Source organism: Pleurodeles waltl, chromosome 4_2 (genome assembly GCF_031143425.1).
Source record: "Pleurodeles waltl isolate 20211129_DDA chromosome 4_2, aPleWal1.hap1.20221129, whole genome shotgun sequence".
Classification (NCBI taxonomy): Eukaryota; Metazoa; Chordata; class Amphibia; order Caudata; family Salamandridae; genus Pleurodeles; species Pleurodeles waltl.
The window spans coordinates 858,955,718-859,027,806 of NC_090443.1; positions in this window are offsets into that span (position 1 = coordinate 858,955,718).

The window sequence follows — 72,089 nt, forward strand, 5'->3', positions numbered from 1 at the left end:
TCAACATTTTTCTGCATTGATACATGCCAGCCCAACAGGGCAATAGAATGTGAACGTCACTCAGTTTGGCATGTTGCAGACATGATCATCCGGCTCAATTAAGTGAATCTTTTCTTTAGGCTCTTCCTAAACAAGGGCTATCATCAACACTAACTGGAAGAATAATGTTGCTACATTACAACCTTCACCACACACCTAGGACTCTTCCTTTCCCGGAGATTAAAATTCGGCATCTCTTCAGCTGCTGAAATCCTACACGAGGTCATTCATTAGGTCATTCAACCGGTACCCCACATGTTCAACTACAGTGACAAAATCTTAATCTTTAGTCTTACACACAAAGTACATGATGTAGCACTGAACAAGAATAGGCACCTTCTGTGTGAGGCTGGGCTTACTCTCAATGCTGGTAAATGTGATTTCCATAAAACCAGACTGAAATTCTTTGGGCAATTGTGTTCTAAAGAAGGGATGATGCCCATCTCCATCACTGAGAAAGCATATTTTCAACCTAAGAAAGAGAGTCTTGCAGTGGTGTGGGCCTGCAGACATTTTCACATCTTCCTTTATGGCAAATGATTCACCACCATAACTGCTGTGGCTGCACTAGCACATCCAAGAGGTCGATTACAGTAAGATGCTGTTGCTTGCAACATTCAGACTTATTTGGGTATATGCATTACATCCTTGATATCAAGTTTGCAATAACCAATGCTTTTTAAGTGTCTCATTTATTATAATCAGTGCTTGTTGATTCTGCATATTGTATTCCGCCTGCTCCAACTTTAACTGCCAAAACATGTGCTCTTCACAATGTGATCTGCATTGAACATGTGCCACAATCCGGAGGATGATTGTTCATTTCCTTAACAAGCAACCAACTGCCCTTCCACCTGCTCCAACTGTAACTGCTAAAACATGTGCCCTTTACAATGTGATTTGTATTGAACATGTGCCACAATAGGGAGGATAATTGCTAATTTCCTTAACAAGCAATCAACTGCCAAAAGGCACATGTGCACATTCCAGTCAAGTTGAGTTCCCTGTCCTCCAGCCTATCTCCAGTCGAGTTCAATTGCAAGTCAAGTTCCTTGTTCTCCAGCCTGCCTCCAGTCGAGTTCCAGTGTTCCTCGTTCTCTGACCAGCTTCCCGTCAAGTTCCAGCATTTCTCATCCTACGGACAGCCTCCAGTCGAGTTCCGGCAATCCTCATCCTCCAGTTGGCTTCCTTCGGAGTCCCTGCTCTCTTCTGTCTTCTGCTGATGATCCCATATTTCCTGTGAAAGAGAGAAAATAAGAAAGGTGAAAAAGCCCAGTTTGGGTTCTTCTGAAATTTTCAAGCAAGTAACTTCATTTCAAAGTAAAGAAAGAATAATTGCTTAAATGAAACAAAAGAGAGCTCTGTCTTTTAAATATTTTATGACAGTAAGAAGTAGCTTGATTTATTGTTTGGGTGGGATTCCAAAATACCGCTAAACTGACATTAAGAAAAGAAGTATTTCCTATACCAAGATCTCCCCTGAGAATTAGGAGACTGGAAATAGAGCAAGTTTATCAGAACTATTACTGGCAAGAGATTATGTCAGAACACAAATAAGCCCTTTAGTCAAGTTGATTGTTTTTGAGTTTGGACATTGCTTCAGAGACTCTCAAAGTATTGTAAAAAGAGGAATAGACTTGTTCAGCCTTATCAAAATGTTTGCACAATGTGTCAACAATAACTGACATTATGTAATATACAATAATTTATGCAAGATCAATGTAATAATGAAGTACTTATTTTGCAGCCCAGAATCCTAAAAAAACAAGAAACCAGTATTTTGAGAAATCCGAAGTCCTGACCCCCAACACGACACACAGTCCAGGGTTCAACAGTTTGATTCTGTAGTCCACGAAGCAGAAACTGGTATTTTCTCTTTTTCTCTTCCCAAAACCCTCTTCCCCTTGAGAGCTTGTAATAGGGCAATGTACTTTTCATTGTGGTCACGTTAGCCCTCACAGGGAGTTCCCTTGGGACAAAGTCATCATAGATCACAAGTCTGTAACTGATTCAGATCATTTAACCCCTAATGAGCAGTTGGCAGTTCTAGTAAAAAATGTACAGGAACAAGTCCTGAAATTACGAACCGAGAATCAAGAGCTCAGGGATACCCTAATGCATTCCACCTCTTTCACACAATGGAGAGATCCCTCAGGTCCAAGGCCCCTAATTAATCCCCCAAATTTGGTACTCAACCCTTCACTTCTACTCCTGCTAATCTCTCTGACCAGAATCTACATGTAACAGTGACCACTTCGACATTTGTGCCATTGGCCAACCCTGAAAAATTCACTGGTGATAGTTTTCGCTTTGTTGCTTTCATGAGGCAAAGCCAATCGCATTTTTGTGTAAACCTCAAATATTTACAACTGATGCTGCTAAGGTAGCTTTTGTAGTTTCCCATCTTGGTGGTGCTGCCGCCAATTGGTCTATTCCACTAATTGAAAACAATGATCCCATCCTATATCATTTTGCAACCTTTAAGGCAGCCCTAACGCACTTGTTTGCAAAACATGTTTTTATCCAGTCTCGTGATAACAAATTATTAAATTTAAAACAAGGGTCCAAGGACGTCCTCGCTTACATTACTACTTTCAACCAGTTAATTAGTGAGACTAGATGGCCTGAAGCAGAGGCATGATTTAAAAGATAGTTTATCCCATATTGTTGAATTACCAGAAGGTTGAGCTGAATTTATTAATTTAGTAGTAAGACTAAATCATCGGTTAGAAGAAAGGAAATTTGAACGTCCTTGGAGTGAACCCAGGGTAGTTGTTTTAAAAACAGATAGAAAAGAAATTGAAGAAAAAGCACAGGAACCAGAACCCATGGAAATTGGGGGAGTTAGAGGTCCTTTATCTATTGAAGAGAAGGAATGGCACCGTAAGGCCAATTTGTGCCTATATCATGGTAAATCTGGTCACTTTGCACAAGACTGCACAGTTAAACCTAAAAAGAAAAAGCTGTTGCTAAGTTGAGGGTTCCCGAACTGCGCAGGAAAAATAATGCTCTCGAAGAGAACTGAGATTACGTCTCCGAGAGGGTCCCTTTATCTGATCTCCTTGACCTACTTGACTATTATTTCAATATGTTTAGCAGGCCATTTTCAGTCTTCCTGAAAAGTTGTGGAGTCACTCTACATTAGTGCAAGAAAGGCTGGTAGAACCATTTATTTGTCTAATCTTAAGGCCTCACCCTTACCACTAATGTCAAGAATAAAAAAAGGTTTGCCTGTACCAAATGCAACTCACAATTGGTCACAGTTTAGGCTTTTTCAATGTGTAAAGCCAACATAAAGACATTGGGGGACATTACGAGTTTTGTGGACTCAGGACTGGCATGTTGGCAGTGGCGGTTATGCTGCCAACATGCTAGCGGAGAAGACCACCAAATTATGACCATGGGGGTATTCCCAAGAGAATATAGCCAACCCACCTCTGTCCCTGCAGTGCGGTCAGGCCGCCACGGTCGACAGTAGCCACCTGCAGACCTGCAGAAACCATGTTCCAGTCGAACCCAATACTAGGCTACACACTGCCAAGGTTTCTGCCGCGGTCGCACTACCAAGGAAACCTTGGTGGAAACCAACAGTATAAAAGGAGACACACCTTCAGGAAGCCATACCCGTCCGGAGCCACCATAGAACCATAACTACACATCTTTCCAGTGCTCGCCCAAAGACGTTGGAACCAATGACGATGATGACAGCAACTGTGAGTATACACTTACCTGTCACTGTTGTAAAATGTCAAAGTACCTACACACATACAACATACCAATCGGGAACAGGTGGCAAGGGCGACACGGACGTAACCTCACACCAACACACACACTCATACATAGCCACATGCACAGATGCACATAGGCAGTACCCAGACTACAGCCAACACACACACACAGCTGAAACACACACCAACCCCCAGATACACAGCACCTGCACAGTCAGTCAGCAGTCAAATAGCTTTATTCGGCTATTGCCATAAAAGTGCAAACCAAGACACATTTACCGATCTATAAATAATATAAAATAAAAACTTAAAACCATTACTAAAAACACCACATGAGCATCCAATCTGAAACCCCTTGACATACACAGATAAATATACTAGACATGATTAAAAATCACAAAATCAGAAAAGTACAAATATTAGCTTAAAAATGATATACTATACGTACATACATTTTTTTAAAAAGGAGTAGGCCTTTTCCTAATACTTAAAGAAGCTGTAACAAAGTCTAATACATGGTGACAAATTTGGATATCTGGCAATCTCTGAAGATATAGTAGGGCTTCCTTATAATGAATGGGTCTAAGAAGACGTAACGTAGGTAAAATAAAAGCCCCTCTAGGAGCAGCATATAAAGGGCAAAAAAGAAAAAAGTGCAAAGTGCTCTGAGTTGATTTGGAGTCACAGGGACAAAGTGGTAAGTCCTTTTTCCAAAAACATGGTTCGGGGAAAGCTACCTTAAAATGAATTAGATTAAGTCTAAAAAGTGTTAAAAAAGAAATTATTCTAAAACTTGAAAACCAAGTCAAATAGGGTTCAAGGCATGGAACAGTCACAATCCGAGAGTAGGAATCAAAAGATTTCAATTTCAGGGAACTATAAAATCTCAGCTCTGATATATGCTTAGAGTAAGTAGACTTCAAGACAGACCTAGAGTTTGTAGTTAACAAATGGGGATCATCAAACATGTATCTAAGCCCTAGGTTATCAAAAGAGTTTTGCAAAAACATAAGCCAGGGAATCCTATTTGAATTTTCCAATTGTAGACAATCAGAGATACAGTCTTGGACCAAACTTTCCATAGGGTTTGACCAACATCTAATCCAGAGCAGTAGGGGAGCCATAAAGACCCTATCCTCCAAAAAGCACTGACCAAGTTCTTCATGGCAGATTATGTTTGCAGTGCATTTTGGGACCAACAATAATCTGCGCAGGAATTTGTTTTCAACACTCTGGAGAGACGGTATTTTATTATAGCCCCAGACGCCTGCCCCATAAAGGACTGATGCAGTGCATTTGGAATTGTAAAGAGTTTTCATCTGTGCAGGGGGTCTGTGACCTAGTTTATTTGAAAAGCGAAAGATTGCTTCCTTATTCCTTATCAACTGTTGGAGCTTAAAATTAATGTGTGTCTTCCAGGACAAAGAAGAACTCATGTACATGCCTAGATAACAAAATTCTTTGACCTTATTAAGAGTGTGCCCTCCCATAGTAAATTGTTTAGACTTTGTGTTACGTGGGCCACAAGTCATAATGAAAGTCTTACTTTCAGATCAAGGTTCAACATAAAATTATAAAAATCATCCAGTAGTCCCTGCAAACCGTTTGCAGTACGAGCGATTAAAACTGCATCGTCTCTGGCCCATCTTCGGTATGTCATTTGCATGTTTTACCAGTGAATCATAGAGCCCATTAATGTATATCAGAAACAGAAAAGGGGCTAAGATACATCCCTGCCTTACACCCCTAGTTGACGGGATGGGGGAGGTTCTCTGCCCATGTGAGCCGGCCTGAACAGAAATCGTTAGATCTGTGTGTAGGCGTTTAATAAGCTCCAATAGAGCCGGATCGCAGCCTAAGACTTCCAAAATTTGCCATAACTTTGACCTATTGACCATATCAAAGGCACTGGTTAGATCAATGAAAGCCATATGAATAGACTCTTTTTTGACTATCACATATTTGCTGAGTATCAGCTGCAAGTTTAAGACTTGCTCAACTGTGCCTACACCGGGTCTAAAACTAAATTGAATAGGAGATAAAATCTGGGCCTCAGACACCCAGGGCCTCATTATGACCCTGGCGGGCGGCGGAGGCCGCCCGCCAGGATCCCGCCCTCCAAATTACCGCGCCGCGGTCAAAAGACCGCGGCGGGTATTACGAGTTTTCCCCTGGGCTGGCGGGCGGTTCCAGTTAAACCGCCCGCCAGCCCAGGGGAAAACGACCTTCCCACGAGGATGCCGGCTCGTAATCGAGCCGGCGGAGTGGGAAGGTGCGACGGGTGCTACTGCACCCGTCGCGTATTTCACTGTCTGCAAGGCAGACAGTGAAATACATTTTAGGGCCCTCTTACGGGGGCCCCTGCCGTGCCCATGCCATTGGCATGGGCACGGCAGGGGCCCCCAGGGGCCCCGCGACCCCCCCTACCGCCATCCTGTTCATGGCGGCTTTCCCGCCATGAACTGGATGGCGGTAGGGGGGGTCAGAATCCTCATGGCTGCGGAGCGCGCTCCGCAGCCATGGAGGATTCCAATGAGCAGCGGAAAGTCAGCGGGAGACCGCTGACTTTCCGCTTCTGACCGCGGCTGAACCGCCGCGGTCAGAATGCTCATTGGAGCACCGCCAGCCTGTCGGCGGTGCTCCCGTGGTCGGTGGCCCTGGCGGCCACCGGCCGCCAGGGTCAGAATGACCCTCCCAATCTTCTAAACGGGACAAGATCACGCTACCTAAAATCTTTGCAGTCGAATCGATAAGAGAAATTGGTCTGTAACAAGAAGGATCTTGTCTGTTTCCTTTTTTGAAGATGGGGACAATAATAGCCGATTTCCTTGAGAGGGGCACGTTACTATTTACCACACTATTCAACACATTTGTAACTAACGGACCCCAAAGATCAATTTCTGATTTAAAAAGATCAACGGGAACCCCATCGGGGCCAGGAGCCTTTCCCTGCCTTGACCTATCAATAGCATATTTGACCTCGTGGAGATCAAAAATAATATTTGGAGCCTTAGTTTTGGAATCTAAAATAAAAAGTGCAGAAGGATTTGCATGCAAATTCTCATAGGTTCCTGAACAGAAGACTTTCCTAAAATGAGTTAACCAGACGTCCTCAGCAATAAGACAGTCATTGGCCAAAGAGTTGTTGCCAGAAAAGTAAGAGTGATTTATCACTTTCCAGAATTTAGAAGTATCCTTCTGCTCAGATGCAGCCAAAAGTTCGCCCCAGGCCCTAGACCTAATTTCTGATTTCCGTTTGTCAAGGGCAGCCTTATAATCGGCTCTAGCTATTTTAACTAATTGATGGAAGAGAGGAACTGCTTTAAGTGCGTCTTTGAGTTTTTTATGGGCGGATGAGCACGCAGAATCGAACCATCTGTGGGCCACCGGCCCCTTCGCGGGCCTGTCCACCGCCAGGGCGCGTGAAATGTCAGTGCTTAAAGATTCAAATTCACGCACTATGCGGTCAGGATCTAACTGCTGGGACAAACACATATGGATCGAGTCAGACCTACTTCTTACAATTTCCTGGTTAAAAACTTTTGGATCTATTTTGTCCCATTTTAAACGTATGCCACAATTTGGATTATAAACAGTAGCAGCGCTCAAGCTTTTATTCTTGGATGCCTGGATAATTTTTAGGTCCAATATAATGCTAAGGGGGTTATGATCGCTCGCACAGTGAGGCATAATCTTAAATTCTTGAATTACATAAAAATCAGAGGAGCCGATAAGTATGAAGTCGATAATACTCCCCCTCAAATTCCCTGTAAAGGTTGGTGTATTACAGGCGTCGGGGGCCAATTTCTCGGTGACACGAACCAGATCAAATTTACAAGTAAAAAGGTTTAAGGCATCTCCTTCAGAAGTATGGTTAAAATGAATTACTGACTCTCTGCCCTCAGCAGGAAAGGCACACAAATCCATGTGTTCTTTGCTACACAGAGGAGTATTGAAATCGCCCACCCATAGAATAATTAGATCACTATTCTGCAAAACATGTGAAGAATCTATGAAGTCCGTTACCTCTTCCAAATGACCCATAAGGAGGCCCCGAGGAATGTTATTGTAAAAATTTAAAATTAGGATATCCTTTTGGCCACTAATAGAGACCAAGACAACCATAAAATAAAGGGAAGACCAGATTAAGGACACATTTAAAAGCGGAAGATGTACGGAAACAAGAACTAAAAGGCCGCCGCTTGCTCTCCCCATTTGGGAGGTTAATGCCAGCTGACACAGAGAGGTGAAACCGTTCAGAAGGAACGTATCTTTGGACCAGGTCTCCTGTAGACAAATTATATCGTAAGAGGAAATAAAGCTCTTCCAGTCCGAATTGTCAATTTTGGATCGCAGCCCTGCTATGTTCCAGCTAAGCAGGGTTAATGGTCTAGACACAGGACATGACATTAGAACTTTGGTATTTATAGGAACTTTCAGATCCATTACAGGCTTTCCTGTGTCCCAGGTACATTCAACGTGGACGTTCCCAGCCTTCGGTCTCTCCATGTTAGAAGAACAGGGGTAGATCACCGATAGTCAATCGTTCTCGTCAAGGTGACTAAGAGTCGAGAACCGGTTGCTAGAGGGTACATTAACCTGTAAATGAAGCATTTCTGGGTCTGGTCTGTGAATACTTGAATTAGTGACAATGCGATTTGGTAGGAGCACAGGGTCGTAAAAATGACACAGGGGATGTATTTGAATCCTGTTAGTTGACATATTACAGTGGTCCAAATTTGTCAAAAAATGATCTACTGAACGAGGATTAGCAAAATTTAAAACGACGTAGTCTCCCTCCTCCAATACCTTTGAATATCCTACCCTCCTCACTCTTCGGGCCATGAGAATCTTATCATTATGAAAAAAATTAGGTTTGAAATTGGAGTTCAACCAGTGACCAGCTTTCCTAATTAGGGAGTGGGTATCTTCTTGTTTGGAGCACTCCAGAGGAGGAACGTTTGAAAGAACCAGAACGTACGGATTGCAGGCAGGTGGTAAATGTTAAAAGTCTGCATGGTTAGTAAGTTTATTTGGACCTTTATCATGCAACCTAGAGGAATAAACTTCCCTTGTCGGCCCTAATGCAGGGTTGTCAACGAGAGGTCCTTGACCGGAGACGGCTTGTGGATCAAGCGAAGAGTTACTTACTCCTTGGGATACCAAAGTAGAGGGAGGAGTGGATTGATAGGCTGGTTCAGGGCTATGATGTATTCCCGTACTTAATGGACCTGGTTTTAAAAAACTAGATAAAAACCTGGTCACGTCATTACAAAAGCAATCAAGCTTCCTAGCGATCAAAGTGGTAATTTTTGCCTCTAGAGTTGCGCAAAAGGATTTGAGTGTCAAGTCAATAATACTAGAACGGTCTTCAGGAGCATCCTTACTCAGAGGACATTCGGGGAAGGAGACCAGGGAGATTGGGGGTTGGTCACTTTGGGCCGGGAAGGTAGGTAGTTTCTTTTTGGAGCCCAGGGCCTTTTTTGTATTTTTGGGCTTTTTCCCGGCTCTCCTCTTCTTCAAAGGAGGAGAATCGGCCTGAGAACAAGAGCTTTCAAGAGGAGGAATAGCTAATGGGGGAGAAGAATTGATTTGGTCGGTAGTGGGAAGTATATCGTCGCCCAACTAACTGGTATTCAGAGGCAAGATCAGTGATGAAAGACCAGTTCTTGGAAAGGTGGAAATGTGGACGATAGGTTCCAAGGTGGGGTGTTGTACAGTACTTTGGACAGCCCCAATCCTTTCTTCTACATGTTCAAGTTCAGATTCGATGGCCCCCATCACAGAAGATAAATAACTAGTAATGGAGGACTGAAGGGAGCTGGACCCGCCTTCCCCCTTTTGAACATTAGTCTTTCTTTTCCCCATATTTAATAATAGACTCACACAGTATCTGGCACAGCACCCAGATGGAGTTACCACTGGCGGAAGGAGTAAACGTTAGGGGGGGGGCCCAGCCCGGCCTCTTCCGGTTGATGACGGGCGAAGGACGGGCCCGCCCTTCGCGACGGTGGGAGCGCGAAGCAAAATTAAAGGGCTCCTGCCCCTCCTCCGGCCTTACAGCGCTTCCCGCGACGGCAGGAGCACGAAGCAAAATTAAAGGGCTCCTGCCCCTCCTCCGGCCTCACAGCGCTTCACCTGCACAGTCACACACAACACACAACCTCACCAAAAGACACAACTACACCCCAACCGCACCACCACCAAAGCATCTTCAAGCTCCCACAATACACACCACCACTTGACAAATCATACATAAAACACTAACTAACAACACCAGAGAACACACAAACACTCATCCAAACAACGAGGCATACGTCATACCTCATAAACACACATCACAATGGATCTGACATACCAATCTCCACACACATAGTAAAACTACACAAAGGCACACAACACTGCAAATAACACATGTCAACACAAACACCACATAATACCAACACAGCATGTCTCCAACATACAAATGCCCATCACACAATGCACACCCATCACTGCTGTGCACACAATGCTATGCACACAACCACACATGCTGCCCAGACAGAACTGGTAGCACAAATATATATATTAGCATAGACAAAGATGAAGGCCATAGGCCAGTCCAAACAGATCAGTGCAACATGCACATATGACACTTGTATGTGCCCCTAACTTGACTTCAGACTGCCACGTAAACTCCACAGGTAGGGGCATCAAGGGGGCAGCAGGCACCTCAGGGATTTGGGGGCGCCATAGGGGAAGTTTGGGCTTAGGGTTGGGAGGGGGATCTTTGGGCTTTGGGTTTGGGGGGCTTAGGTCGAGACTTAGGGGAGAGTTGGGAACTCTTGGGAGGGGCAGACTTCTTGGCAGGAGAGGTGCATTGGTACTTGCAGGGGGCAGGGGATGTGGTAGAGATGGAAGGGCTGTACTTCAGGAGGGACACAGAGCATTTTGGGGTCAAATGGGGTGGGAGAAGAGTAGGGAAAAGATTCAACTCCGAGAGGAAAGCTTTCTTTGACACACAGAGACGGTCATGGCAAAAGGGTTTGGATGTGGAGGGAGAGGGAGTGGTTGTCTGAGGTGTTTTGGTGGATGCCTTGGTGTCAACATCAGGGTAGTGCGCGCTCTACAGGCGACTAGAATGCAAAAACCTAACAATTTCAAGCTAACATAATTTATACATTGTGCTGATATGATGTTGTTTAACCTTTTGCATTGCAGAGTTTAATCTTGAAGACTTATGTTCAGCATGCATATAAATACTGTTCACATGTAATGTACTACTGCAGGCTTTCAGATTGTGTCTGGGTGTGGTCCCTTTCCAGGGCCTTCTACAAGCTTTCCCTGCAGCATGCCTGGGTGTGGTTGGTGGGCTGGGCTAAGACTCAATAAAAGAGAGCCAGCCCAGCTCCACGTGCTCACTATTCAGAGGTCCTGGTGCAGAGCAGCAGCAACTTCCTGAGATCCTGTTCCGGTGGCCTACTTTGATCTTCCAGACCTCTGCCCTTCATTTACATTGGTGATCCTTGATTAGGGCAGTAAGATGGAGGTCGGGCTGGGCCCCCGATCCCGTTTTCGAAGACATCCGAGTTCTTGGGCCTAATTTTCATATTGAGAGATTTTACTGTGTGTGTGAATGTGCTCTGAGTTTTTCTGGCATTTACTCGACGCGCGATTTGTTTTCTCGTGATTTAACCCTTGATATTCATTTTGCGCTACCATTTCTTGGCAGTTTTATGGTGGCATTCGAATCGGCAAGATGTGCGATTCGTTTCTCGTGATATAACCCTTGATATTCATTGTGTACTACCATTTCTTGGCAGTTTCATGGTGGCATTCGAATCGGCAAGGCGATTCATTTCTCGTGATTTAACCCTTGATATTCATTGTGCGCTACCATTTCTTTGCAGTTTCATGGTGACATTCGAATCGGCAAGACGCGTGATCCGTTTCTCGTGATTTAACCCTTGATATTCATTGTGTGCTACCATTTCTTGGCAGTTTCATGGTGGCATTTGAATCGGCAAGACGCGCAATTCGTTTCTCGTGATTTAACCCTTGATATTCATTGTGCGCGACCATTTCTTGGCAGTTTCATGGTGGCATTCGAATCGGCAAGACGCGCAATTCGTTTCTCGTGCTTTAACCCTTGATATTCATTGTGCGCTACCATTTCTTGGCAGTTACATGGTGGCATTCGAATCGGCAAGACGCGCGATTAATTTCTCATGTGTAATTCATGTTATTCATTGTACGTTATCATTTTCTGACATTCATATGGTGACATTCGAATCAGCAAGTCGCACGATTCCTTTTCTTGTGTCTAATTCATGATATTTGTTAGACCTGACAGCCTTAGGGTAGTCACCCCTAACTTTTTGCCTGCCTCCCTCCATTTTTTTGGACACTGTTTTTGCTGGTTTATAGACTCTGCGCACTTTACCACAGCTAACCAGTGCTAAAGTGCATATGCTCTCTCCCTTAAAACATGGTGACATGGAATCATACCTGATTGGACTATTAATTTACTTATAAGTCCCTAGTAAGGTGCACTTTATGTGCATAGGGCTGGTAAATTAAATGCTACTAGTGGGCCTGCAGCACTGGTTGTGCCACCCACTTAAGTAGCCCCTTTTTCCTTGTCTCAGGCCTGCCATTGCAAGGCCTGTGTGTGCAGTTTCACTGCCACCTCGACTTGGCATTTAAAAGTACTTGCCAAGCCTAGAACTCCCCTTTCTCTACATATAAGTCACCCTTAAGGTGTGCCCTAGGTAACCCCTAGGGCAGGGTGCTGTGTAGGTAAAAGGCAGGACATGTACCTGTGTAGTTATATGTCCTGGTAGTGTAAAACTCCTAAATTCGTTTTCACACTACTGAGAGGCCTGCTCCCTTCATAGGCTAACATTAGGGCTGCCCTCATACACTGTTGAAGTGGCAGCTGCTGATCTGAAAGGAGCAGGGAGGTCATATTTAGTATGGCCAGAATGGTAATACAAAGTCCTACTGACTGGTGAAGTCGGATTTAATATTACTATTCTAGAAATGCCACTTTTAGAAAGTGAGCATTTCTTTGCACTTAAATCCTTCTGTGCCTTACAATCCACGTCTGGCTGGGCTTGGTTGACAGCTCCTTGTGCATTCACTCAGACACACCCCAAACACAGGGTACTCAGCCTCACTTGCATACATCTGCATTTTGAATGGGTCTTCCTGGGCTGGGAGGGTGGAGGACCTGCTCTCACACAAAGGACTGCCACACCCCCTACGGGGACCCTGGCAGACAGGAGTAAACTGAAAGGGGACCTGGTGCACTTCTTAGCCACTCTTTGAAGTCTCCCCCACTTCAAAGGCACATTTGGGTATAAAACAGGGCCTCTGCCCTACCTCATCAGACACTTGCTGGAGAAGAACCCTGAACCAGAAACTACATCCTGCCAAGAAGAACTGCCTGGCTGCTCAAAGGACTCACCTGTCTGCTTTCTACAAAGGACTGCTGCCTTGCTATTGCCCTGCTGCCTTGCTGAACTCTTGTCTGGCTGTGAAAGTGCTCTCCAAGAGCTTGGATAGAGCTTGCCTCCTGTTCCCTGAAGTCTCAGGACCAAAAAGACTTCTCTCTTTTACTTGGACGCTCCGTGCGCCGAAAATTTCGACGCACAGCTTGTTTCGTGGCGAGAAAAACGCCGCACACCGACGCTGATCGACGCGATGCTCTTGGGACGATCGAAGATCCGACGCACGGCCTCGCAAGGACAACGCCGCCCGACCTCTAGAGGAGAAATCGACGCGACGCCTGCCGTGAGATCGTAATTTCAACGCACAGCCCCGCAGATCGAAGTCTAGAGGAGAAATCGACGCGACGCCTGCCGTGAGTTCGTAAATTCGACGCGCAGCCCAGCAGATCGACGCACAGCCGGAGAACAAGCAGGAGAATCCACGCACAGACCCGGGACATCTGGTAATCCCCGCGATCCACAGAAAGAGACTGTCCACGCGCCGGAAAACGACGCCCGACTTCCCCGCGTGGAAAATAACGACGCGAGTCCGTGTGTGCTGGGGAGAAATCGACGCACACACCCTTTTTCCACGCACCTCTTCTCTTGTGGCCCTCTGAGGAGATTTTTCCACTCCTAACCAGGTACTTGTGCTTGAAAGAGACTTTTCTTACATTCTAAAGACTTAAGACACTTTATATCACTTCCCTGTGATATTTCTACAATTTTCCATTGCAACTTTATTCTTTTTGACCTACAATTATCCTGATAAATATTATATATTTTTCTAAACACTGTGTGGTGTATTTTTGTGGTGCTATATGGTGGTATTGTATGATTTATTGCACAAATACTTTACACATTGCCTTCTAAGTTAAGCCTGACTGCTCGTGCCAAGCTACCAGAGGGTGGGCACAGGATAATCTTGGATAGTGTGTGACTTACCCTGACTAGAGTGAGGGCTTTTGCTTGGACAGAGGGTAACCTGACTGCCAACCAAAAACCCCATTTCTAACATTGGTGATCAGCGGTGAGGATAGGACTTGTATTTGTGCAGTGACATACAGTAGCTAAGTATTTCACTACCTACCCACAGTTGAAGGTCAACTTGTTTTTTATCTCTTTTTGAAAATCCGTTTTTCCTGACAATTTTCAAAAACTAAATCCTCACTCAACATGTCTCTGACTGGGTCTCAGACAGGGGACTTTGACCTAGTCCAGTTGGATACATACACGGTCAAACAACTAAGAGGATTCTGCAGGGCATTAAGGGTACCCACCCAAGGGGCCTCCAGAAAGGAGGACTTTCAAGTGGCGCTGAGGGCCTGGGCAGAAGCCCATATAGAGGATGATGAGGAAGGGGAGCCAGAAAATGGCCCCTCAGAAGGATTTTCACTATCTATGTATGGTGTTACCACTGCAATTGTGCACCCTTCCAGACCAGGGAGCAGTGTCTCCATGCAAAGCCTGACCGCAGAGGAAAGGAGAGAGGAAAGGGAGTTCCAATTGCAAATGGCAAAACTGAAAATTGAGGCGCAACAGGAGGAGAGGAGGGCAGAAAGAGAAGCCAAACAAGCTGAGGCTGAAAGAGCAGCCAAACAGATTGAAGCTGAAAGAACAGCCAAACAGATTCAAGCAGAAGCTGAAAGGGCAGCCAAACAAGCAGAAGCTGAAAGAGCAGCCAAACAAGTGGAAGCTGAAAGAGCTTTGGCTGAAAAGAAACTATTGTTGGCTCATGAACTGAGTCTCAAGGAGCTGGAGATCAAGGCAAGACAGTCTGAATCCAGCAATAATGGTGGCAGCATACAGACAGGACCTGCTGGAGAAAAGAAGGTTCGTATACCCAAAAATGTGGTGCCCAGTTTTGTGGTGGGAGGTGACATAGATAAATGGTTAGCTGCTTATGAAGTTGCACTAAGGGCTCATGAGGTTCCTGAAGGGCAATGGGGGGTAGCTATGTGGGGTTATGTGCCGCCATTGGGGAGGGACACACTTCTCACATTGGATCCACCGGATCAAAACACATACCCACTCCAGAAAGCCACTTTACTTGCCAAGTTTGGGCTGACCCCTGAGGGATACCGTCAGAGGTTCAGGAACAGCACCAAACAAACCACACAAACATGGGTAGATTTCTTTGATTTCTCTAGTAAGGCACTGAATGGATGGGTGCGGGGCAACAAAGTAGCAGATTATAAAGGTTTATATGACTTGATCCTGAGAGACCTTATGCTTAATGTTACTTATACAGATTTGCGCCAGCACCTAGTGGATAGTAAGCTGACTGATACCAGGAAGCTTGCTGAGGAGGCGGACCTCTGGGTTAGCAGCAGAGTGTCCAAAAAGGTACCTGGGGGGGACTCCCACAAAGGTGGTCAGGGTTCCCAACAGAAGAAAGAGGGGGGAGATAAATTTACAGATAAGGAACTCTCTAAAGGCCCCCAAAAGAATTCCCAGGGAGGGGGTGGCAACCCTTCCTTTTCCAAATTTGGGAAAAAGCCAGGGACATTTGACAAGTCAGGAAAATCTAGCCCCAAATGCATGGAGTGTTACCAATATGGTCACTACAAAGGCGATCCACAGTGCCCCAAGAGGGCACCGTCCACTACCGGACAGGCACCTGGGTTGACTAGTGTAGCACTCGGGGGGGAGATGGACCCAACTAGCTTTGGGGAGCAGGTAGAGATTTCCCTAGTGTCCCTGGGAGAAGGAGAAATGGTGCCCAAGGCCCACATGCCCAGAAATACTTCCAAGTACCGGCAGTGGGTCACCATTGATGGGCAGAGGGTGGAGGCTCTGCGTGACACAGGAGCCAGTATGACTACTATCAAGAGTCAGCTGGTGTCAGCAGAGCAGATAGTACCTAATACATTCCACCAGGTCAGAGTCGCTGACAATCGCGAGAGTCACCTACCGGTGGCTCTGGTTCCCTTTGAGTGGGGGGGGGGGGTCTCTGGTACTCTGAAAGTAGCTGTGAGTCCTGCCATGCCTGTAGATTGTCTGTTAGGCAATGACCTTGAGCACACTGCTTGGAAAGAAGTGGAGCTCAGGTCTCACCTGGAGATGTTAGGGTTACCTGAGTGGGTCTGCATGACCACACGGTCCATGGCTGACCGAGAGGGAAGTCAAGGGCATCTGGAGCCTGGAACGATGGCCCAGAGAGCTGCCAGGAGGAGGGACCAGGGGTGCGGGAAACCAGCCCCAGCTGTTCCCACAGTGGCTGACGGGGCGCCTGAGGAGGAGGCTTCCGAGCCAACTGGGGAAGACATTGCCGCCCTAGGTGACTTACCTGAGCTTGCTGGCTGGCAAGTTGAGGGTGGACCCACCAGGGAGGAATTCTGCAAGGCGCAGAAAGAATGTCCCACTCTAGAAGGTTTGAGGAAACAAGCCTCAAACCAGGCAGCCGGCGACGCCTCTGGCGATCACCACCTATATTGGGAGAATGATCTCCTCTACAGTGAGCCTAAGGTTCCGGGCTTTGGGGCAGCACGTATGCTGGTGGTCCCCCAATGTTACCGAACCTTCCTACTGGGTCTGGCTCACGACATTCCCCTGGCAGGACATTTGGGGCAGGGAAAGACCTTTAACAGGCTTGTCACCCACTTTTATTGGCCCAAAATGAGGACACACTCAGACAAGTTCTGCAGATCCTGTCCTACCTGCCAGGCCAGTGGTAAAGCAGGAAAAAGGGTTAAAACCCCCCTGATTCCACTTCCTGTCGTTGGCACCCCCTTTGAACGGGTGGGCATCAACATTGTTGGTCCCTTGGACCCCAAAACTGCCTTAGGCAACAGGTTCATCCTGGTTTTGGTGGACCATGCCACCCGTTACCCAGAGGCAATCCCTCTGAGGACAGTAACTGCACCGGTGGTGGCCAGAACCCTGATGGGGATATTTACCCGTGTGGGATTCCCCAAGGAAATAGTGTCTGACAGAGGCACTAACTTCATGTCTGCATACATGAAGTCTCTGTGGGATGCGTGTGGTGTAACTTACAAGTTCACCACACCCTATCACCCCCAGTCAAATGGTCTTGTGGAGAGATTCAACAAGACCCTGAAAGGCATGATTGGTGGCCTCCCTGAGGCCATGAGGCGTAAGTGGGATGTCCTCTTACCATGCCTTCTCTTTGCTTACAGAGAGGTCCCCCAGAGAGGGGTAGGGTTCAGTCCCTTTGAACTTCTCTATGGGTACCCTGTCAGGGGACCCTTAAGCATTGTCCAGGAGGGATTGGAGAAAGCTCCAAAGACACCCCCTCAGGATGTGGTCAGCTATATGTTGGCCCTCCGCAACCAGATGACCCGCTTCTGGAAAGAAGCCCAAGATAACCTTGAGGCCAGTCAAGAGGTGATGATCAATGGTATGACCAGAAGGCCACCCTGTTAGAGTTTCAACCTGGAGACAAAGTGTGGGTAATGGAGCCAGTAGAGCCCCGAGCTCTCCAGGACCGCTGGTCTGGCCCCTTTGAAATAAAGGAGCGGAAAGGGGAGGCCACTTACCTAGTGGACCTCAAAACCCCTAGGAATCCCCTAAGGGTGCTCCATGTGAACCGACTAAAAGCTCATTTTGAGAGGTCGGAGCTCAACATGCTTCTGGTCACAGATGAAGGAACGGAAGAGGAGAGTGAACCTCTCCCCGACCTCCTCTCTGCCCAAGAAGGTGATGGGTCAGTAAGTGGGGTCATTCTGTCTGACTCCCTGACTCTAAATCAGAAAGGAGACTGTTATGAGCTGTTGGAGCAGTTCTCCCCCCTGTTCTCCCTTACTCCTGGGCTGACCCACCTCTGTGTTCATGATATTGACACCGGTGACAGTCTCCCTGTGAAAAACAAAATTTACAGGTTGTCGGATAAGGTGAAGGCCAGCATCAAGGAGGAGGTCTCCAAGATGTTGACTCTAGGGGTCATTGAGAAATCCAGTAGTCCCTGGGCCAGCCCAGTGGTATTGGTCCCTAAGGCTATGCCCCAGGTGCGAAGCCAGAACTCCGGTTCTGTGTGGACTACCGGGGTCTCAACTCAGTCACACGGACTGATGCTCACCCCATCCCCTGAGCTGATGAGCTCGTGGACAGGCTAGGCGCTGCCAAGTTCCTGAGTACGTTTGATCTTACTTCAGGGTACTGGCAGATCGGCCTAACTGAGGGGGCCAAGGAAAGATCCGCATTTTCAACCCCGGATGGCCATTACCAGTTCCGGGTGATGCCGTTTGGGTTGAAAAATGCCCCCGCTACCTTCCAACGGTTGGTTAACGGGGTCCTAGCTGGCAAGGATGCCTTCTGTGCAGCCTACCTGGATGACATAGCTGTCTACAGTTCCAGCTGGGAGGAACACCTGCTTCACCTCAAGGAGGTGCTTCAGGCCCTGCAACAGGCAGGCCTGACCATCAAGGCCAGTAAGTGCCAGATTGGGCAGGGTTCCGTGGTGTACTTAGGACACCTAGTGGGTGGTGGCAAGGTGCAGCCACTCCAGGCCAAGATTGAAACTATCAAGGCCTGGCAACCACCCCGAACACAGACAGAGGTGAGAGCCTTTCTAGGCCTCACAGGATACTACCGCCGATTTGTCAAGGGCTATGGTACCATTGTAACACCCTTGACAGAACTCACTTCCAAGAAGCAACCTAGGTTGGTGAATTGGACAGAGGCTTGTCAGAAAGCCTTTGACGCCCTGAAGGAAGCCATGTGCACGGCCCCCGTACTCATGGCCCCTGACTACTCCTAGGAATTTATCGTGCAGACAGACGCTTCAGAGCATGGCATAGGGGCAGTCCTAGCACAGCTGAATGAGGAGAGCAGAGATCAACCGGTAGTCTTTATTAGCAGAAGGCTATTACCACGGGAATAGAGGTGGAGTGCTATTGAACGAGAAGCTTTTGCTGTGGTCTGGGCACTGAAGAAGCTAAGACCCTACCTGTTTGGGACTCACTTCCGGGTTCAGACAGACCACAGGCCCCTCAGATGGCTCATGCAGATGAGGGGTGAGAATCCAAAACTCTTGAGGTGGTCCATTTCCCTACAGGGGATGGACTTTACGGTGGAACATCGCCCAGGGGTTGACCACGCCAATGCTGATGGTCTCTCCAGGTACTTCCGCCTTAGCGATGAGAGCTCCCAGGAGGTCGGGTAGCTCTCCCCACTTTCAGCTGGGGGGGACACATGTTAGACCTGACAGCCTTAGGGTAGTCACCCCTAACTTTTTGCCTGCCTCCCTCCATTTTTTTGGACACTGTTTTTGCTGGTTTATAGACTCTGCGCACTTTACCACTGCTAACCAGTGCTAAAGTGCATATGCTCTCTCCCTTAAAACATGGTAACCTGGAATCATACCTGATTGGACTATTAATTTACTTATAAGTCCCTAGTAAGGTGCACTTTATGTGCATAGGGCTGGTAAATTAAATGCTACTAGTGGGCCTGCAGCACTGGTTGTGCCACCCAGTTAAGTAGCCCCTTTTTCCTTGTCTCAGGCCTGCCATTGCAAGGCCTGTGTGTGCAGTTTCACTGCCACCTCGACTTGGCATTTAAAAGTACTTGCCAAGCCTAGAACTCCCCTTTCTCTACATATAAGTCACCCTTAAGGTGTGCCCTAGGTAACCCCTAGGGCAGGGTGCTGTGTAGGTAAAAGGCAGGACATGTACCTGTGTAGTTATATGTCCTGGTAGTGTAAAACTCCTAAATTCGTTTTCACACTACTGAGAGGCCTGCTCCCTTCAAAGGCTAACATTAGGGCTGCCCTCATACACTGTTGAAGTGGCAGCTGCTGATCTGAAAGGAGCAGGGAGGTCATATTTAGTATGGCCAGAATGGTAATACAAAGTCCTACTGACTGGTGAAGTCGGATTTAATATTACTATTCTAGAAATGCCACTTTTAGAAAGTGAGCATTTCTTTGCACTTAAATCCTTCTGTGCCTTACAATCCACGTCTGGCTGGGCTTGGTTGACAGCTCCTTGTGCATTCACTCAGACACACCCCAAACACAGGGTACTCAGCCTCACTTGCATACATCTGCATTTTGAATGGGTCTTCCTGGGCTGGGAGGGTGGAGGGCCTGCTCTCACACAAAGGACTGCCACACCCCCTACTGGGACCCTGGCAGACAGGAGTAAACTGAAAGGGGACCTGGTGCACTTCTTAGCCACTCTTTGAAGTCTCCCCCACTTCAAAGGCACATTTGGGTATAAAACAGGGCCTCTGCCCTACCTCATCAGACACTTGCTGGAGAAGAACCCTGAACCAGAAACTACAGAAAGGACTCACCTGTCTGCTTTCTACAAAGGACTGCTGCCTTGCTGTTGCCCTGCTGCCTTGCTGAACTCTTGTCTGGCTGTAAAAGTGCTCTCCAAGGGCTTGGATAGAGCTTGCCTCCTGTTCCCTGAAGTCTCAGGACCAAAAAGACTTCTCTCTTTTACTTGGACGCTCCGTGCGCCGAAAATTTCGACGCACAGTTTGTTTCGCGCCGAGAAAAACGCTGCACACCGACGCTGATCGACGCGACGCTCTTGGGACGATCGAAGATCCGACGCACGGCCTCGCAAGGACAACGCCGCCCGACCTCTAGAGGAGAAATCGACGCGACGCCTGCCGTGAGATCGTAATTTCAACGCGCAGCCCCGCAGATCGAAGTCTAGAGGAGAAATCGACGCGACGCCTGCCGTGAGTTCGTAAATTCGACGCGCAGCCCCGCAGATCGACCCACAGCCGGAGAACAAGCAGGAGAATCCACGCACAGACCCGGGACATCTGGTAATCCCCGCGATCCACAGAAAGAGACTGTCCACGCGCCGGAAAACGACGCCCGACTTCCCCGCGTGGAAAATAACGACGCGAGTCCGTGTGTGCTGGGGAGAAATCGACTCACACACCCTTTTTCCACGCACCTCTTCTCTTGTGGCCCTCTGAGGAGATTTTTCCACTCCTAACCAGGTACTTGTGCTTGAAAGAGACTTTTGTTACATTCTAAAGACTTAAGATACTTTGGGGGTTATTCTAACTTTGGAGGAGGTGTTAATCCGTCCCAAAAGTGACGGAAAAGTGACGGATTTACCACCAGCCGTATTACGAGTCCATTATATCCTATGGAACTCGTAATACGGCTGGTGGTATATCCGTCACTTTACCGTCACTTTTGGGACGGATTACCACTCCTCCAAAGTTAGAATAACCCCCTTTATATCACTTCCCTGTGATATTTCTACAATTTTCCATTGCAACTTTATTCTTTTTGACCTACAATTATCCTGATAAATATTATATATTTTTCTAAACACTGTGTGGTGTATTTTTGTGGTGCTATATGGTGGTATTGTATGATTTATTGCACAAATACTTTACACATTGCCTTCTAAGTTAAGCCTGACTGCTCGTGCCAAGCTACCAGAGGGTGGGCACAGGATAATCTTGGATAGTGTGTGACTTACCCTGACTAGAGTGAGGGCTTTTGCTTGGACAGAGGGTAACCTGACTGCCAACCAAAAACCCCATTTCTAACAATATTCATTGTGTGTTACCACTTCATGGCATTTACTTGGTGACCTTCGAATCGGCAAGACGCGCGATTAATTTCTTGTGCCTAACTCATGTTATTCATTGCGCGCAATCATTTCATGGCATTTATAAACCTTTGTGGAAATCTGCAATGTGCGCATTTCATGTTCCTGCATTTTAAGAAAACATTAAGTGTCAGAATTCTAGATGTTATATTGTATGTGCATAATATGTCCCTCTAGTACAATTCATATAATGTTATAGAAACCTTTCAGATTATTTCCTGGTCCTCATGCAAAGACTATTCTTCCATTTGAAAGAGTAATGCTAGAAGGTTCTGATGTTTCTAATCCATGTGTAAAATTTCATTGAGTGGTTCATTAGAAAATGGTACTAATCTTTCTTGATTCCCTCACAGGCATCCAGACATCTTGAGGCCTAAGTTCATGCTTAAGTTATCCATGTTTCCAATATGGCAATGCTTCGAGTCATAGCCTAGTAATGATTAATATGGTATGAGCTTGATATATTTTGCTTCCTACAGGCCTCCTTCACATGTGTTCCCTTCCTAATCCCCTTTTCCCCACTTGGACTCTCTTAGACTCTGTGACAATTCTACTCAGAGTATTGGAGCTGTCTTGTGGTGGAAGTGTTGGGAACGTGCACAGACCCCGAGGATCTAGTGACTCTGACACTTGGGTGCATGTGTGTGCAAGGTATGCTTGTGGGTGCTGGGTGTCTGTTGGGTGGGTGAGTGGAGGTGGTATGTGTCTTGGGAGGAGGGGAGTGGAGGTGCTATGAGTGGTGGATGGGTGACTGTCTGTTGGGGTGGGGACTGCAGGCATGATGGATGTGCTGCATGTAAGCATGTCTGTGGTTGTGGTCCCTGCAGATGTGGTGACTGAGGTGGATGTCTGAGGGTCTGCTATTGTGCTGACTGTGGGTAAGATGGGAGGGTAAGATAGGAGTTGTGGCCAGATCAGTGAGTGTTGGTGTTGTGTCTGCAGGTATGTCCGGTGTTGTGTCTGTGATGGCGGTGGTCGTGGGGGAGTCAGTGCAGGTAGTGAGTGTTGCTGTGTGTGCAGGTAGATGTTGTCTGTGTGCATGCTGGTGATGGGTCTTGTGGTGCTTGTGTTTGTCAGCGCTATCCTTGGATGTTGAGGGTGGATGTATGCCTTTCTGTTTCTGTGCTGTTGCTGGGTTGAGGAAGAGGGGTTTGGGAAGAGAAAAGTAGAGGGGTGACAGAAGACAAAAGGGGTGACTGGCTGCTGGCTGGAGACCAGAGTCTGAAATGATCTCTGTAGGCCAGCCAGTGCACCGTGAATGCCGTCCAGAAATGCATTACTCTGGTGTATCTGAGTTGCCAGTCCCTGGATTTCATTTAGGAGGGTCGACTGACCCACAGAGATCGACCTCAGGAGGTAAATAGCATCCTCACTGAGGGCAGCAGGGCAGGCAGGAGCAGAGGTTCCTGCAGCAAAGGAGACGCCCACCCTCTTGGGTGAGCGGGCAGGGACAACTGAGTGGGGAATTACAGGCAGAGCGGTGGTGGAAAGTGCGGTGGCAGACAAAGATGGTACTGGGGTTGTCCCAGATGGTTCCACCACCGCCAAGAGATATGTAGAACTCAATAGTTCATAAATTCTTGGCATGGTATAACATTTGCAATAGGCAGTTGTTATACTTGTCAGCAGTGGTAAAGTGCCCAAAGCCCTAAAGCCAACAAAAGCAGGTCAGAAAAAATAGGAGGAAGGAGGCAAAAAGTTTGGGGATAACCCTGCAAAAAGGGCCAGGTCCAACAAGTGCACTCAAGTCTCAGGCCACAAGGTAGTTTCCCATGCTAAATTTTGAAAAATAGAAAAATAACATTCTTCTTGTGTAGTGGGACTTCTACATTCTTGAATGACCAACTTTTTCCTTCATGTTGAAGTCTTGAAAATAAGCAGTAATCACGTGAGAGGCTTGCTCTCTGGTTTTAAAAGGTCTGGCGGCACCCTATGCACTCAAGCAAGAGAGAGTGAGGAAGTCGCCCTTCATCTGTCCCTTGGGCTACCAAGCATGTACGTAGAAATAAGCTTGGTAGTTCAGTCAGTCATTAATATGTTTGTTCCATAAGTGCTCTCAGTACTTTCTGATATTCCAGCAATATGGAGAATGGATCTCTGGGACCTAGTTTCCAGATCTTCACACTTATGTGTGAGATTTTTAGTTTGGAAACCCAAAGTTTTTTGCTGGGCTCAATGAATGGGAGTAAATGTTTGATTGGTTCCGCATTGTCACCCTAAGTTCACCAGATATGCCCAGACGGGGGTCCTGGACTCACTATGCCACAGTATTGAAGCTAGCCTGGTTGATGTAGGGGGATTACCTGAAACCGGTCCCAGGATGCTTGTTTACAGTCCAGAGAACTGGCAGTTCGGGCTGGACTGTTCCCATGGGGAACAGGGTCATGACTGATTTGCATATCGCTGGGTCAAAACTGGGGTGACATGGTGAGCGAAAGAATTGATGGATTAAACCAAGATCTGTGACTGGGGGTGAATATTGATTACTTACTGCATTCTGTCCATTATTTGTGTTTGTTTGCTTTTGTCACCCTAAGTGCTCCGGATATGCCTGGGCTCACTATGCCACTGGATTCAAGCTGGCCTGGCTGATGAAGGGGGATACCCTGAAAACCGGTCTCTGAATGCTTGTTTCTGAACCAGGGAAGACCCGGCCTGGCAGTTCAGGCTGGACTGTTCCCATGGGGAACAGGGTCAAGATTGCTCTGCATATGGCTGGATCCCAACTGGGGTGGCATGGTGAGCAAAATAATCCATGGATTAAACCCAGATCCTTGACTGGGGGGTGAATGTTTGATTGGTTCCGCATTCCATCCATCATTTTTGTTTGTTTGCTTTTGTCGCCCTAAGTGTGCCGGGTATGCCCAGGCATGGGTCCCGGACTCACTATGCCACTGGATTCAAGGTAGCCTGGCTGATGAAGGATGATACCCTGAAACCGGTCCCAGGCTGCTTGTTTCCGGTCCAGGGAAGACCTGGCCTGACCTGGCCTGGCCTGGCCTGGCCTGGCAATTCGGGCTGAACTGTTCCCATGGGAAACAGGGTCAAGACTGATTTGCATATGGCTGGGTCCAACCTAGGGTGGCATGGTGAGCAAAAGAATTGATGGATTAAACCCAGATCTGTGACTGGGGGTGAATGTTTGATTGGTTCTTCATTTTGTCCATCATTTGTGTTTGTTTGCAGTACTCAGAAGAGACACTCTCTAAAGCTGAAACAGTTTTTCCTTAATTGAGAACACCTTCTGTGTCAGATTCTCAAATTTGCCGGACTGGCTATTTGGTCAACCTGTAGTTTGTCAAACTTTTTTCATTATGGTTTTGAACATTTTCTTAGAAGTGGAGGAGGTGGAGGAATTTTTCTGGACTCTTCAGCTTCAAATAGAAGCTTCTAAGAGCATATCTTGTTGGGCCAGCAGATCCTTGGTTACACCAGCTTCTTCTTCCAAGGCCTTATTTAAAGGATCCAATATTGAGAACCTGTTAGTGTCACGAACTGCATACGGCTTCTCACCTCTAGATGCAGGATTTAAAAGGACACCCGGTCTTCTACTGGTTCTGGATAAACCCAGCTAGGGGCGGCCCTTTCTAGTAGCCATGGTGCCGCTTGACAGAAAAACACCTAAGCAGACCGTACCCTCCAGAAGGAGTCCCAGAGGAAAAACCCCAAGAAATGGGGAAAAAACCTCAAAACAGGAACTCCTGAAAAGGAATAAAAAACAGGACTTGAAAACAGGACAAAAGGCAAAAATCACCAACAGCGAAACAGGAACAACAAACAGGAGCGAAGAGCACCACCAAAGGGAAGTGTTTGCAACTCAAGGCAGAGCAAGACTGAGTGACTTATATACTGAAAAACAGGAAGTGACATCACAGGAAAGGGAAACAACACCATCTTGAATTGGGAAAAGCCAATAGAAAAGAATAGGAAAAAGTTTTTAGTATACAAGAAAAGGGTATGCTGGGAAATAGAAACAGGAAGAAGACAACATGGAGACCAGCAGGAATGCAAAGAAAAATGAAGTGCACAAAAACCAAGAAGAAAGTTTAAAAAAACAGAACAAGAAAGAAACCACCACCGACACGAAAAGAAAGGATTCCCTAAAATTGGTAAGGGTGACGCGACCGGGAGCAAAAAAACATGCTTCCTGGAACGCGTTGCCAAAACGGAGAAAAAACACAGAGGACGGCGCTCTGAAAATCAGAGGCGTGATCCGACCGCAGTCGGAGAAAGAGACACCGTGGTGAGGCGTGGCGTCACAGTTAGGTTGTCTGTTATCAAGAAATGTGTAGTACAAAGCATAAGTGGCATAATTAATTCTGTACCGAAGGACTCCCTACTTCTATTATATACTAATATCCTTGTTTCCAGTGCTTTGGCTCTCACCTCTGTTTCATCAAAAATAAGTTTTGTATATTTGCTCACATTTTTAGGTAGACTGTGTCTAGTAAGCAGTTGAGGACAAGCACTTTTAATGAAATCTTTTAACTTTGGAGCAAGTGAGATTAGTTGTGGAGATGAAAATTAGGGCTCTTGATTCTTTCCTCCCACTCCCAGTGGGTTTCATTGGTAGGCTAGTTAAATGATGCCTCCTGGACATCTGGAGTGCTTAATGGACACACTGCCAGATTTTATGAAGATATCATGGGGGAGGAGGTTGAAGTTTCCTCTATAGTACAAGTCTTTTTTATTATGCCAGCGGTTTCATACCTTACTGTATCAGAGCTAGTTATCGAACTGAGCTGTTCTTCTACACTGTTTGGCTGCTCTTTCATCGAGAGTTTGTGTCTTGGGCTTATGTCTTGAGGGCTATTGCACAGCGGGTGGGGTGAGTTAGTTACAATTGTCATTGAGGCTGTAGGATAATATCTTAGCCATTTCAGCAATCTTATTGACCATTGCTACTGAAGAGGGAATAACCAAGTGAGCTGAAGAGCAAAAAGCTGTTAAATTGATACTCTTCTTTTGGCTCTAGCTGACAGTGTGTGCTCAGTACCAGGGCATTTGCTCTTAAACTCCAACAACATACTTTAGTTGTCAGCACTGTCATGAGTGAGGCAATATGTGAGGTCATAAGCAGTGCTTTCCGGACGTAAGTTATAGTTATCTATAACTGCTGAATTTCTATGGTTTTGTATGTATACAATCTGAACTCAACTATAATGTCCTTGTAACCTAAGTTTTTTTATTGAATTTCTAAGGTTTTCTTAATTCCATTTTCTAACTATAATGTCCCTGTAACCTTTGTTTTTGTGTGAATTTCGCCAATTGTTTTTAATATAAATTATACTACAATTTCACCTATGAGTTAAATTTATTAATGCTATTTTTTACAACTTTATATATACATTTTATTCTCTAATTTATTATTATTATACATTTTGAAAGTGAGAATTAACAATCCCAGTTAATCTAATTTATGTAGCGTTTGTGTAAATGCAATACAAGGAGTTTTTTTTATTAAATCATTTTATGGATCCACCACAATTTTGAGAAGGGGGCTTATACAGGTACTCTATGGTTACTAGTTCCTGTGACGTAATTGCAGTGGATCCACAGATTAGGACTTGCTGATTTATTAATATGTTAAAAATATATATAAATGTGATTTAATGGTCCCTCAAATTTTAAGATTCACATAAGAGAAAACATGTCCATATATTGATGTTTGGAAGCCTATAGATGTTTTAAAACATACTTGTTTCTTTTACCAGTTCGGTGAATCTGCAGATCCACAGGCTGGTACCACAAATCCGCTATGATGCCTGGAACACACCCAAAACTCAACTTCTTTTGGTTAGCGTAAGTCCCCACCCATTCACATGGCAAACCGCACCCTAAGTCAGTCCAATCCAGTGCTCCTCTGCATTTTCTTGCCTTTGTGGAAAACTACTTTCTCCTACTACAGCTAAGTCTTCTAAAGATTGAAGAAACCCTGAACCTCTTCCACATGAGGAAGAAGATATGCCACCACCCAAAAAGGAGTTGGGCATGTAGAAACACTTTATGATTCCATTTTGTGAGAAGAAGGTCATGGCAAACATTGTGAAGTGCAACATCTGTTGTAATAAGTTATCAAAAGGAATGAGGAAAAAGTATTCCCATGGAAATTCATCCATATGGAAACACGTATAGACCATCCTCCAAAGAACATAGCATTCCACGATGAGGCAAAAGGCAGGAGAGTCATTATCAGCCGGACCATCTGTGGAACCACCAACATCTCAGGAAATTATCACCATTCCTAATTTTTCACAGAAACTTTCTGAGATGGTGACTCACTCTGGCAAATGCCACATGCCCGTGGGTCTGAACATCTCCGTGGCTGTCTACATGGACGCTGTGAAAATTCATAGCTGTTAATTTTTTTTCCTCCCCATTCGACCTTGCATTGTTTTTGGAGACTGAGACCGGTTGCTTCCTCCAGGTTTTCTTTGCTTACCCATGTCCCTACCCTAGTTAATTTTGTAAAGAAGACTCTTCAATACTAAAATTGAAATGGATGCGTAAGTCAATTTATGGATTTCATAGGGGTTGTGTCAGTGGCTGTATGGGTGTTTCACTGTTTATGTAAGTGTCTCTCTGGGTATGTGAGTAGCTGAATGGGTTTAAAAATGGGTGTGTTTGTGGCTGCGTGGATGTGTGCATGAGTGTGTGAGTGTCTTTATGGATGTATAGGTCTATCTAAGTAGGTGTGTGAATGTGTGAAAGGGTGTGTAATTGTGTCACTATTTGAGTAAGAGCACAGTATGTCACTGTAAATAAGCAACACTGCTCATTGCACTCACTACAATGTTTTAAATGATCATTTTGCCTATACTTGCTCTCTTAACCTAAAGAAACATATGCTGAAAATGAGAACGTCATCAATAGGAGTACTACTAGGTATATAAGGATCACCAGCAAAGGCAAAACTTTATAAAGGTATCACCCTTAGTAGGCGCAATGATGTCATAAATCCTGATAATGCATCTATAATAACTAGACAGTTCCACTTTTATAACTGTGACACTCCTTAGAATTTCGGTTCCAAAAACAAAAGATAGGAATTTGGTAACTTCCAAGGCAACCATTGTCTAAATTTAAGGTTCATATCATTGCATTCTGTCCATCCACTTCTACTTTTTAAACAGATGGTGTAATTACCATATCTAATACTACCTCCTTCATTAAAAAAGATAGCGGAAGTAGTGTAGGTTTTATCAGAAATAAATATTTGTGCTACTTTAAAGTTAGTAATGTCAGTATGTGATTGAATACCATTTGTTCTGCATCATTGTAGCTTTAAAAACATACTTCCCACTTCTTGCTACATGTAGAATTGACAGAACATCTGTTTGGCAATTTGGACATACATTGTTTGAGTAGCTTTTTTCACTTATGTGTCAAAATGTATACTTTGGGAATCTGCTAAAGTCAAATAAATAAAACATGTTGATTCTTTTTGTGTAGTTAATGTCTATAAGCAATCTTCACATTCATTGTGCCACAAGTAACTAAGTCCAAATAAGACATTTAAAGATATTTCTTCTTCTAAGACACCAAAACTCACCATTAAAAGCTCCTGTGCATCCTCTTGAGTATTTTGAGTAAACTGTATAGCTTTACTATGTAAATCTACAGTGTCTCAAATTGTTGATGCAGAATGTATTTTCATTCTTTCAGTACGCAGACAGTTCAACAAACTACACAGTTTAGAATACAATACCTTCTGTTGTTCCTCTTGAATTGCATCTACAATACAAGATAATGTAAACAAGATATTTACCACAACATTAGCATAGCAGTTCACACCAGAGGGGTTTGACAATTGATAATCTATGTTATCGTCATAATTTTCATTTATTGGTTTCTTAACAACTTGCTTTTTCTCTTTCATTGTAACACCATCACTACACTGCTTTGAAACTTTCCGCTTCAGAAAGATGGAGAGTTCCTCATAAACTGAGTACTGTCATAAATGAGGAGCATAAGCACTTCTTAATCTGTTGTATTTTATAACACAACTTGAGTCTGCATTTCGTGTTAGTATGGGATAACTGTGAAATTGCCCTGCGCTCTCACCTACAGGAGTCAGTTTATTCCCCTGACTAAATATTCCATTATGCCACAGAATTGTGAGGAGAAAAAACTCACTACTGGAAACCTTTACACAAAAAAATAAAATGAATACGCCACAAATATTAAATCATTAAAAAAATTATATTATTCAATTAATATAAATTCATTGTATCCAAAAGACAAGACAAATCACTATGTTGATCATCTATCTGATCATGAGAATTGTTTCCCATATAACATTTTCAGCAGCGAAATGTACCTATAATATTAATTACATGTACATCATAATTGTACCTATTATGTTCATAGCATGTACATCATATATTGATTATAGTTGCCAAAATGTATCCATCCACAAGACGTAACTGAAATTGCCATCCATTGCAGTTGCCAACACGTGTTTCAAGGATTATCTGCTTCTTCAGGGCTATACATAGATAGCACAAGAACAAAAGGAATCAATAAAACACAACACAAAAAGAACACCTAGAAAAGTTTGAAAAGATATAACATTGAATTAGACCTAAAATCTTCAACTAACAATCTATCTTGCACAACATCTTATAAATAGCACAACATAGGAAGCATATACTAGTTACTAGCACAGGAGACAAATATGTAATGACAAAATAGAGAGGCAAAGTTAGAATCAATCTGTCTGTGTATCAACCATTAATAAAAAAGGAAAAAGAAAAGGAAAAATAGCAGAACTTCAAAAGACCATATTTGTGAAGAAATATTTAACCAAAATAGACACCTAAGCAGAAGCATCTTAATAATTCATTACATTATGAAAATTGCCAAAATATACCTAAAAACAAAACCAAACATATATCCTTACCAAAATCCATTTAAAAAACGACCAGCATAACCATCTTAACTCATAAAGTAAATGCTTCACAATCCGCACCAAAACTCATCAACCGTAATTGATAACTCATAAAGGGCCTGAATAGGAAAACAGATGTAGGTATATCAGTTCCTGGCTCCACTTGCATATTCACAGAAAATATATCATAACAAGCCAAACATCACTTTCATACTTACGAATACTCTTGTTCATCTAGTCGAATACTGCATCACAAAGAAACTGTACATATCCCTTGCCATATGTGACATCTTCAATGATCCAGTGAAATTATTCCTAATTATGAAAACATAAAACATTTAAAAGATCACAACACCTATTAACCAAATCTACAACAGCCTTTACTGATTTCAGATACTACAAGCATTCTTGTTCTGAAACTACATTCAATGTCCTGGCCCCCCAACCCTCACAAAGGTTATACCTTGGCAACATGACTTCAACATACAGAAACACACGAATTTCCTCAAAACACTGTAGTATATAATATATATCTGACATATGTAATTACCATACAATCTTCAATTACATATCCCCACTCAATTCATCTGCATAAGTTTGCCATCCATGGACACTTAAACTGCCTAAAATAAAAATATATTATTGGATTTCCTAATGATCAGAGTTAATTAAGCACATCCACCCATAAAAAATATTATAAAATCACAATATCCATTCAAATAACCCAAATGATATATTTAAACTGAGACAAAGAAAATACAGAATCAATATGCACATCTAGCATATAGAGAAAGCCTGCATTTCATTTTACAAATCCCTAATTTTGTTATCGGGCATACTTTAACTCGCATTTTTTAATCTAAAACATTAACCCAAAATTCCACATTATGACAGTCACACACAAGATATAGGGGGTCATTACAACCCTGGCGGACAGTGTTAAAGCGGCGGTAAGACCGCCAACAGGCCGGTGGTAAAAAAATGGGAATTATGACCGTGGTGGAAACCGCCAACAAAGACAGCCACTTTAGCACTCCGACCGCCATGGCGGTACAAACAAACAGCGCAGCGGTCACCGACAGACAGACAGGCGGAAGGCAAAGTACCGCCCACAGTATCACAACCTACCAATCCGCCACCTTTTTCCGGGGCGGATTTACCGCGGATAAAAACACGGCGGAAACTGCCATTTCAAAGGGAAAACGCTCACCTCTACACACTCCACGAGGAAGGAGGGCACCATGGAGCCGGAACTCCATATTCTTCCTGCACTAGTCTTCCTGCTCCTATACGACGATCATCAACGCCGCCGGCGAAGACAACGGTGAGTACTGCACCAACGACATAGGGGAGGGGGAGGCAAAAGACAGGGACACACACATGCAACACCCCCACCCCCACCCCGACCCTCACCCACTACAACACACACACCAATGCATATCCAAACATTACAGTAACAACCCCCCGGAAGAATGCAAAGACCAAAGGAAATGAGTGGAACCATTGTAATATATCAAAATACAGTAACCAAATATCTACATATATATATATATATATACACATTCAACAAAATATACACCACGATTAGTAGTGCAGGTAATGCACAAGTCATTGTCCGTGGACCACTGGGCCCAAAATGCATGGGCGTGGCCCACACAAGATACCTGATCAAAACGGAGAGAACACTGCTGGGGCATCAAATACAAATACAACAGGCACTACAGGGGAAGGCAAGGGGGGGCACCTCAGCCGGATGAGTGCACCACGCCAGATCCACGAGGGGGCTCAATGCCCACTGTTCAATCCTGGGGAGTGCAAAGCCACAGTCTCTCAAGTCTCTACAGTGGGTGGTTTGCCCACTGTACCATCCTGGGGAATGCAAAGCCACAGTCTCTCAAGTCTCTACAGTGGGTGGGTTGCCCACTGTACCATCCTGGGGAGTGCAAAGCCACAGTCTCTCAAGTGGATAACAGTCTCCACTGGTTCTGGAGGGGGACTGGTGCCCAGAGTGCTTCATCCTGTGCAGGACGAACTGAGCAGAGTGCTTCATCCTGTGCAGGACAGACTGAGTGGATGCATGTCTCCACTGGTTCTGGAGGGGGAATGGTGCCCAGAGTGCTTCATCCTGTGCAGGACAGACTGAGTTGATGCATGTCTCTACTGGTGCTGGAGGGGGACTGGTGCCCAGAGTGCTTCATCCTGTGCAGGACAGACTGAGTGGATGCATGTCTCCACTGGTTCTGGAGGGGGACTGGTGCCCAGAGTGCTTCATCCTGTTCAGGACAGACTGAGTGGATGCATGTCTCCACTGGTTCTGGAGGGGGACTGGTGCCCAGAGTGCTTCATCCTGTGCAGGACAGACTGAGTGGATGCATGTCTCCACTGGTTCTGGAGGGGGACTGGTGCCCAGAGTGCATCACTCTCCCCGTGACGGTCCCAGTTGCGTCACTGCCCCTGCCGCTCATGGGCTACAAAGCAAAAACAACAAGTGATGGACGGAATGCTGAACATTGTCAAACACTCACCCCCAGTCATAGATCTGGGTTTAATCCATCGTTCTTTTGCTCACCATGCCACCCCAGTTTGGACCCAGCCATATGCAAATCAGTCTTGACCCTGTTCCTCATGGGAACAGTCCAGACCGAACTGCCAAGCCAGGTCCTTACTGGACCGGAAACAAACATCCTGGGACCGGTTTCAGGGTTTCACCCCTCATCAGCCAGGCTAGCTTGAATCCAGTGGCATGGGAAGCACGGGACCCACGTCTGGGCATACCCTTCCCACTTAGGGCGACAAAGCAAAAACAACAAGTGATGGACGGAATGCTGAACATTGTCAAACACTCACCCCCAGTCATAGATCTGGGTTTAATCCATCATTCTTTTGCTCACCATGCCACCCCAGTTTGGACCCAGCCATATGCAAATCAGTCTTGACCCTGTTCCTCATGGGAACAGTCCAGACCGAACTGCCAAGCCAGGTCCTTACTGGACCGGAAACAAGCATCCTGGGACCGGTTTCAGGGTTTCACCCCTCATCAGCCAGGCTAGCTTGAATCCAGTGGCATGGGAAGCACGGGACCCACGTCTGGGCATACCCTTCCCACTTAGGGCGACAAAGCAAAAACAACAAGTGATGGACGGAATGCTGAACATTGTCAAACACTCACCCCCAGTCATAGATCTGGGTTTAATCCATCGTTCTTTTGCTCACCATGCCACCCCAGTTTGGACCCAGCCATATGCAAATCAGTCTTGACCCTGTTCCTCATGGGAACAGTCCAGACCGAACTGCCAAGCCAGGTCCTTACTGGACCGGAAACAAGCATTCTGGGACCGGTTTCAGGGTTTCACCCCTCATCAGCCAGGCTAGCTTGAATCCAGTGGCATGGGAAGCACGGGACCCACGTCTGGGCATACCCTTCCCACTTAGGGCGACAAAGCAAAAACAACAAGTGATGGACGGAATACTGAACATTGTCAAACACTCACCCCCAGTCATAGATCTGGGTTTAATCCATCGTTCTTTTGCTCACCATGCCACCCCAGTTTGGACCCAGCCATATGCAAATCAGTCTTGACCCTGTTCCTCATGGGAACAGTCCAGACCGAACTGCCAAGCCAGGTCCTTACTGGACCGGAAACAAGCATCCTGGGACCGGTTTCAGGGTTTCACCCCTCATCAGCCAGGCTAGCTTGAATCCAGTGGCATGGGAAGCACGGGACCCACGTCTGGGCATACCCTTCCCACTTAGGGCGACAAAGCAAAAACAACAAGTGATGGACGGAATGCTGAACATTGTCAAACACTCACCCCCAGTCATAGATCTGGGTTTAATCCATCGTTCTTTTGCTCACCATGCCACCCCAGTTTGGACCCAGCCATATGCAAATCAGTCTTGACCCTGTTCCTCATGGGAACAGTCCAGACCGAACTGCCAAGCCAGGCCCTTACTGGACCGGAAACAAGCATCCTGGGACCGGTTTCAGGGTTTCACCCCTCATCAGCCAGGCTAACTTGAATCCAGTGGCATGGGAAGCACGGGACCCACGTCTGGGCATACCCTTCCCACTTAGGGCGACAAAGCAAAAACAACAAGTGATGGACGGAATGCTGAACATTGTCAAACACTCACCCCCAGTCATAGATCTGGGTTTAATCCATCGTTCTTTTGCTCACCATGCCACCCCAGTTTGGACCCAGCCATATGCAAATCAGTCTTGACCCTGTTCCTCATGGGAACAGTCCAGACCGAACTGCCAAGCCAGGTCCTTACTGGACCGGAAACAAGCATCCTGGGACCGGTTTCAGGGTTTCACCCCTCATCAGCCAGGCTAGCTTGAATCCAGTGGCATGGGAAGCACGGGACCCACGTCTGGGCATACCCTTCCCACTTAGGGCGACAAAGCAAAAACAACAAGTGATGGACGGAATGCTGAACATTGTCAAACACTCACCCCCAGTCATAGATCTGGGTTTAATCCATCGTTCTTTTGCTCACCATGCCACCCCAGTTTGGACCCAGCCATATGCAAATCAGTCTTGACCCTGTTCCTCATGGGAACAGTCCAGACCGAACTGCCAAGCCAGGTCCTTACTGGACCGGAAACAAGCATCCTGGGACCGGTTTCAGGGTTTCACCACTCATCAGCCAGGCTAGCTTGAATCCAGTGGCATGGGAAGCACGGGACCCACGTCTGGGCATACCCTTCCCACTTAGGGCGACAAAGCAAAAACAACAAGTGATGGACGGAATGCTGAACATTGTCAAACACTCACCCCCAGTCATAGATCTGGGTTTAATCCATCGTTCTTTTGCTCACCATGCCACCCCAGTTTGGACCCAGCCATATGCAAATCAGTCTTGACCCTGTTCCTCATGGCAACAGTCCAGACCGAACTGCCAAGCCAGGTCCTTACTGGACCGGAAACAAGCATCCTGGGACCGGTTTCAGGGTTTCACCCCTCATCAGCCAGGCTAGCTTGAATCCAGTGGCATGGGAAGCACGGGACCCACGTCTGGGCATACCCTTCCCACTTAGGGCGACAAAGCAAAAACAACAAGTGATGGACGGAATGCTGAACATTGTCAAACACTCACCCCCAGTCATAGATCTGGGTTTAATCCATCGTTCTTTTGCTCACCATGCCACCCCAGTTTGGACTCAGCCATATGCAAATCAGTCTTGACCCTGTTCCTCATGGGAACAGTCCAGACCGAACTGCCAAGCCAGGTCCTTACTGGACCGGAAACAAGAATCCTGGGACCGGTTTCAGGGTTTCACCCCTCATCAGCCAGGCTAGCTTGAATCCAGTGGCATGGGAAGCACGGGACCCACGTCTGGGCATACCCTTCCCACTTAGGGCGACAAAGCAAAAACAACAAGTGATGGACGGAATGCTGAACATTGTCAAACACTCACCCCCAGTCATAGATCTGGGTTTAATCCATCGTTCTTTTGCTCACCATGCCACCCCAGTTTGGACCCAGCCATATGCAAATCAGTCTTGACCCTGTTCCTCATGGGAACAGTCCAGACCGAACTGCCAAGCCAGGTCCTTACTGGGCCGGAAACAAGCATCCTGGGACCGGTTTCAGGGTTTCACCCCTCATCAGCCAGGCTATCTTGAATCCAGTGGCATGGGAAGCACGGGACCCACGTCTGGGCATACCCTTCCCACTTAGGGCGACAAAGCAAAAACAACAAGTGATGGACGGAATGCTGAACATTGTCAAACACTCACCCCCAGTCATAGATCTGGGTTTAATCCATCGTTCTTTTGCTCACCATGCCACCCCAGTTTGGACCCAGCCATATGCAAATCAGTCTTGACCCTGTTCCTCATGGGAACAGTCCAGACCAAACTGCCAAGCCAGGTCCTTACTGGACCGGAAACAAGCATCCTGGGACCGGTTTCAGGGTTTCACCCCTCATCAGCCAGGCTAGCTTGAATCCAGTGGCATGGGAAGCACGGGACCCACGTCTGGGCATACCCTTCCCACTTAGGGCGACAAAGCAAAAACAACAAGTGATGGACGGAATGCTGGACATTGTCAAACACTCACCCCCAGTCATAGATCTGGGTTTAATCCATCGTTCTTTTGCTCACCATGCCACCCCAGTTTGAGTTGGCGGTCCTTGCCCTGTTCGGCGGTGCTTACCCTGTTTAGCGGTGCTTGCCATGGCGGTCTTTGCCTTGTTCAGCGGTGCTTGAGTTTGCAGTTTCTGACCTGTTCAGCGGTGCATGCCATGGCGGTCTTTGCCCTGTTCAGCGGTGCTTGAGTTTGCAGTTTCTGACCTGTTCAGCGCTGCTTTCCATGGCGGCCTTTGCCCTGTTCAGCGGTGCTTGAGTTTGCAGTTTCTGACCTGTTCAGCGTTGCTTGCCATGGCGGTCCTTGCCCTGTTCAGCGGTTCTTGCCATGGCAGTCTTTGCCCTGTTCAGCGGTGCTTGAGTTTGCAGTTTCTGACCTGCTCAGCGGTGCTTGCCATGGTGGTCCTTCATTGCCCAGCTGGGCTGGGGCTGGCGGTCCTTCATTGGGCAGCTGGGCTGTGGCTGCCGGGGCACTCCTGGGCAGCTGGGCTGTGGCTGGCGGTGGCCTCCTGGCCAGTGATGATCGGGCTGCCCTCCTGGGCACTGACTCTGGCAGTGGCCTCCTGGCCACTGACGATCGGGCTGCTCTCCTGGGCACTGACTCTGGCGGTGGCCTCCTGGCCAGTGACGATTGGGCTAGCGGTGGCCTCCTGGGCAGCAGGGATGATTGCGGTCTTCTCCGCCATGCTGCTCCTCCCAGACTTTGGCGATTTCTTCTGCCCCTTCCCCACCTTGGGAGGAGTCACAGCTGAGTGGACACTCCCCCCGGGACCCTTGTGAGCGGCTTTGCTGGCTGGCGTCTTCCCCCTCTCCCGCCGGGCACTGTCCAACTTCTGGTGCTTCACAGGGGGGGGGACTGGCTGTGCTGTGGCTCAGTGTCACACTGGCTGCCCTGGTGCCCGGTGCACTCCACATACCTATAACAACAGGAACCACTGGTCCCGGAGATTTTTTGGCTGATGTGCTAGTACGGGACCTATGAATTGGAGGGGGGGTGGGAAAGAGGTCAAGCTTGGTCAGGAAAAGTTTCTTAGGAACGCTGGGACGGGTAGCTGGAGGGGGTCTGGGAGTGGAGGAAGAGGAGGTGGTTGTAGGAGGTGTAACTTTTGTGGCTTTGGGTGCAGGTGCATGCGCTGGAGGCTGTCATGAGGTGGATGTATGTTGGGTGGGTGTGAGCCTGCGTTTGTGTACTTTGGGAGGGGGCGTCACAGACACACTGGGAGTGGACACAGGGGACGTGTAAATGGTAGTGGGGGTGGTGACTGCACATGAGCGGGGTGTGGTGGTGGGTGTGCTGGTGCGGAACCTAGTGGCTGTAGTGGTAGTGCATGCAGGTGAGAGTGTAGACGAGACTGGGAGGGAGGAGGGAGACGACGAGGAGGGGGACACAGTGGAGGCAGTGAATGTTGGTGTGTCTGTATGTGTGTGATGCTTGCGTGAGTGCCTGTGGGATGTGTGGTGCTTATGTTTGCGTGAGCTTCCCTTGTGTGGTGAGGTGTGTGCATGCTGGTCTGATGGTGTGCTTGGGATAGGCTGGGGTACAGTGGATTGGGTCTGGGTGGAGGAAGTTGGAGGGTGTAGGCTAGACACAGGGACAATGGCTGCCATCAGTGCCCAGGCCAGAGTTTGCAGGGTTCGATGAAGGGCAGGCTGACCAGAATGAATGCCCTCCAGGAATACATTTGTGTGTTGCAATTCCCTTTCTACACCCTGGATGGCATTCAAAATGGTAGACTGCACAACAGTGAGGGACCTGAGGAGGTCAATGGCCTCCTCACTGAGGGCAGCAGAGGTGACGGGGTAGGGGCTGAGGTGCCTAGGGCGAAGGTGATGCCCACCCTCCTGGGTGAGCGTGCACGGGGCAAATGCTGATTGGCTGCTGGGGGAGCTCCCATCGGAGGACGAGTCCGTGTTGCTGGTTGCAGATCCTGTGACCGCCGTGAAGCTCCCCTCGCCCTCCGTCCCACTGGTGTATTCAGAGTCCGTGGTGTGGCCCTCCATGGCCATGTGGGATGCAGCTCCCTCGTGCTCCGGTGCCAATGTACCTCCGCCTGATGATGCTGATGCACACAAAAACAGGAAGACCACAAAAAGGTGGGGGGGACAGAAGAAAGACAGGGTGAGTGCATGGCTTACCGCTACCGTTGGCGGACAATACAGACACAGCAGCCCCCTGCACTGCGCTGTTGGGCTCTACAGATGCAGTTCCTGGGATATGGCCTAAATGGCTATGGTTGACATCTGCACACATAGATGACACAGGGGCATGTATACCTGTACTTGCCACTCTACAGAGGTGGGGTGCAGTGCCACATGGCCTGCATTACTGAGGGGCCTAGCCTACGGAACTCGCCCTGGCCTAGGGGAACCCACAGCTCTCCTCCTCCACCCAGACACCTTCACTGCGCGCAAAGTCAGCAGAATGATGTTGTACTCACCCCCTTGTGTCTGCTGTGATGCCCTCAAGCGCCCATCCAACTCAGGGTAGGCCACCGCCAGGATCCGGAACATCAGGGGGGTCATGGTGCGACGGGCACCCCTCCCATGTTGGGAGGCCATCCCCAGCTGAGCCTCCGCCGTCTTCTTGCTCCAGCGGCGAATGTCCTCCCATCTTTTCCGGCAGTGGGTGCTCCGTCTGTGGTGGACCCCCAGGGTCCGGACGTCCTTGGCGATGGCACGCCAAATATCCTTCTTCTGGTGGGCGCTGACCTAAATGAAATGTACAGGGGAAGAAGAGAAGTCATTAGCAACTGCACCATCGAAGTGAATGGCCCACATCCCTACCCTTGCCATGTGGCACATGCATTCACAGTCCTTCATGCACACAGAACTGTGGCCCCTTCCTTCTTACAACCAGCCCTCTCCACTCAGGCGTAGCCCATACAACGTGCTCCCTGTGTACTTACCTGTTGGTCTGGAGGATTGTAGAGTAGCGTGTACTGGGGGAGGACCCCGTCCACTAGCTTCTCCAACTCCTGTGCGGTGAAGGCAGGGGCCCTTTCCCCAGACCCACAAGCCATTGTCTCTTCCAGACCGAGGTCACAGCAGCACTTGCAGTGTAGGTCCTCTCCTGTCGAAGATCAGGTATCGAGTGATTGAACAGATAGAAAATGGCAGTCACGTCCGCGGCGGTGACATCCGCGGCGGTGCGTACCATCACCGCCGGCGCACTTCGTCATTGGCTCCTGGGACCCATAGGGTCCAATGCTAACCAATGCAGCATTGCGCCGCGGTCTTCGACCGCCTACCGCGACGGTGTACAATGCCAGCACAGTTACCTCACTTCCCATTGTCCAAGTTTAGAGGTCAGGCAGCCGCCATTTCAGGGGCCCACATGGCTTAATTTTTAACTGCGTCACACATACCTAGGCCTGGACTCAACACACAGACAGGCAACTTTGTGGATTATGTTTCGTGTTCTGTGTAGACTGTGGGTGCATACCTCTGAGTTGTTTGACTCTGTGCTCGCTGTTGTCCTTCCTAGGCACCGTCTGCTGGGACATGTGAGGAGATGACGGAATCCTCCGGTGTACCGACCGCTGGTGGACCTGTTGACAATGGAGGAGCGACATTTAATCATCACCTACAGGTTTGGCCATGCCACAATCCAGGAACTTTGTACCCAGTTGGAGCCTGACCTGATGTCAGCAATCCGCCATCCCACAGGAATACCCCCTCAAGTGCAGGTGCTATCAGTGCTCTATTTCCTTGCAAGTGGGTCATTTCGAACAACAGTGGCCATGGCATCAGGGATGTCCTAGCCTATGTTTTCAAACGTGTTGTCCAGAGTGTTGTCTGCCCTGCTGAAACACATGCGGAGCTACATCGTTTTCCCTCAGGTGGAGGATTTGCCTACAGTGAAAGGTGACTTCTATGCCCTTGGACATATCCCTAACATCATAGGTGCCATTGATGGGACCCATGTAGCTCTGGTCCCCCCCCACAGGAGTGAACAGGTGTACAGGAACCGGAAGAGTTATCATTCCATGAATGTACAGATGGTATGTTTGGCAGACCAGTACATCTCCCAGGTAAATGCTATGTTCCCTGGCTCAGTGCATGACGCCTACATCCTGCGGAATAGCAGCATCCCTTATGTGATGGGTCAACTCCAGAGGCACCGTTTGTGGCTATTAGGGGGACTCTGGTTACCCCAACCTGTCATGGCTACTGACCCCAGTGAGGAATCCCAGGACCAGGGCAGAGGAACGCTACAATGAGGCCCATGTGCGGACTAGGAGGGTGATCGAACGCACCTTCGGCCTCCTGAAGGCCAGGTTCAGGTGCCTCCATATGACAGGTGGTTCCCTATTCTACTCACCAAAGAAGGTGTGCCAGATCATCGTGGCCTGCTGTATGCTTCACAACTTGGCTTTGTGACGACAGGTGCCTTTTCTGCAGGAGGATGGTCCAGATGGAGGTCTTGTGGCAGCTGGGGAGCCTGTGGACAGTGAAGACAAGGAAGCAGAAGAAGAGGATATTGACAACAGAAACACGTGATTCGTAAATACTTCCAGTGAGACACAGGTAAGAAGACATCACTGCCTGCTACATCTGATACACTTGTTCTACCTCTCATCTCTCTGTCACTTTCACCCAGTATATGGACCCTGAGTTGTCACTTTCCCTTTAGATTTCACAGATGTGGGTCCTACTGTGTGACATCTGCTTTGTTTCCTCATGGACTAGAGCTGTGTGACATAGGTATGTTGACAATACAATGGATATTTCATTTTACTCAGTTATTGCAAATACACATTTTTGAAAGCACAGACTGACTCCAGATAGTTTTGTGATTTAGGAGTGTTTATTTAAGTACTAAATAGTGGAGACGGTTGTAAAATGGTCAGGGGTGATGGTGGAGGAATGTCCATGACAGAGTCCAGTCTATTAGTGTCACAGGTGCATTGTCCAAAGGAGCATAGGAAATGGAGCTGGGGCAGTTTAAGGATGGACAGGGTGACAAAGTGGGACAAAAGGATAACAATCAGTGTGGTCTCATTTCTTGGCGGGGGTCTTGGCATTGTTCTCTGTCTTTGTCCTGGATCTCAGGGACCGTTTGCGGGGTGGTTCTCCATCTGCAGGGGGTGGGGTGCTGGTGTCGTGGTCCTGTGGCAGTGCCTCCTTTCCACTAGCACCGGCAGAGGTGGTGGGCAGTTCATCGTACAGGCTAGTGTCAGGGGCCCCTTGTTGTGCCACAGTGTCCCTCCTGGTGTTCAGGAGTTCCTTCAGCACCCCTACAATGGTGCCCAGGGTGGAATTGATGGCTTTGATTTCCTCCCTGGTCCCCAAATACTGTTCCTCCTGCAGCCGCTGGGTCTCCTGAAACTTGGCCAATACTGTTGCCATTGTCTCCTGGGAATGGTGGTAGGCTCCCATGATGTTGGAGAGGGCCTTGTGGAGAGTGGGTTCCGTGGGCCTGTCCTCCCCCTGTCACACAGCAGCCCTCCCAGTTCCCCTGTGTTCCTGGGCCTCTGTCCCCTGAACCATGTGCCCACTGCCACTGCCCCCAGGTCCTTGCTGTTGTTGGGTTGGTGTGTTAGCCTTGGTTCCCTGTAGTGGTGGACACACTGCTGCTTGACGTGTCCTGGGGATAGAGGTATGGGCCAACTGGGTGGGTTCTGTGCTGGTGTTTCCAGAGGGGGGAGGCTCTGTTGAGTCTTGTGCCAGTGTGAGGGGAACCGACTGTCCCGAGGTCCCAGATGGGCCGGGCTGGTCATCTAGATCCAGTTGGACAGAGCTGCTGGCATCACTGGGGGCCTCTTCTGTGGGGGGAGTGGACATGTCTGGAACCTCCTGTCCGGTGACGTTGGGAAGGGGTCCTGCAGGGGTGTAAAGGCATAATTATTGCATCTGTGTGTGCCATGGTGTGCAATGGGTGGGTGACCCTGTACCCCAGTGCTTGCATTCTTGTGTAGGACCTTGTGTGATAATTGTTTATGGGTGTGTGGGGGTATGTGCAGTGGCCATGCATTGGTGATGGGTGTCCATGCTTTGGTGTTGCATGCAGGGCTTGGTGTTGGGATGGGTGTGTTGTGATAGTGGGACATATGTGAGGAGTTAAAGTGATGGGGTGAGGGCGAGGGTGGGGGTATGTGATAGCATGCAGGTAGGGTGGGGGATGAAGTAGTGAAAGATTTGACTTACCTGAGTCCATTCCTCCAGCTACTCCGGCGAGGCCCTCAGGATGCAGTATAGCCAAGACCTGCTCCTCCCATGTTAGTTGTGCGAGAGGAGGTAGGGGTCCGCCGCCAGTCCTTTGAACCGCGATGTGGTGTCTTAAGGCCACGGAACGTACCTTCCCCTGTAGGTCGTTCCACCTCTTCCTGATTTTATCCCTAGTTCTTGGGTCCACGATTCTGCACCATAGCTCATCTTCCTAGCTATGGTGGTGTGCTGCACCTGTGATCTGAATAGCTGCAGCTCTACCCGGATGATTTCCTCCACCATCACCCTGATCTCCTCCTCAGAAAACCTGGGGTGTCTTTACGGTGCCATGGGGTGGTGTGGGTGATGTGTGAGGCGGTGTGTGTTGTGATGTGTGGGGTGATGTTTAGGGGTGTGTGGTGTTTTGTGCGTGGATGTGTATGTGTGATGGTGTTGTGTGCCTCTGTATGGTGGGGTTGTCTTTGCTGTGCTGTCTCTCTGGCCTTCGTCTAAATTTCTGGTCGTAAGGGTTTGTGGGTGTGTGTTTTATATTGTATTGAGTGTGTGGGTGTGGTGTGTGTATGTGGATCAGGTGTGTGTATTTGGAATTGTCCAATGTGGTAGTGTTTTGTAAATGTGTGTGTATTTTTAGTGCGGCGGTGTGTACCGCCAATGGAATACCGCGGTTGAAAGAACGCTGCATGAATTCATGGGTCGTGATAGTGTGGGCGTATTCCTGTTGGCATGATGGTGGAAGTTTTGTCATCGCCAGTTTATCACTGACCTTTGGTGTGGTGGACTTGTGTGGGTGTCTGGATTTTGGCGGATTCTGAGCTGTGGGTCGTAATAGCTGTGGCGGAATTCTGCGGCCACGGCGGTGTTTTGGCGGTCTTCTGCACGGCGGCTAGCGGCATTTACCGCTAATGTTGTAATGACCCCCTGAATCTTGAAAAATATTATCCCAGTCCACTACTACAATCTAACTGAAAAATGATGATGGTCGCATCCTAGAACTCATAACCTGCCGAGTAGAGAGTCTCTGCACTTCTACATAGAGCCACACTACATTTCAAACCACCAGACACAAAAGCTTAATCACATGAAATGGTCCCAAAAATCCCAATGAATATGATACGTCTGTATCCATTGAGGAGAAGAACATATGGCTATCAATGGTCAGTTGGAAATAATGCCCAGTCATATTGATATGCCTCTAACAGTCCTACCTAGTAAATGATTCACAGCTGATCTTATACACAATTTATATCTCCCAGATCTCCCACTGCCCAAACTATCTTCCCTCATCACAATGATAAGTTCTATACCCATGTCCTCCTCCTGGGACATGTGTACCATTATAGAGTCCAATTAACCTATCAAAGACGTGTACATTTCAGGATCAACATTTAACACATATTGCACAGTTTGCAAGCAATTAATCCACCAACTCTCCTTGAGTCATAATTTGAGGTCTGTATCTCCACCCCTATGATGAACTATAATATGATCAATTCCCATAAGTGGAATTTGACGTAATTGATCCAACTGATGGTTATCCCTAAAGTGTATTGCCAAAGGAGATCTAAGGTCAGCATGTTAATCGCTCCCAAATGTTCTTGCCTTCTTATTTTCAAGGCACGTTTCGTTGAGCCCACATATTGACGATTGCAAACACAAGTGAATACATAGGTACAGTATGTCATATTACAATTCATAAAATGTCTGATCTGAAAGCTTCTGGAGCCATCAAAATTATGAAAAGTCACTGTTTTATCATTGACATACTGACAACAGACACTGTTCCCACATTTGTAACTTCCCAGAGGTTTGGGGTTCAACCATGTGTTATCAGAATTTAGAATATATCTAGAGGTGTCACTCTGGCTAAGTATCTGCTTTTCTATAGCTGACCAGTGGTTGCTAGGGTAAAATACAGTTTAAATCCGGGTCAAGTCTTAAAATTTGCCAATATATTATTTGAAAAATCTGCCTATTCTCTCCACAGAAAGTCATAATAAATTTAATCTCTGTCGTGGTCCTACATCTATTTCTTATCTTCCCTATCTCCATCAGCAGGGAAATACGTCAAACCTTCCGTACCCTAGCTAATGCTGTTGTCAGAATATTGCTTGAATAGCCTCTCACTTGAAATCTCTAACAGCATTCCAATGCTTGTTCCTCAAACTCCTTGGTCTCACTACAATTATGTTTGATTCTAAGCACCTCCCCAAAGAGGATATTATTCTTCTGTTTGTAAGGATGTCCAGAACTATAGTGCAACACACTATTTCTTGCTGTGGGATTCGAAAAGTTTGGCTATGTTGCACTTTATCCTTCACATAGAGCTCCAAATCCAAGAATGTTATAGTGTGTTTATCATATTCTAATTTGTCAGTTCAATGTTTAAAGAATTGGTATTAAGGAAAGCGTAATAATCTCGCCATTCTTCCTCCAACCCACCCCAGATACAAAACATATCATCAATATACCAATACCATACAAGTATATGGTGATAGCCAACATGCTGTTTCTCATTCCATGCATGTTCCATCTCATACCAACCCATGAAAAGATTGGTATAAGAGGGAGCAAACCTACACCTTTAGCTGTACCCCGCAATTGATGAAAGAAATCTATCTGGAACAGGAAAAAATTGTTTTCCAGTACAAAACGTGTCATGTCCACAAGCATTTGTACATGTTTATTATGCATGCACTCTTGAATGAAAAAAAAAGTATTGTAATATCTGTAGACCATGTGAGTGAGAAATAATAGTATAAAGACTCTTAACATCCATAGTTACCAAAAAATATGATTCCTCCCATGGTATGCCAGATAATTTGTTTGGCAAATCCTTTGTATCTCGAAGATATGAAGGAAGTGCACTTACCAACGGTGAAAAATACATGTCTATATCCTCAGACATCCTTTCAGCTAGTGAAACAATACTTGAAATAATAGGTCTACATGGTGGATTAGTACCCTCTTCTTGTATTTTGGTAAAAAAATAAATTATTGGAATAATGGGATCCTTGACAAATAGATATTGAAATTCCTCTAATTTAATCTGTGTTTACTCTGCTCTCATCAAAAGCAACTGGATACAAACCCCACAATGTCCTCACTGGAGACAAAGCTACAAATGACATACCTTGCTTAAGCACAGTGATACAAATATTATTAAATGTTGCATCTAACTTAAACCTTGTGATTTATGAATAGTAGTAGCATATGCTAGAGAAACTGGAAACTATTTCCGTCAAACATATACATCTTTCACAAGCAAAAATGTGCAATAGACTGTCCAATCTGCTTTGCGTTGTCAATCTGATCAAATTTAATCAAAGGTATTCCACCTCCTTCCAGCTAGGAAAATTAATAAAATCAACAACTTTACCAATTAACCAACACTTCCACAACATTTAAATTTTGATGCAAAATCACCTCACAGTTTTTACATAGACTTAAACATTTCTCCAATCCGGCAGTTCATGAAACAGATTTTTTTATGAATCCAGTTTTGCTTGTAACTTTTTATTTAGCAATACAGTCACACCCAGGTGTTCCATTTTATCTATTGCATTCAGTTGAAAAATTGTGTTATTTCTCCAATTCCAGCAATTCTTTGTTGAAAGATGCAGACCTTCTTGTATGAAACTGAACATTAGACCTGCTGCTGTCTTTGTTGTTGGAAACAGTTTTTAAGAAGATGACATATTCAATGTCTGGTGCTTGCCTCATATTCCTAACTAATTGTATTAAAAATGTAACCAAATATTCATATTATCAATGCTTCGTATAGAGTTCCTAGTTTCATTGTGGAGCAGTGTTTTGAATACAGGGGTAAAGTGCAGTAGATCAGATGTTTTCATCCAAATAGGACATCATAATCTTTTCTCAGACCATTCTGCATTCTCAAATGTACAAAGGCAACATTAAGATTGAGACCATGCTCACCTCATCAATGATTAAAAGTTTTCACTTTTTTAACACTCTTGAACCCACTTTTGGCATTCCTTTATGATGTCATGTTTCACAGGCAGCATTAGAAGTTGATGTAAATGAATACCCTTGATATTGTGTGTAGCTAATCCATTAGGTGATGTATCCACACATGATCAATTAAAATATGTACTCTTCTGTAGGAAAGCAGTAAGAACTTGAATTAAGAAACGTTTACCAGTACCAGCTTGACTGATGACATACAACAGTATAGGCTTAAAAGTTGAGCATACACACTGTGTGTTGCCATGAAGCAGTCCAGGTTCAACTGTGGCTTTCACTTCCATATATAATTCCATTTGGTCATCATTTAATTACCCACCTAAATCTGCCAAATCAATTGTTTCCTGAATTACTTGGAGTCTCCACCTCATTCAGTGCAATAGCAGCCTTATTTTCAACTACTGGTTGTCCGAATGGGTCCTGACTTTGAGGCCTGAACTTTGGCTGCTTTGTGAACTCTCCTTAGCTTCCTCAGCAGCAATTTAATTTTCCTGTTCAATATCATTGTGGAAAAGACTCATCCTGCTCCCTCTTTACCAGTGAGAAATGGAGTAGATTCTCCCTTGCTCCTCCCGAAGCACCATCGTAACTTGCAAAAAAAATAAAGGTAGGATATTAGAGCTGAGAAGGGGCTGAATTCTGGAAATAATGCTGCAAACAGTGAGAACAGACTTCTCATTTCAGGTGACGAGGTGTGGAATAACAGTACAGAAAACGGAGGCAGACCACGAAGACAGCGCACAGCAGAATCCAGTACACTGAAGAAGTACGCTCTGATAATGCTAGTGGAGGAGGAGGACCTGATTGTCTGTAGGATACATATCACATCACTGGAGTGTTGGGAGAGAGACCTAGAGAAGCCGATTCAACTGAGGACCCCCTGGAGACCCGGTGTGAGGACTGTGGGAGCCGCCAGGGGACGAGCAAAAGCCAGCAACTTCTAAGGAGAGTGGTGGTAGTGCGGTGAGTGTCTAGGGAAAGGGAAGATCATGAAAGCATGCAGGGATTTTGTATTATATCTAGATAAAGTGTTTGGTGTTATGCTCACGGTATATTACACTAGTCTCACAGTTTTCTTTACTTTAGTTTTTTGCTGTGATTGCCATGAATCACTAAACACTTGTGCAGTATCAAGGATGCCTAAGTCCCTTGCTTTGAGGCATATATCCATACCTTGCCATGTTGTATCTGTAAAAAGGGGGTGTATCAAAATGGGGCGCCCTCATTGGGTGACCCTGCAACCGTTAGGAAACCCATTTATTTGTCAAGTTTCTTCTTAAAGCACAAGTTAGGTGTGAAGCCTTACTGGCATAGGGAAAAAGGTCATAAATTCATTAGGATATCATGGGTGCTTTGGTGAAGCAACAGATAATTGCTCTGTGGGCAGCAATCACTTGCTACTTCCTTTCCTGTTTTCCTGAGTGCAGTGGTGGCAGCAACCTTCTCCTGGGACGTGCGGAAAAGGAAAAAAGAACAGCGTTATCACCTACCACCCAACCTGGAGGATGACAACAACCCAGCCATGCTAGACACCCTGTGGAATACCAATCCATACTCTATTTTTTTTTACATCTTACCAATAAAAGTCAAAACAGATAAATCAGACAAGCATCTTAAGCCATATTCCCACACGTCCCTCTGACATTCATCATTCAACATTTTCAAGTAGTTAGGAACTACTGAACATTGAACACTATCCTTTGCAGCATTGAAAAAGTCTTCATAGCACTAGTGCTTTCCAATTAATTCTGATGAAGAGGGCCAAGGTTTAAAAGCTGCAAAGGTGCCAAATAGAAAACCTTTTTTTTTCAGCAGGCTAGCAACTCAGTTTTCAATGGTTGTTACAAATGGGGTTTCTGATTGGCTAGGGTATGCACCTTAGCCAGGCAGAACCCACCCACTCTAGTCAGGGCGAGGAAGTTACACACCCAAGATAACCTCTGCTCACCCCCTTGGTAGCTTGGCACGAGTAGTCAGGCTTATCCCAGAGGCAATGTGTAAAGCGATTGCACAACACAATAAATACACCACATAGAAAACACAACATCAAGTTATGTAAAAATAAACTGTATTGCACAAAACATCTTCGGACCAAACACATGTCAGTAATACTCTGCTACACAAGCAGTTGTCAGAACATCATAGTTACTAGTACTCTGAAAAAAGCCAGCAGTAGTCACATAAAACATATAGGTTACTGGTTACCCTGCAACACAAGCAGTAGTCAGGTTGTCATCATTATCACCACAAATCACATGCCATAGTAAACACATTATAAGGCATGCCAAGACGTCATCATGAATGAAGATTCAGAAGCATTTCCACATTACATGTGTCCTAGAACATTTGTCACGTATGCCCATAAAAGGAACATACGCATGTACTACAAAAATAATTCCTTATGACATCCGTTATGAACACACCCAGTATAATACTCCAATTAAGTAATGAAAACATACAAGCTCCCCTCCAATCTGTTTAGTACAACCTGCAACCGGGATCAGGTCCCTGAACGAGAGGAACAACTGTATGTGTGCTATGGAGGGTTGCAATCACCATACGACACCTTCTCCAACAGGGTTACAGCATCTCAGTGCTGTTTTCATGTACTTTGCTGTAGCTTCCCGGGAGGCTGTGCAGGTATGGGACCTCTGTCGAGGGTTTCCTCCTTGTCCTGCCAGCAATATAATACTGCTACCAAAAATAGGTAGAGGGGGCTTGCCCTCAGCGACCATGACCTCAGCGACCACCGGTACTTCCACTGTACTGAGGGGATGAGCTGAAAGGAAGGCAGCCCTCCTAGGTGTGAGGTGACCCCTCTCCTCACACAGGGGCTGCCTCTCAACAACCACCCTCAGCCGAGTGGGGCCTCCGTCGAGGCTTCTGTCCTGTCCGGTGAGGACCAAGAGGGTGCGCGGCTTCCCACGCGTTTCCAATTCCACCAAAAGATGTAGCCAGGTAGGGCGGGTCTCCTGGCTTGGGACCCTGCCTCACTCAGAACCAGGGCTCCAAGTCCTCTCGGGGCCAAGGTGAACTTCTCATCTTCCCGGTCGACAGGACTCTCCACTTCACCCTGACCCCTACAGGCTTGATTGTACAGCTCGGGCCCCGGCGGTGACTTGGCAATTGGAGGTGCCGGGTTGTGCCCCCGGGGAACCACAGAGAATGTGCGTCTTGTCGTGCCAAACAACTACTGACATTGGCAGCCGCACCTCCTCCTTCCTGGCCCCCACCACACTGGGGGGAAAAACTTGGCTCTCTCTCGGGTGGGGCTACAGGGAGAAACAGAATGTAGTGCTCACCAAGTGCTATGTGTTCAAATAAAATACGGCACTTCCCTCTGCACCAGGATTGGAAATGAAGTGCTCCTTGGACATTCTAGCACAGGAGGAACACAGTACTACTATGCTTTGGGAAAGAGGGTGCAGGGAACAAGGGGCACACTACCCAGCCCCTGGAGACAACAAATGGGCCCCAGGGCAGCAGGGCTCAAGCAAGCAGGCCAGCACAAAGATTTTCAGGCAGTGCAGTTCCTCTTAGTTACCCAGCAGGTCACAGGTCAGCACAACAGCAGCAGTCCAAAGTCGTTTCCTGGTGAGTCCCTCCAGCAGCATCCTGGGTCCAGTTCAGCAGTCGATCAGGGCCTCCCCAACATGGGAAATCCCCCTGTACTTATACTCAGTTTTGCATACTTTTAGAAAAGGGGGGAAAGTCCTAACTGGTTCTAGGAGTGTCCCCACTCTCCTCCAGTACAGGCTCCAGACATCAGTTTGGGTTAAACAAGCCCTTTGTGTGAGGATAGTCTTTACAAATGCAGGTGTGCCCCGCCTCTACCTCTCTTAGCCCAGGAAGACCATTCAATATGGATATGCATCTATGTGACACCTCCACCCTTCCTGTGTACAGGTTGTCTGAAAAGTATGTACAAAGCCCAGCTGTCACTTTGCCCCATACATACATTGTGAAGCCGCAAAACGCCAGAGTCATAAGCACAGAGAAATGGCAAGTTTCTAGAAGAGGCTTTTTTATAATGGTAATAACAAATTCACCCATACCAGTAAGCAGCATTTCTCACTACCATTACAACCATACCAAACATGCCTACGCTACCCGTCATTGATCAGACAATACCTCCTAGACATAAGGTAGGGCATTTCCAATACAATCCTTTGAGCAAGGCAGCACTCACAGCAGTGAGAAACTAAATAGGCTGTTTGTCACGACCAGAACACGCCACACAATTAGGCACATGGCCTGCCTTTTACAAACATAGCACTTTGCTGATAGGGCTAGGTTGGTCCTACCTTAGGAGTGACTTACAAGTAGTAAAATGGAAATTCCAGAACTGGCAAGTACATTTAGATGCCAGGTCCCTGTGGCAGTAAACTGTGCATGCAGGCCATGTACTAGCAGGCCTGAGACAGGTTTGAAAGGATACTTCTGTGGCGCTGCAGGCCCACTAGTAGCATTTAATTTTCAGGCCCTGGGTGTAGGGATACCACTGTACAAAGGACTTATGGGTAAATTAAAGGTGCCAATCATACCAACTTTAGAAGGGAGAGTACCTGCAGTTTAGCACTGATCAGCAGTGATAAAGTGCACTCCTTTTTGTATATTAACTTTCCAAAATGTTCGTTTTTACAACGTCTATACTATCTGCCTCATATCCTGCAAGATTTTGAACTTCTGCAAACGATTTCAAAACTCTGTTTCAAGTTGATGCTAGGTCTTGACTCACCCAAACAATTCCTCTTGATTTACAATATAAATTAGCTGAACTCAACTAATTACAGCATTTATAAGATCCAATTTCTCTGAGTGAAAGAATCTTCAAACTGAAGGTGTACAGTTTTTTTGTTAGAAACTTTTCAACATAAAACTCTTCCCACACATTTTTCATCTCTGTCTTCTAAGATTTACTTATTTAGGAAGTTACATAACAATCGACAGCTTTAGAGTTATCTGCCACAAATTGAATATCCATATTGGCATTTCACATTTTCAAAATGACAGGATTGTATTCATTAATATATTTTGAAGCCTTTGTTTTCCTGAGGTTGTAGGTGCTTTGTGGTGATTTACAAGTAAGTGTATGCCTCACTGCAGACACAAAACTGTTCATTCTTCCTTCTCAATAATAGGTCTTAAAAATCCAAAGCAACATTTTATGTATAAGTTTCCTTTTGTACTCTATTTCTGCCAATAGTACTTCTCACATATATCTGATTGATCATGAAAGACTTCCTGCTTGAGGCATTTTTCCTCAGTGTCTTTTGGGATGCTACATGTAATATGCTGTTCTAGGAAAGAAAGTACAGACTCATCTGTGTCTGTTCCAAATGTAGCTGCATCTTTTAACCACAACATCATATGACTATGAGGAGCACCTCTTGCTTGGTACTCGTTTCACCAAAAGAATTCAGTAACTTCTCCAGTAGGTGTTTTCTTGTTGTAGATAGAGGACAACAGAGTCTGAACTAAGTAGTTAAAGTACCTGCGGACTTGTGCAGGATCCAAAGAGCAAAGTCCTCCTGTGTTTTCAGTTCAGTGCCATTAATGTTACTTTGCTTCTCTTAAAAATACATGTAAATCATCATGCATGTATTCTGCACAGCACAGTGTTACAAACCAAGTTGGTGCACCCACATTTTACAACATACATTTGAGCCCACCATAATGACGATACCAGTATTCATTGGTCCCAAACTGGTATGCCATCATATTTATCAAATGTTTTTGAATCTTCTCATTTTTGCAATTATTTTTTTTTCCACAAAGTCTTTTGCATACATATTTTGCACAGTAACTTCTGTCTTAAGAATATGGTTAACAACGTACAACAGTCCAGAAAAATCACTTTCAGACAACAGATGGAAGATGTGTACATAATCAAAATCTAGGTCCTCTGAAATAATCTTGTTGACCTATACTCTGCTGCAAGTATTTGCACATGGCGTTCATCATACAATCCACCTACTCCTGTTGGAAATAGTTGAAGAAAACATTGAGCTTCTAAACTTTTCTCCCACACACCCATTGGAGCTTCTTTATCTTGTTTGATTAGATCAGATTTCAATGGCATTCCTGTTGGACTTTTTTGCTTATGCAGGGTCATCCCCAATCTTTTTGCCTCCTGCCTCCTATTTTTTCTGACCTGTTGCTGTTGGCTTTTGAACTCTGAGCACTTTACCACTGCTAACCAGTGCTAAAGTGCATATGCTTTCTGTGTAAAATTGTATGTAATTGGTTTATCCCTGATTGGCATATTTGATTTACTAGTAAGTCCCTATTAAAGTGCACTAGAGGTGCCAAGACCTGTAAATCAAATGCTAATAGTGGGCCTGCAGCACTGGTTGTGCCACCCGCATAAGTAGCTCTGTAATCAGGTCTCAGACCTGCCACTGCAGTGTCTGTGAGTGCAGTTTTAACAGTAAATTCGGCTTGGCAAGTGTACCCACTTGCCAGGCCTGAACCTTCCCTTTTCTTACATGTAAGGCACCCCTAACGTAGGCCCCAGGTAGCCCCAAGGGCAGGGTACAGTGTATGGTTAAGGTAGAACATATAGGGGGTCATTCCGACCCCGGCGGTCAAGGACCGCCGGGGCCGGGGTCGGCGGTAGCACCGCCAACAGGCTGGCGGTGCTCCGCCGGGCATTCTGACCGCGGCGGTACAGCCGTGGCCAGAAACGGAAAGTCGGCGGTGTACCGCCGACTTTCCGCTGCCCATGGGAATCCGCCATGGCGGCGGAGCTTGCTGCGCCGCCATGGGGATTCCGACCCCCTCACCGCCATCCTGTTCCTTGCGGTTTCGACCGCCCGGAACAGGATGGCGGTGAGGGGTGTCGTGGGGCCCCTGGGGGCCCCTGCAGTGCCCATGCCAATGGCATGGGCACTGCAGGGGCTCCCGTAAGAGGGCCCCACTTTGAATTTCAGTGTCTGCTCAGCAGACACTGAAATTCGCGACGGGTGCTACTGCACCCGTCGCACACCTTCCACTCCGCCGGCTCCATTCGGAGCCGGCTTCATCGTGGAAGGGTGTTACCCGCTGGGCTGGCGGGCGGCCTTTTGGCGGTCGCCCGCCAGCCCAGTGGGAAACCCAGAATGACCGCCGCGGTCTTTTGACCGCGGTACGGTCTTCTGGCGGTCCCAGCCAGGCCGGCAGCCCCCATAGTGTTTTATATGTCATGACAGTGAAATATTGCTAAATTTGTTTTTCACTGTTGCAAGGCCTGTCCCTCTCATAGGTTAACATGGGGGCTACCTTTAAATCTGATTAAAGTGTAGATTCCCTTTGGGAGCGGATGGACATGTGGAGTTTGGGGTCTCTGAGCTCACAATTTAAAAATACATCTTTTAGTAAAGTTGATTTTAAGAATGTGTGTTTGAAAATGCCACTTTTAGAAAATGAGCATTTTCTTGCTTATACCTTTTCTGTGACTCTGCCGGTTTGTGGATTCCCTGTCTGGGTCAGTTTGACAGTTGGGCTGGTTGCACCTCACACTAGAGAGTGACACAAAGGGAGCTGGGGTGTAGTCTGCATTTCCTGATGAGCCAGCTGTGCTAGGAGGGAGGGGAGGAGTGATGAGTTACACCTGAAAGGGCTGTGCCTGTCTTCACACAATGCCGTCTCCGACCCCCTGGTGAGTGTCTGGGGCCTGGCCTCGGAAAGGCAGGATTTCACATTCAAAAGAGACTTTACTTCGAAGTAGGCCTACTTCAAAGGAATAATTGGGTATAAGAAGGGCACCCAAAACCACAGACTTTAGAACACTTCTGGAGACAAGAGGAACGTCTGCCTGGAAAAGAGCTGAAGAGCTGAGGAGGAGTGATCCCCTGCCTATGACTGTGCTTTGTGGAGCTATCCTGCAGTTGCTGCTTCTGCCAGAGTAAGAGGGCAAAGACTGGACTTTGTGTGCCTTCCATCTTGTGAAGAAATCTCCAAGGGCTTGATTTAGAGCTTGCCTCCTGTTGTTCGAAGTCTCAGGGACAGCACAGACTTCTCTCTGCCAGCACCTGGAGTCTCTGGAGAGACTTCTGCTCTGACAAGTGGTGCCCTTGAAAGGAAAGCTGGTGGAAATCCAAGGAAATCGACTTTGGATGACTTCAGATGACTTCGGACCGACGCCGCTGCTGAATCCGGTGACCACGCCTGCAACCGACTCCGTGATCTTCACTCAAACAGGACGACCTTCGCTGGCCCGATGCCACTGCAGCCCCGCTAAGTCCGCGACTCCGTGGAAGTCGCCACACCACGTCGTGACCAACGCTGCTCAAAGTGCACGGATTCAACACTTCGCACAGACGCCACGATCCCTGACATCGCGCATCAACTTGTTTCGACTCTTCACCAAAGGTACTGTATTTGGGGGTCTACGCGACTCCGTGTCCGGCGCCGCTGGTGTCGGCTTGTTGGGAATGACTCCGTCACAACGCTGTGTTAACACCTCATCGAAGCATTTTGTGTTTCTAAGCGCTATTTTGGAGTTTACACCTAGCACTCTGAAGTTAAGCCTACTGCTCTGCCAAGCTACCAAGGGGGTAAGCAGGGGTTAGCTGAGGATGATTCTCTTTTACCCTGACTAGAGTGAGGGTCCTTGCCTGAACAGGGGGTAACCTGACTGTCAACCAAAGACCCCATTTCTAACAATCCCCATAACCTCTTTTGAGTGGATGGATACTGTAGTGCTCATATATTTCTTCAAATCTAATTCTATCCACTTCTTCAAACTGTCAACTTTAAGGCAACATTTCTCCCTCCATGCATCTTCCATGTGTGGCAATATCTACATCTTTATAATAAACATTATTCACTTTAATATACAATGTAGCTTTCTTCACCTTATTCACATCTACTAGTTCCTGCCAGATTTTTTTGTTTTTGATGGGCACACCCTTTACTAGAATAACAAGCGGTTCATCCAGATCTCTCTCTACACCCATAGTTTCAATATTGCATTTAAATTCTAAAGGTAAATACACATCTCTACCTTTAAGGCCTTTCTGGCTCTCAGTGGGTGGCAGTTCCCCAGTCTTTCGTTCCATATTAACTATTGTTTGAATAGAGTGTATAGATTGTATGAACATCACATTCAGGTGTTGAAGCTTCTCTGGAATTTCAACCACCTCTAACCTATTGAGTATTGTTCTGGAAGACATTTTGTTGATTTGTCATACCAATACTTACACATGATCTGGCATGTTGACAGATCAAAACGTTCATCCACAAATAAATACACTGTAAACTTTTGCCACTTTTCTCTGTTTTCTTGTTCAGTTTTCAACAATACTTCAACACTTCATATTTGGCCTTTGTAGTGAGTGCACCAACAACAAATGTAAACATAGTTTCTTCTGTTTTTTTCCTCCTCTCTTCCTTTCTGGGCATTGTGAATCCTCTTCTTTCAAGACAAGCAGATATGTGAAAACTGAATAGAGAATGCATTTAACTTTACATTACATACACTATTAGATTACATAGTGTAAGCAACTAAGTGCCTTCATAAGTGGTTATGTCAGCGTGTTACATGCTGTGTGTCTCATTATGCATATATGACTGGGTATGTAAGTGTCGTTATAAATGGGTTACTGGGCGTGCAAGTGGTAGAGTACACATATCAATCAGCACATAACTGCCTGTGTGGGTGTGTGGTTAGATATGTAAGTAGCTGTATGGGTATCTGAGTGGCTGTGTAAATGAGTGTTGGTGTGTACATAGGTATGTAAGTGGCTCTATGGATTGCTAACAGGCTGTATTAGTCACTGGGTGTCTAACTGTGTGTGCAACTATCTTTGTTAGTGGTGCATACAAAAATGCTTTGTGGGCGTGTAAGTGGATATAAAATTGCCTCTGTCGCTGTCTGACTGGAGACCTGATTACGAACTCGGCAGAGGGGATTCCTCCATCCAAAAAGTGACGGATATCCCGTCCATCATTTTACATGTTCTATAAGATATAATGGAACTTGTAATACAGCAGGTGGGATACCTGTCACATTTAGGAATCTGCCAAGGTTGTAATGAAGCCCTGGGTGTGTAACTGGCTGTTTGGTTTAGTAAACAGGTATGTGTGTAGGCGACTGCATGTATAACTGACTGCATATGTGTGCAGGTACATGTTTACCCAACTGAGTGCGGCATAAATAAATAACTGTATAGGTGTGTATGTGGCTGAGACAGTGCCTCTATAGGTTTGTGAATGACAAAGTGGATGTATAGGTGAGAAAATCTATGTGAAAGTGCCTTTTTTGGTGTGTTTCTGAGTATATCAGACAATCTCTTTCTAAATCCATAGTGGGTACATAAGTGCTTTTGTGAGAGTTTAACTAGGTATGTAAGTGCTTGTCTGACTGTGTGAGTGGGTATACACTATAAATGACATAAGATAAGCAAGCACCCACATCTTATATCAAACACATTCATTCATACTGCCTAACCAATTCCCCTTTTATCTTTTCTGGTCACTATGTTTTTACTTAATGTCCTCATCTAACCTCCCTTCTATTTTGCCTTTTACTGTTCTGTCTTTTCAGCTTATTTGCAGCTACAATTGTTTCTTACATATAGGTGTTTATAGTATATCCTAATTCACATGCCTGTATTGCCTCTTTGCTGTTCTTCAACTTGTCTGTTAATATCACTTAATATTTCTGTAAGTGCAAATTTCAAATCAGAAATTTAGCAATGCTCTTCCACTCTCAGTACAAAAGTACCAATAATGGGTACCTTTCCTAATCTGCTTTCACTGATACTACTATACTTAGCAAATTGTAAGCCCCCTTTAAACTTTTAATAGTATTACACCACTTCTAAATCATCAGTATGTTTTAACCCTTTTTAAGACTTCTGTAAAGAAGCTCAATTTGATAGTGTTTTTGGGTGGATCCCCATGGGGAGGCCCTCAGTGTGACCCCCCACGTAAATTTGAGGTGGATCCACACAGAAACCCTCGCAAGCACTACCAATAGGCTATCATTCCTTTCCAATTATAATGTACTTGTAAAAAATATTCAGTTATAAGCCATCCAGTCCTTTCTGACCAATTTTTGCATACCACTTTGCTTTTCAGTTTCACACTCCAGTCTTTTGTTTCCTTCCCCTCACACTCTGCTAACACTAGGTCAAACGTTCACAAGACTTTCTCTGAACAGCATACTAGCTTCAAATTAAACTGTGGCAGGTGCATTTCTAAGCATATCCCAAACAACATAACTTTTTTTTATTTTCTCAAAGCCAATCAAAGAGTTAGTTATAAAGTCACTACTTAATGTTACTTCCCTGCATATCTCTACCATCCAATTTAATATGTTCTTTTATAATTTAGGTGCTGTCCTTCACTGCCTTTCTTCTTGGAAACTGCCTCATTCTACAGCAACCTTCTTCTGTGTGCTGCTCCTGTTTGCCTCCAAAATGGCCAGAGTGTGGATTGTGGGCCATAGTTTTGTGTTTTGGGTCAGAGAGAGTGCTAGAAAGAGTGACATTGACAGGGACCTAGGTTTACCTAATGCAGACATTAATTGGTTGGACAGAGAGGGTTAAAGTGGCATCAGTTACTGCCTTTGGTTGAAAGCATTGCCGATTGCCAATATCCAGACCTCATGATTGTTCACTGTGGTGGCAATGACCTGAGCACAATTACTAGGGGTAGGATTGAAAATACTAATGAAAGATACCTTTTGTAATTAATGGCACTTTTCCCACATACTGCCTTGGTGATCTTAAACTTTTGCCAAGGACAGAAGTGGCAGTGGTCAGTTGAAGTATGTATACAGATATAGAAATCCAGTAAACATGGCAATAAAACTGTTTCTGCATTCCTCCGAGACCACAACGTGGGTTCTATACATCACCACAACTCAACCTTCAATATGGACAGAATATATCGAAAAGACGGAGGCAACAGGGTCTTCCTTCACAACTTGAAAGACTGAATCATCTTCCATGTGTAATAATCACCTTCACTTCATAAACACAAAGGTTCTTTTCAGAGCCAACCCTTTTCCTAAATACTAGTTCATTTTCTTTTCATTTTTTAAATTTTATTATCTCACTCCGATCCACATATCTGTCACAGATCCCCAACCAAAAACACACATTCAACACAAAACAACAACACCTTCTGGATCCATGGATCTGTCCCCAACCAAACACACTCATTTAAAACAACAAAATGTTTAATGCAGTGGGTGTATGAGTGACTGTATGGGTCTGTCAGTGGAGGTATGAGTGGTTTTGTGGGTCTGTGACTAGGTGTTTGAGTGGGTGAATGGGTGTGTGAGTGGATGTGTTACTGACTATGTGGCTCTGTGAATGGGTGTGTGAGACTGTGAGTGAGTATGTGAGTGGGTGTGTGAGTGACACTGTATGTGTGAGTGAGTGTGTTTGAGTGGATGTGTTGGTCTGTGAGTGGGTGTGTAAGTGGTTGTATGGGTCTCTGAATGGGTGAGTGGTTGTGGGGGTCTGTGAGTGGGTTTGTGAGAGGTTTATTGGGTGTGTGAGTGGTTGTGTTAGTGGCTGTATGGGTGTTCAAGTGGGTGGGTGAGCAGCTGTATAACTCTGAGAGTGACTGTATGAGTGGGTTTATTGATGTGTGACTTGGTGTAAGAGAGGCTGTGTGGTTATGTGAGTGAGTGGGTCTGTGAGTGGATGTGTGACTGATTATGTGGGTTTATAAATGGGGGTGTTAGTGGTTGTGTGGGTCAGTGAGTGGGTGTGTGAGTGTCTGTATGGGTATGTGAGTGGGTGTGTGAGTAGCTGTATGGGCCTGTGAGTGGTTGTCTGAGGGGGTTTATGGATGTGTGAGTTGGGGTAAGAGTGCTTGAGTAGGGGTGTGAGTGGGTCTGTGACTGTGTGTATATGTTTTTTTGATTGGGTTGTGGATCCACGTATCCATCGCAGCTTTACATGGTGGGCTACGCTGAGCACCACGACTGCTCCACGAATCCACGCAAGTGCAAAAAAATAATAATTCTACAATTGTCTTCAAAAGAGATCCCTTTCATACCCATTTATGACACCCATGGAGTCAGGGGACCTATATCTTGACCTCTTCATTTATTTTCAGAAGAAAACACCAAATTACAAAAAGAGATCTTTCTGGACTAAGATCTAGCTTTTTACCAAATTTGGTGTAATTCTGTCCAGTAGGTTCAGAGTGTAGGGCATTGGCCATGTGCCTTATTCCCCATAAAACTTGTACCAGGTGTCTGGGGATGGGGTCCCTCACCAAAATCAGTCCGGGATGGAAGGCCGTTTGCCCCCATCCCCAAATAAGCACACAGGACCCCGGGGGATGAGATCCCCAGGGCCTAAATCAGACCGGGAGCGGGCTGCATGGCCTTCTCCCCTTTAATTAAAAACAAATAGTCCTGGAGGATGGGATCCCCAGGGCCAGATCCTATGGCCAACCTTCCACTGCACACAACTTAATGGTGTGCGAGGCATGGGCTTGGATGTTTCTGGGGTTTGTATTTATGAATGGCAATTAATTATTACTTTACACTAAAAAGAACCCTAGAAATTCATTTAAAAAAGCAAAATGATCAGGTAATGTTATAGTTAGGTGTGATAAAAAGATTTGTCTTTTTTCGTTAAATAAACCTTAGAAATTCACTGAAAAAACACAAAGGGTAAAGTAAAGTTGTAGTTAGGTGAATTTGTCAGGGTCAACATTAACATTTTGAGTTTAAATGAAACACAGAAATTCACATTAACTATAAATTGTGCCCTGCCACGCACTGCTTATGACTTCACATATGACATCACCCATGAGTGTTCTGTGAAATTCATGAAATCACTGATGACATCTCAAATGACATCATTGATAATGTCACTGATGGCATCATCAAGTGAGTGTACAAGTTTGTTTTACGGTTTACATATTGGCGAGTAACTACCATGTTAAATTTTTACCTAATTGTGTACAGCTTGGGTGGAGCTAATGGGTGCAAGTGTTTACAAAAAGCATGTGATTTTAATGCATCATAGCTAAGTAAAAGCATTGCACACATTATAAAAGTTAGTATTCAAGAATAACTCTGTGTACAAGTGATAGTTGACCTGTATTCATTACACTGCACACAATGTTTTGGTTCTACAGAAGAAGTTTCCAATACGAGAAAGATTCTATGTAGTAGAGGCTAAATTATGTAAGCAGCCTTGAGTTATTAGAGACAATTGTGTCAGCATGATAATTTATAATTAACATGGAAGAGTGTGTGCACCAAGTACTAGCCCTGGACTGGGTCACCTCCTTTCTCACCAACAGAACCCAGAGAGTCCGCCTCCCCCCATTCTGCTTGGAGGCCACCGAAATCATCTGCGGCGTACCCCAGGGTTCGTCCCTCAGCCCGACCCTCTTCAACGTCTACATGGCCCGATCGCTAACATCGCCCGATCCCACAACCTCAACATCATCTCATTCGCTGACAACACCTAGCTGATCCTCTCCCTCACCAAGGACTCTGCCAAGACCAACCTCCACGAAGGAATGAAGGTGATCACCGAATGGAAGTAGAGCAGCTGCCTCAAACTAAATTCCGACAAGACAGAAGTCCTCATCTTCCGCTCCACCCCCTCTGCATGGGATGACTCCTGGTGGCCTGCCACTCTCGGAACCGCTCCAACTCCCACCAATCACTCACGCAACCTAGAATTCATCTTGGACCACTCACTATCCATGACCCAGCAAGTCAACACCATCTCCTCCTCCTGCTTCAACACCCTCCGCTTGCTCCGAAAGATCTACAAATGGATACCCACCGAAACAAGAAGAACAGTCACCCAACCCCTCATAAGCAACAAACTGGACTACGGCAAAGCCCTCTATGCAGGAACAACGCCCGAACTCCAGAAGAGGCTGCAACGCAACCAGAACGCCTCTGCACGCCTCATCGTTGACATCCCCCGCCACTGCCACATCACAGACCACCTGAAAAACCTGCACTGGCTCTCAGTCAACAAGAGAATCACCTTTAAACTCCTCACCCACGCTCACAAAGCACTGCACAACACTGGACCAGAATACCTCAACAGAAGACTCTCCTTCTATACCCCGACCCGTCATCTTCGCTCCGCCGACCTTGCCCTCGCAACCATCTCACGCGTCAGCAGAACTACAACTGGCGGTAGATCATTCTCGCACCTCTCTGCCAAAATGTGGAACACTCTTCCCACCCTCCTGCATCAGACCAAAAACCCCCTTACCTTCAGGAAACTTCTCAAGACCTGGCTGTTCGAGCAGGTAGCAGCACCATTCTTCGCCTTCTCCCCCTCCCCTCCTCAGCGCCTTGAGACCCTCACAGGTGAGTCATGCGCTTTACAAATTCCTGATTGATTGATTGATTAACCGATGTACATGTGCTTGCTTTCCTTCAGGAGAAGGGCTATCTGTAAAGTTTTCACCACATGTATGAAAAGTGCACATCTTGGGTATTTTTTAGCGAGTAGTGTCCTTTTTTGACACCTGTTGCATAGTAAGTACACTGTTCTCAGTAGATTGGTTTGAATACTCTGTGGTGTATTTCTAATGAGAGTTTCATTGTTTTCCACAGTGGAATGAATTATCTCCATAGAGTAAACACTGTTTACAGTACTCAGTTCTCTGATATCAAATTAATTTCTTAATGTAGGTTCAGTGTGTGTCATGGCTTGATACAGTTAAAAGCTGTCCATAAAAGGGCATGTGTTTTGAGTTGGCATTCACTATTTTTGCTTTCTCTGAACAGTTGTATACAGATTAAACATCGTATTCAATGAGGGTTTCCCATATATCTGTGGTACACAAAAATGTCATCTGGATGATAGGAAAAAAAAATTAAATAAGAATCATTGGGGAAGCAAGGTGGAAGGAGTGCAGAGTTTAGAAAATGTGTATGACTGTGGACTCTTAGTATAGAGCAAGAGGTCTCTAGAAGTATTGGGGTAATTAGAAAGATAGGCAGGCGGGCCAGGATCCACAGCACAGACCCTAGAAGCATGAATATGTGAGGGAAAGAGACCCTCTGACCTACTCACCTGAACACTTCACAAACCCCTCCGGGTGTCGCCTGATGCTTAATCGAATGGAGGGAGATCTTTGGGTCGAGGTGTACAATACTTTTGCCTCCCCTCCCTTCCATGAGATCAGTTAGAAGAAGCATAACTGAAGGGAATCCTATTCTGTTTTGCATTCCCTTCCCTTCCCTGGCCTTCCTCCACAGGATGTGCTATGGACACAAGGCCTGCAGACCCATTACCTGGGTAGGAGCTAGCTATAAGGAGGCTGGACAATCTAAACTTAATGCACCTCCACCGAAAGGGACTTTTGCTCATAGTATGTACCAACAATATGGTAAACACACATGCAAATATTTACAAGAGTCGAGAAAACTTACAATTAAGGATGGCAAGAAGGCCTTTCATGAACATGGTACATTTTACAAAGACAAAATAGCTAAAAACAAAATAGATGTCAAGCAGTGGCCACTCTTCATACAATGGCATGAGGAGGTACACAAATGCAAACATGAATCCTAAGTCTGCAGTATGACAGATAGTCAGGGCAAATTGTAATACCAAACTAGTCACCTTACAAACAGTGTCAGGGCTTGTGCTTCAACTGCTAATCCTCCTCCAAATCTGTTTCTGAGATCACTTAGCCCACTGGAGGGGAAAGAAGTGAGGATGCAAATTAAAATAATTTGTTGAACGTGTGCCTAATGCCAGCTAACAGGGCTGCGATGAAGCCAATGATGCACCTGAAAATGGAGCAGAACCTGCAGGACCACCAGTGGCTGGAGTACAAGGAGGTAATAAGCATGCAAGTGCTGAAAAGTGTTAGGTTATTGATTCCACTACTTTATATAAGTCTAGAATATGGGCATGTTCTGCCCCAGTGCACAGACACTGACTAGAAGCCCCACTATTACTTTAAAGAGCTTTAGACCGACTGAAGCACAGCTGCCTGGAAGGCATTCACTTTTTCCCCACCAAATTGATGCTAGTGATGAGAGTCCAACCTCCTCCAGTCCCTTTCAGAGACTATCCTTTAGCAGTCCTTGTCCATTAGAACAAAAAACAAGAAACAGTTCTCTAGTAATCAGGAATTCAGGAAGACTCCACACAGTGCATAGAAGAACTATAGAATGTGGTTGAGGTATATAGACCCAATTGGGCAGATATGAATAAGTTATTGGGATTGGTGGTGCCAAGTGAAGTGATAGAAACACTGGTGGAGAAAACACAGTGGCGGAGAGTGGTCTCTGGAAACGATGGATAACTGAATACAATGAAGCATACATTTTCAAATACGATTGCGAAAATATGCCCACTGAAATCTAATTGAACTAAGATCTCAAATTGGAAACAAAATATCCTATAGTGATGGTACAGAAAACCGCAAATGCTGCGTTTGTTCAGGAGTTATTACCCAGTGTTAGGAGTCAGCAAACCACAGTATGTATTAGATGGCAAACTGAGATGTTAAATAAGGGCTGTATCATGAGGGAAAAACCCACAATTTATGCAAAGCCTGAAACAATCTGTTGGATATTTAACTGGCAGTTATTTTGTATGCATGCATCTGCATATATGCATCTGCATTAACATTTATCTGCATTGTTTTGTTTAACATTTAACAGTAAGTTTAATAGAATGTGGTGTAACGACAGAGTAAGGGATGCATATAGTTAAAAAAGGAGAAGGCATTATTATTATGAAGACAAAGGAAATGCAGAGCAATGTAGATGTATTTTCAAATAAAAGATTTACCTAAAAGTAGAACTTTAAACAATTTAGCAATGATTATCAAGAATGCAAAAAGGCAATGTGTTCAAGTGACATACTGATGTCATGGCACTTGCACATCAGAGGATATAAAACCAAGAGATACCCACAACAAACACACCTTCTTCAGTACATTTCTTCTTTTATTTTGAAAGCAGTAATAACACAGTTATCAGACTTTTGAAATTTAGTACAGCTTACATAATTATCATTTAGGCTTAAGCAACTAAGGCCAATGTATGAATCTTATTAGCAGAGACAACCATATATCTATTAGCTAACTGAACATATAAACATGAATTGCACATATATACTTATTAGGTTACATAAGTCACAAAAAATGACTTTTCAATGCAAGTTTGAACTCTTGGAAAGAGTGAATGGTGTAAATGTTGTGTATTAGGTAGGTCCATTGCAGACAGGCAAGATGATAGAAGATCCATACATTTGGGGCAGCACAGGGTGTGTTTTATGTTGTCAGAAGGATGTGAAAACATGTGATTGGGGTATCTTAGAGTCTGACTCAGTATATAACTCCAACAGCTGCACAGGAGACTCACCTGAGATAGTGGTTTGTTTGTTGTGGTCCATGTCCATGAATGAGGCCATGTGACTGTAGTCCAGGTTGTGGCATCTTCTACCACTCTGCTCTGCCAGTAGTGGCATTCCTGCAGCTGCAGATAGGCAGAGGGCTGGTATGTCGGCTGTGTAGAGCACCAACTTGACAGTGCAGCAGTCTGAGAGCAGTAGTGAAGAAAAAAGGAAGAATGCCAACCAAGGGTTTCTCCTTCTCATGCCTGGATGTCTTACACCTGAAGAAGATATGGAATGCCTTCAATCTATTCTATCCAAGATGGTTGCTCTCCCAGTGGTTGTTGTCTGAAGTTCCCTATCCAACATGATGCTACCAGTTTTTCCTGTGATGTCATTTCCTTTCTGAAATCGGTGACTTGAGGTAGGCCTGCAAAATTTTGAAAACCGAAGAAGATTTGGATATCCACAGCACAGAGGTGGTAGGAGAAGACAAAAGAGAGGATGTTGTGAACAGGAGAGTCTGGTGCTTAGGGAGAAAAAGAAGATAATCATGGATTGAGTCTTGTGGCATACCCACTGAAGATGGGTGCAGATGTCTTTGAGTCCTTGGTAACTGTAAGATCAGCTTGAGAAGTAAAAAGTGAACCATTTGCAGACTTTGAAAATGTTGTTCATCTCAAAGAGGAGCAACATTTTGAAAGTCATTACTAGATTTAGGAGGTGATTTGAATTCAAAGATATTTCATTTTTCTGAAAAAGAGTTATGTGGCAAACATGATTCATCAATGTATTTCCTCATCTTCCAAGTTTCTATTTATTTCTATTTCAGTAATTTATAGAGCGCATGGCTGCCCGAAGGCTTCCCAGTGCTAATGCAGGACCAAATTAAGCAGACAAAACTGGCACCCTATAGAGGAAATAGGAAAGTCTTCAGCAGCTTAAGAAAAGAGAATTCAGAGTCTTCTAAGCTAAGTTCAGCTGGAAAAGAATTCCATGAATGGACTGCCCTAAAGGCAAAAGAGCTACCTCCCCATCTTCCTTTCTTAACCTGAGGTATGTTAATCAGTGATGCAGAAGAGGATCTAAGTAGGCGTTGGGGAATGTAGGGGGTTATATTCAGTCTAAGAAAGACCGGACCTCTGTTATGAAGAGCTCGATGGGCAAAGCAGGCAGCTTTAAAGTTGATGCGCTAGTCAACGGGTTGCCAATGAGGAGAGCCTAGAGCAGGTTTTGCTGAAAGATGTCTAGGAGTGCCCATCAAAAGACGGGCGGCAGCATTCTGTACCACCTGCAGCATTTTCAAAACATATTTAGGAGAACTCATGAATAAGATGTTTCCATAGTCCAGCCGAGATAGGATTAGTGCCTAAACAATGAGCCGTTTGGCTCAAAAGGGCAGAAATATGAAGATTTTCCTACAGGTCCTCAAGACATAAAAACAAGAGGAGGCTAGTTTCTTTGCATGGCATTCCATTGTAAGTTGTGTGTCCAACCAAAAGCCTAAGCTTTTAATGATATCTTTAGGCCGGGGAGGTTGTTTAGTCTTGCTGGGGCTAACTTAGGAGACTGCAAGCACGGAGTAAGACCTCTGTTTTTTCAGCATTTAATTTAAATTTGCTATCAGCAATCTAGCCAGCAATATCCGACAGGCATGAAGAGAGGACGGCAGATTCCAAATTACTGTCACTATAAAAAGAAAAGACCAATTGAGTATCATCAGCATAAGAGATAAGTGACAACCCATAGGGTTCCACGGTCTTTGCCAACAAGGCCATTTAAATGTTAAAAAGTGTAGGGCTCAGTGACGAGCCCTGTGGAACACCACATGTCAAGGAGAAAATATCTGAGTAGTATGTCTGATAAAGGACTTGAAATGTCCTCTGACCAAGAAACAATGACAGCCATTTAAGGCAGATGCCTTCAAAGCCCATTTGAGTGATTCTGCGTAGAAGGGTCTTATGGTCCACAGTATCAAATGCAGCACTCAAATCAAGAAGAATGATGGCTGCATGTCCGCCTGCATCTAAGCGGCGTCCAGTGTCTTCCGTGACAGCCAGAAGGGCAGATTCAGTGCTGTGGAGTAGTCTAAACCCCATTTGAGTATTATGAAGAAGTTTGTGGTTCTCCAGAAAGTCTGACACCTGGGAGTTAACGTGTTTCTCCATAATTTTAGATGCAATTGGGAGAAGAGCAATTGGTCTGTAATTGCGAGTGCGGTTGTGTCAAGATTAGGTTTTTTTAACAGGGGCTTGACCACAGCATGTTTCCAGTGATGGGGAATGTGCCCAGAGGACAAAGAGTCGTTAAGAATGTTAGTTAAAACCGGTGTTACGACATCAGACCCTGAGGCTAGGATAGAGGGAGGGGATGGATCCAAAGGGGGCCCAGATTTTATAGTACAAAGATGCTTATCCACTGACTCTTCACTAACAGGCTGAAAGGCTGAAAATAGGACACGAGAAACTTGATCATCAGTGGACGGGACTGCCTTAGCCACATTGATAGAGTTATTAGGAAAAGTTGCCTGAATATCAGATATTTTCTTTATATGCTATAAAACAGAGTTCTGGGTGAGGGAAAATGTTTGCCAGATGTTTTGGAAAATCTATGCCTATTCATAGTAATCAGATTACCACAGTGATCAAACAGCAAATAGAACTTTGTTTAGGAGTAGTATTAATCATCCTATTGTTTAAAGCTTTGTTGCTCTCTGGGCATTTACTAACATTTGCTAAATACAAATTATTTTTTGAAGTCCTTATAGAGGAAGGCAGTGATAATCTTCCAATTAAACTGTTGTTGAAATAGAATAAGAAACTTGGAATTTCAAGGATGATCCAAGTAGTGAACAAGTAAATTGTGTGTTATTAGTGGTACGCGTCAGTATGTCAACTGGTCTCAAGCACTTAATGATTCAACCAAAAATGGACAGGCAAAGCTGTATAATTTTGAAGTAAAGATGAGGTGTATTGCTGTTCATGGTGATATTAACAACAGAAGGAAATGTGTGACCTGGTATAATAATGAATGTCAAAAAGCAGTCTAAGAGTTAGATAAGCATTCAGGGGTTGTCCGATATCTGATGACCCTACGGCTGAGGGTCATGTCAAATCTCACTAATCAGTTCTGGTTAACCATTAGGCAAGAGTGTACACAGAGTGAGACTCAAACTATGTCACATATTACAAATGATCGGAAGAGTGATAGATTTATATGGTCATCCCAATTCATTGGTTAATTTCACAAGCTTAGCCAGCAATCTCAATGTTGAAGACTTTAGTTTTAATAAATTGTGATTGCCAATATTACAACCAATTGAAGATTGACTAAATCGGTGGGCTCTGACATGATTAGCAGTGTTATTTATAAAAGGAACTCCGTATTATGGATAGTGCAATTGTACCCATGTTTAAAGTTAATGCTCATAAAATCTCAACTCTCTGACAGCTGGACAGGTATTTTGATTTCTCCAATTTTAAGGAAATGACTGTAGGTACAACTCCATCATTTTGTTGCTCGATAGGTCTGATTTGTAAAATATCTGCATGTATCTTACTGCATGTTGTTGAATACTAGGTAAAAAGCTTAGAATTACTTTCAGAAGAGCAAGCAGCGGTTCAACCAGGTTAGTCCATTGTAAACCATATTTTTACATTAGCATATATTATGCATAGGTTTTCTGATGCAGCCAGGCATGGTATGTCTTTTGATATTGTGGCCCGTGGGCTAATCTGATTTCGTTGCTGTTTGTTGCGTTTCATACAGCTAAGTAGACACAAGTAAACATTGGTGGTGGGCAAGTGATGACAGGGAGAATTTAAGTTCAAAATCAATTAAACGGAGGTGCCTACTCGCTCACCACTATCGTTCTCCATGCTTATGACCTCCCTACCTGTCTTTGTGAATCAAATGCAAATCCACCTCGAATAGTGGCCCAGTGAGCATAAACTTTATGTACATGATATGGTAATCTTGGAAAACACTGCTGTGGATCTACTGTATAAAGGCAACTTGTAGAGCTTGAAACCTTTAGGGCCAGATGTAGCAAAGGTTTTTACCCATTCTGTGTCTATGGGAAAATGTGTTCGTACATATGGCCTATTGTACTAAAAAGAGGCTTACAATTGACATAAAAAGACACGTCATGCAAATAAAGGATAAAAAAATCAACACTTAACTGGGAGATAAACAATGAACTTGAGAGTATTTTCTCCTATAAATATCTGATGGTAATATTTAACAAAAATCTGAGTTTACGAGTGCACAAACAAGTTGTTGTTATTGTATACCATTCATATTCTGGCTACTTTGCCAAGGATGATTATGGCAGTGGGATGGTAGTACCATTCTAAAACTGTATTTAGCTAAAACCGAACGAATATTGAATTATGGAAAGACTGGGTTGATATCCGGAGAGTTTTTTTATGCCAAAAAAATTGAAGGCTGAGGATTTAATCAAGCTCTAGGCTTGCCATTGTGTGGCGCTTGCGGCGATTCTCCTTGAAATAGGTTTGAGCTCATTGCACCGTAAAAGAGGGTTGCATGTCTCGATTTCTTAACATACTTGGCAAAAGAGGGGATTGTTAGTTTAGTGAAACTGCTCGAGACATCTGTTTACTAGCATAAGAGACTATGCCTGTAAAATGAGAAAGAGTAGTTGAACTTTTATTTAAAAATTACAATACGCCATCCTTAATTCAGTTTTCTGGCTGTAAACATAATAATTGTGAATAAGAAAGTTTTAAGAAAATTAATCAAAGGAAATCATTTTATGCAAACAGCTCATTAAGTTGAGAAGTGTTTTCTCTCATTTTTGCAGGATTAAGTCCAAACTGGATTTGCTTATTCCCTGTTTACCATTTCTAATTCTCCAAGATGCCACCATTTGCTATAATTAAGATGTCTGTAAAATAATTACTTTAATTTTATTAGAGGGGTTATTTTTGATTTATGTATTTGACAAATAGTATCCCACAGAATCATTCTCACATAAAGATATTTTGCTCATTTGTGCTGACTGAAAGAAAAGAATGTCTTAAACCTGTGATCAGGGAGACAGTGAGTGCTGCTTTTGGCTACATATTAGCTCTACTATACAGCAAGAGCAGCACTTAAGGTGCTCTGTTTTTAATGCTATTACTTTACGGGCTTTGTAATTGTTTTTAAATACGGCTATTCTGTTTTTTTTTATTACATATGTGTGTTGTATTTTAGTGTGTTGCAAAATGCTATTGTATTTTCATATGCACAAAGAAGTCTAATAATAATAGTAACATTAGGTAAGTTAAGGGCAAGACAACCCCCCCTGCCCCGCCAGGCAGCAGATGGAAAACGCCAAATAATGGCCCTGAAACGTAGCTTAAATAATGCCCTGCAGAAGCTGAGTAAAGAAAAGGGGGGAAACAAAGCCCTTAGGACCCATCCGTCACTGCCCGCCTACATTACAGAAAAGCCTTCTATGCCCAAAGGAGGGAAGAGGAAGCCAGGAAGTGGGTGCCAGCATATGAGGTGATAAAATCAAAGGACCAAAAGACATTTTGGCAATGGGTCAACAAGTGCTCCAAGCAGGCACCACAGGCGACCAACATAGCACCAGATGAATGGGAGGCGCACATAGAACTCCTTTACGTGGAGCCAGCAGCACCTAATACTTCACCAGAGCTGCCTACCAGCCACCCAGTGGATACTATGAAGCAATCTGAACCAGGTTACGAAGATCCCGGACTTACAGCCTGTGAGATCACACCATCCCAAGTAGTGCTCAGCATTAAACCTCCGGGGGCAGGAAGTGCACTGGGCCTAAGCTGCATTCCTGTTGCAGTATATAAGTGGGTCCCTACCTGATGGGCCACAGTGATGGCCCTGCTATTTCAGGAGTGTCGACTTGGAGGTATCATTACATTGACAAGGCACTCCTGGTCCCAATCCATAAAAAAAGGCTCTTGGGCTTGTCTGGCCAACTACTGACTGAATCGAAAACTGCTGGCCTGGGCAGAAGCAAAGATGTTAATACCTCCATCCCAAACAGGATTTCAAAAGGCCTACCACATAGAAGACAGCTTAATCTGTGCCACTTACTTGATTGAAGATGCAATGTCAGCCAAGGGAAGGGCTCTCTACTCAGGGTTCATTGACTTTCAGACTGCATTTGATAGTGTATGACAGGGAAAACTCTAGGCTAAACTCAACAATTGGGGCTTCCTGCATAGCCTGCTAAAAGCAATTATAACTCTCTACTCAGATAAGAGTTAGCACCAGCTATGCCACAACGAGAAAAATCAGGACAAATAGGGTCCTGAAGCAAGGTTGCATACTGGCCTTACTCCTATTCAACCTATACTTGGCAGACCTCTCAGACCACCTGGCATCAATGAGAGCATTTCCTCCCAAAGTGGCTGACCTTGAAATTCAATCACTTCAATACAGGGACAATACATTTCTGCTAGACAAGACTCTGATTGGCCTCCAGAGACTCTATACAGCACTGTCAGCCTACTGCAAGGCTAACTGCCTGACTGTGAACATCACTAAAACAAAGGTGATGATAATTTCACGAAACCTGTTAAAAAAAGGGGCATGGTTCATCGAGGGAAAGGCCATTGAGCTGGTGTCCTCCTACAGATATTTGGGAGTTTGGCTAGACCATAGGGGCTGCACGGCAGCTCACATCAATGCTCAACAAGGGACCACTAGCTCCGTATAAGGGGCCTTCAGCAAAGTAAGGAAATCAATGACCACGCGGGACCTTTCTCCACTCTTGAGGGTAATAGAATGCAAATTCCTCCCAACAGTGGCCTAAGGGGCTCTGGCTGTCAGAAGCAAAATGGCCAACCCGTTAGACAGAGCACAATTATCATGCTATCGAAGAGTCTTCA